The sequence below is a fragment of the Serinus canaria genome, chromosome 1A (assembly GCF_022539315.1).
Source record: "Serinus canaria isolate serCan28SL12 chromosome 1A, serCan2020, whole genome shotgun sequence".
NCBI classification, from domain to species: Eukaryota; Metazoa; Chordata; class Aves; order Passeriformes; family Fringillidae; genus Serinus; species Serinus canaria.
This window is the reverse complement of record NC_066314.1, coordinates 29,873,445-29,945,533: the sequence shown is the minus strand read 5'-3', so window position 1 is coordinate 29,945,533 and position 72,089 is coordinate 29,873,445. Positions and strand designations below refer to the sequence as shown.

The following is a 72,089-nucleotide window of genomic DNA, read 5'->3' as shown; positions in this document are numbered from 1 at the left end:
GTATGCTGCTGCAGCTTGGCAAAATGAGTAAGAACATCAACTCACTCACCTATTATTTTATGTAAAACAGTTCTGCATTTGCAATTACCAGGATAAGTGACACGACAGTACCCGACTGGGACAAGTGAAAGCTGCTGAGATTAATCAAGTGTTCCGTTGGTAGAACTGTTCTGGAGTACATGCCAGGTCTGAAAACAGAAATCCTTTGTGTCTGGCTTGTTGCCATACAATGTGTCGTTTCCCTCTACTCCTCTTTCTCATTTTGACAAGTGGACACTTTGAAGAATGAAAGCTCAAAAGGTCTACTTCTACCAGAAGCACATTGAGTGTTTATAATGTCAGTTTTGATTCTGTAGTGAACACTAGCAAAACTGTTGAAAAACAGTTTTGATTAGTGTCTGAATAGAGGGGAAAAGCCCAGCACAATAGTTTTTAAGCTATGCTTCAGAAAAACTAAGAGAAGAAATCCTTTAGATACTGATAACTTGAGAAAAAAATTACTGAAAGGCTTACAAAAGACCAGTGTCGGTCAAATTATTGCTTCTGTATAACACACAGACATGGTTTATATTTTAGACTGCTAATCCTGAAAAATTATACATAGTAATAACAGTGAGTTGAAAATGCTGCACTGATTATGACCAGCTAAAACTCTGATTGGATTCAAAAATTCTTTTTTGGATTCAAAAAGTACAAACCTTGTAAATACAGAAAAATAAAACAAACAACTTACTTGAAAAAAAAGAAAACTTACTTCAAAACCTTAAATTCATTTGGAAATAGCTGGGAAAAAAATAGAGTATTTAAGTTCTAGCTAGCTAAATAGTTGAACCTGTGCCCAAGTTTGACTTTCCTCACAAATTGTTTTGATTGAAATAATGCCTACTGGTTGGGAGAAACCCAAGAGCCAAACTTGCCATAGACCATGCACAAGTTTTAGAATTCCCAATATTTAGCTTATTTGTGCAGATTTTTCCTTTTAAAATACCAAACAGCAGGAGGAGAAAAGGTTAGTAGGTTAAAATGCTGAGTATGACTGCCCACTGAATCAGCCTGGTTTTTCATAACCATGTACAAAAGGTCTGGGCTGAGTTTAGATCAGAACTTCAGCACCAGATGCCATATGCCCTTCACATACTTCTGCAAACCCAAATTGTGTAGGAAACCATGCAGGAAAAGGTTTAGAAGTGAGAATAAGGAAAAGGAGCCCTAATGCAGAGGCTGTGACTAGTATATACTAACAGGAATGCCAGTGCAATCTGAAGTGCTGCACAAAGCTCCTCAAAACCAGATCAGCCCATTCAGGCACCACAATAACAAAATCACTAAGACATGTGAAATGGCATGTCAGTCCATACAGTCTTAATGTGCTACAACCCTTTTAGCCACTTCACTCCAGGCTGTAGCCCAGGCCATTGTAAAAGTATCTTTGAAATCCGGAGATTTTCCCTATCTTGTGGGAAAATAATAAAGCTCTTTCTTTTTCCCTCTTAAAAATGTGCACTTGATTCATTCTAAAAGATGACAGTCTGAGATCTTGTCAGCAGTTTTCTTGAACATAATTTCTGTAATAAAACAGAAGCTTCTAGTAGATTTAATCTCAAAAAGTTTATTCAGAAACAGAGGTTTTGTTTTTCAGGGGAGCATATAAGGGCTATAAGGCTCTTTGGCAAGAGATATCTCACATATTTGAAGCTATAATTAGCCATATTTTATTCCCAAAGGATTGTATGCTATTTATTTTTTCTCTGCAGTTCAGCACAGAATAAAACCCATTCAAATTCTGATGAAAGCCTTTATTAAGTGACCATCTCAAATTTATTAAAAGTTTGGGTTCAAAAGTTCACATGCCTGAGGATTTGCTGCATTTTTTCCTGCCATCTCTAGGGTGCATTAATTTTAAGAATAATTAGGAAATTACTGAAAACTCAGCATGTGTACAAAAAGAGATGGGAGTTTATTCTCCAGAATCTTTAGAAGTAACTTATTAATTCTTGATTCAGATCCAAACAGATTCTGTAAGAAGTATTTTATTGTGGGTGTTTGTAATTTGCAGTGTGACAGTGCTTAGAAGTTCCAGTCAAGGACCAAGTTTTATTTATGTCATTGGAAGGCAGCCCTTGCCCTCAGGATCTAGACTTCTCATTTAAGAGGCCCAGTAATAATATTGTGCCAGTGCACTTTCAAGCAATTTTAAAAATAAATCAGTTCATTAAGCAGTGAAAGATTGCCTACACTTCTTACTCTTTTACTGGAAAGCACAATGTCTTCTACATGTCAGAAATAAGTCATGGCATTGTATAACCTAAATAACGTCCTGCTTTTTTCCCATTAAATTAAATTGTAGAGTTTTTTTCCAGACAACTGCAGAAGCAGGACCTTTGTGAGTTTTAATTAGCTGAAATTGTTCAGCTGTCTTCTTAAACAGACAGTAGATCCTCTAGATACCTACAGTGTCATTAAATAGCATTTGTTTTTATAGAGCATTAAAAGACTGGACACTTTCTACTGCTAGTCATTGCATTTCTTGCAGTTGCACCTTTAGGGAAATATTAGACAGCATTTTGTAAAGTACTGTATTTTGCTGACAACTGTAAGTTTTTTTCTACCCATCAGCAGAAAAATTCAGAGAATGCATTGTCAAGCTTATGTGACATATCTGTGTGGAGCTGGAGGCCTTGTCCACATTCATCTATTTCTCATTGTACACAAATTTAAATACATCAGAAATGCATGTCTTCAAGTGCATGCCTACTCAGATATCATAAAGATGTGTGGAAAGTAACAGAATGGCCTCAATTATCAATTATGAAAAAACCCCATCATAGTGTAGCTCTTGGGACCAGCTCAACCACACACCACTGTATAAAATGCAGTTTCCTCAGTCTACTGCCTCTAGTTCAGCTACATGACTGTTAACTAAAACTATAAGTGGGGGGGGAAATCCCAATATTCTTCCTTTTTAGCTATTATAAAAGGAAAGAATTGGTTTAAAATAGGATTTCTACTATTTAAAAATCTTCTTTATCTTTCCAGATTTAGTACAAAGAAGTAGCCTACACAATGAAGAGAAATTATCACAAAACACATTAAACAAATATGCACAATAATAAGAGCAGTTTGGGATGGATACACTAATTGTCTTACAAGATAGTCTGGTAAAAAATCTGATGTAGAGTGGATTTGAATGTATGGGAAAGGGTGAAATTTAAAAATGGGGGGAAAAAAGAGAGATATGTTGAGAAAGGTAAGGTGGAGTTGTCAATTGTTGCAGTAAGGAAGAAGGGACTATGCATCCTTTACAGGCAACAGAAGAAAAGATGAGTTAAAAGAGAAAATAGAAAATGAGTGTTAGTTTGCCTTCAATATAATATTTTAAATCAGTATAAAAGAGGCCTCCTTCCAGTAAAAAAGTTAACCACAGAATTAAGCACCACTATTTTTTTCTATTCCTATTGCTGTAAATGGCAAGTTAGCCATTGCCTTGTTGAGCTGTGACTTTTGGAGATCTAATTGTGCCAGTTCAGAAGCCTAAGCTACAGAGTACATCATCACTGGAGAACTCTGACATTCACTTCTTTTTAATACTTTTCTGCTACATACAGCTCACTGCTCTGCCCTGATGCCACCAAGGAAATTCACTTATATGCAAGCCTTACCTCATTTACACAGTAGCAAGACAACTTTCAAAGTTACATGATTTTTGTCAGTTTACAATATGAAGCTCTCCAGTTAGCTATTATTTCTTAATTTCTGGTGAATCCTGAACCCTCACAAGGTCCTTAATAGCATTTCTGTCCTTAGTTGCTTGCTCTGTCCAGCATCTTTTCACTTCTCTGCCACCATTCACAATATTATATGAGATATATGATGTTTTCATATTTCCAGTTATACCCACTCTGCAGAGTATGTGATTATCTTTCAAAGAAGCATGGTGTGATTTGAGACACCATTTGATAAGCTGGTAGGTGATGGGCTGACTTTAAAATGCCAAAGGGACTCAGCAGACTCTCCTATTTTAAGCTAAGTTTTAGGCTTCAAAAAACTCATGGCTTAGCAAGCATCCTCACTTTGCTGCAGCATATTCTTCTGGTGAAGTAGAACACCCTTGTTGAAGCCACTTCTTCTGTAGTTTATGCTACTGTAGCACACTCCCAGTGTTCCTGGAGTGCATCCAGTTAGTGGCCAAAGCTCAGCTGATGCACATCCACTCTCTCAGCTCAGGAGGCCCCATTGCCTGTAAATGTGTTGACATTAGTAAAAGATTCTGCTTGAAGTTCCCACAAAATAATAATATTCTCAGAGATATCAGGCAGGAGCTACCATACAGTAAAAATTGATGCACTCACACTTATTGCTGCTACAGAACAGGTTTTCACCCTAAAATAAATAATATTCCCCAGACACAGTGAAAGACCCAACTGTTTAAAATTTATTACTCCCTCAATAAATAAACAAAAAAAAAGTTCTTTACATTACAAGACTAATACAATAATATTTTGCTTCTAGGTATGCCTTGTATCCCAGCATATGAAGCACTGGGATACAAGGGCAACATATATTTAGGGCAAGGACTGTCTCCAACAGTCCTTGCCCTAAATATATGTTTGGAAGAGAGAAAGATCTATGAGCAAAAATTGTTAATAAATTTTAGATTTTTTTTCTGGCTGTTGGAGTTCATGTATATGATGAGAGACCAAGTTGACAAGATAGTTCTGAAGGGACATCAGCTATTTCTCCCTTCTAAGTTTATTGTATGTCTAGGTCAATTTAAGAGTGATTATCCTGTTTAATTTTCTTCCTATCTGTTATAAACACACATAAATATTTAGTTTAAACAAGCATCTTCAAAGTGTCTCCTGGCAATCAGCAACAGGCCCTTCCCATACAAATACAGCTGGATGTTTTGAAATCGAGCATGATGAACTGTGAAAATACAAACTAAAAAATGTTAACTGCACATTCTCACAAAGCTGCATTTTTGAGGCGGTGTTTCTACCCTCTGAAATATGAACTGTTTATACTACAACGACTCTGGCAAAATGTGCACTGCTTGGTGGGTGGCTGAATGCTCTCCAATGATGATTACAAGAGGAGATCTTAATATTCAGCCTGCTAGAAAAGAGGAACTTTGAAGGGTGAGGGGGTGAAGGATGAAAGGCAAAAGCAATTGTGCTATTTTAGCTGTCTACAAGTCCTCATCAGGGCTCATTGTGACCTGTGGGGTTCATGACAAGTTCAGTCACTGGTGCCAGGAAGTTGCTTCATCCTGCCCATTAGCAGGTGCTCACGTTTGGGCAGATGGATTTCTTGTTGAACACCACTTGACTATTTTTGATCCCTGTTATGTACACCTGCATCATCAATCTCCTTGGAAACACATCGGCATGTTTACAATTGATTTAAGGAGAACCAGAATCAGCAATTTTCAAGAAAAAGAAATTACTACTATGGAAACTTCCTTAATTGCTTCTCAGAAAAGAACATTTTTAAAGGGACATTAAATAATTAAAATCAAAGCATGGTTATTAGTGAAGTAAGATTATTTTACATTCACTGCATCAATAGTAGAAACAATTACTTCTAAGCTTTGAGATACACCCAACACAAACATTTCTTTTTACACATTAAACTGCCAGAAGTTATCGTTCCTCATTCTTTGGCCTTTTTTAACTGCACAGAAGAAATTTATGAGGAAATAATGACGGGACATAAATTTTTACCTCAACAAAGTTTATAAAATTTCTTTGAAAATTGCAGGGCATAATGATGCATAAAACAAAGTCATGATTAAGCAGACTGACCTAGGACAAGTTACATAAGAGATGTTTTAGCTGGAGAAGCATATGTATTATACATCTGACAAGCTTCTGTATCTACTGATGAGTACTTGCCTTCAAAGCCACAGAAAAATGATGTTTTAGTACACAAACTGAATAAGAAAAGAAAATGTTGTATTTTGAAAAAAAAATATTTACTACATCATTTCAGCTGCCAGAGAACAACTGCAATTTAAAAACATAACAAATTGAAAGTATTTTTACTCTTCGGATACTATCAGCATCATCATAGGTAAGTAACAGAAACATAGTTTGAGTCATTGCACTGAAATTTGCATTTGCAAACAAGTTCTGTGGCCATTCCAGAGCCTTCCTTCCAATCAGGAATGTGCTGAAGGTTGCATATGATCCTGGGCAGCAGCTGAGGTAACTCTGGAACAGGTCTGTCAGTTACCAGTCAATTTTAAAATGTTGCATGACCAAAACTGCAGTATTTGTTGGTTTAACCTAAGGCTGTTTTCCATGACACCAGGAGGCTGCTCCCACCAATGCTGCCCATGCCAGACAGCAGGAGGAGGAGATCCACAGTGTTTGTTCTCTAGAAATGCAGCCCCAAACACTGGAGCCACACACATCTTCACTTTGTGTCTCAGCATTCCTCCTTTTGGCCCAAAGAGGAATGCCCAGTGACATCAAGGCTACCTCAAAGACTGAAGTACAAAACTGTCTTTATTTCCTCTGTCTATCTTACTGCTATGAAGCTCCCTACAAAAGAATTCAATGGATCATGCATAGAAGGTTGAGAAAATCATCAAAATCTGAACCTGGCAAATGGAAATAATAAATATTTATAATATTTGTTGTATTATAAAGGAGTAAAAGTTATCTTGTTCAACTGGAATCTGCCAGATAATTGAATCATGGCATGTCTACTTAAATAACTGTTATTTTGGTAATAAATGTTGTTTTTAAAAGACATCCAAAAGAATTAATTTATATAAAGTTGCTAATGGCAACAATTAGATTATCTTAAGGTGATTGTAGCAAATGGAAGAAATGATTGTCCAAATACATCCAATTCTAATACTCAGGATATAATACCTACAACTAGTTCAGTAAAAAAATATCTTTTTTTCAAATAATTACAAGCTTTTTTATTGTCTAGTTTTAGCTTTCCTCAACTGCAATCAGGAAAAGATCTGAGCATGTATCTGGTTTTCCTTCAGGTTTGTTTCTTTTCTAATGTTATTATTTAATAATTCAGCTGAGATGGCTTGAAATTAGATTTAACTAAAATTACATTGAAGTGGAAGAATCACAAAACAGTATTAAAAAAAAGGGTTATGCTTGTTGATTTTCCTTCTATAAATCAGCTAAAGAGCCCATTGAAATTTGGAGCAACTGAAAGTACCTCTGGCATAAATTGTCTCTGCTGACTTTAAATGGGGACACAAACTTACCCCATTAGTCTAGAGTATATGTTGGTGCAATGGGGATTAAAGCAGAGAACTAAAAAGGTGAAAGCTGAAGAAAAACATTGTCTGTGGACCCCCTTCTCTATAGATCATGGCAAACACAGTCATCAGTTCTTCTAACAGAAAATTAATTCCACCTCATTACCAATTACGTGTTTAGAAGGAAATCAAATATTGACTAAATTCACTTAAAGCAAGTCACAGCCACTCCCTTTCTTTAGTGATTTCAGCAGCAGGCAGACATGCTCTCCTTGGTCATCAGCTTCTGGAGTGTGTGCTTACAAAAGACTGGTCTAGGTACCAGTCACATTTTTCCTCTCTTTATCACAGCATGTTGAATTTAGTCTCTAAATGCACTTTTTTTTTTTTATTTCCTTTTCATTTCCTCATTGCTTTCTTTTTAAAGAGTTTTGTAAATATTTAGCAGTGTGAAGCTGTTGTCATAAAAGTCCAACATATTTCTGGGTAGTTGACTTAGGCTGTTTCCTCACTATTTTAGTGCAGCAGATTGCCAAACCAGTCCTGTTGGGATGAACAGGAAAACTCCAGGAAAACTCCCTGGGGTTTGTTACAGTGAAGCTAGACTGTACTGTGAAAGCACTGACAGATTTTTAACTTCTTTCTATGCAATTAAAAGAATGGAAACAAAGTGAAAGAACACGGCAGGAACCACTGTGCTCCCCAGAGAGCATCCCACAGCGTGTCCTGTGGATGACTGGTGTCCCACAGAGCACAGCTGAGGAGCTGCAGGAAGAGAGATGGTTTTGTAATGAGCCTGCTTTGCTTGCAAGTGACTTATATCTGCACTTCAAAGCACTTTTTTCTACCATAAATTTTATGTCCTCTACAAAAGTCATGCAGACTTTTCTTCAATTAAAATTTCAGCACTGAACAATACTTGGGAAATCACCATAATCCCTATGTTTTGCACATTCTACCCACCCAAAAAATCACTTCACAACATTTTAGGAATAACCAGGCCATGTTAAGAAGAATCATACTAATTTTTCTCAAATCAGTATACTAAACTGAGAAACTACAATAATAGCAATATAACTACAATTGTAGCATTAATATTGAATGAAATATTATTAGACCTAGCAGTATAAAAACTGTCATTTTATTATGTCTTTATTAAATTTCCCTTCTCATTTAAAAGCTATCTTTTAGACTAAACAACTTCATAATATGATTTACTTCTTTATGAAAATAAAAAATGAAGTTGGTTGCATTGCTCTTTAATACACATTGAATAATTTTTCACCCACAGTCAATTCATGGGTGAATATTTTATGCACTTTTCTGATTATGGACACAAACAGGATACAAATTATGTGACATATTATGTAGGAGAGATAAAAGGAGTAGTTAGGCAGAAAGCAAAGGCAGGAAGTGTCAGTGTCTCAGATATGGGATCACTCACCACTCTTTAGATAGGCTTCATGGTGCACATTTGTTTGAACATTACTTTCCAAAGAGCAGCCAAAGCTGCTTTCTTTTGCTAAAGAAACCACCCCTAAATTTGGAACCATTTTGGAGAACACTGAGAAATCTGATGCTTTATGAGACCTGTTTTTTCTCTTACAGATAAATGACATACACATCTGAAATTCATGCTCTCTTACTACAGTCTTCCTTAAATGCAAGTCAGTAATTTATCTGCATTCTCAGGTAATGTCCAGAAATAACTGGAATATCAGAAGAACTACTGATAAGGTAAAGCTCTCAAATAAATTTTTTTTGTAAGTCACACACACAGAGTTCATTGAAATATTTTTAAAAGACAAAAAAAGATAATCCAATAAAGAAGCACAGGAAAATGTTTTCTTTGGCTATCAGAAGCCAGAGAAAATACTTTATTTCTTTTTACTTTTTCTTGGCAAATTAAAACAACAGATTATCTCAAATTAATTTGTTATTAAATAGTACACTATAATTAGTGTGGGCATTTTTATTTTATTTTAGTTCTTTAAGTATCAGTCATTTTTTCCATATTTATCATAGGCATTTATATGGTATGGATAATGCCTTAATTCAGTATCAAGTTGGAAACCTAAATGGATTTCACATTTGCACAACTCAAATCTCATTAAAGGAAATGTACAGACCACAGTGAACATTGAATCAGATTCAAAACCCAAAACACACTAACTTCATTCATTACCATGCAAACCCCTTTTTCATGTACCTACCTATATGTACAACTTTATGACATCCAAAATATGGATAAATGGTGGTAGCTTTACCATGATTATTTTTAGCAACATATGTTGCTAAATATTGCATGAAATCAAATTATTCATGCTATTCAAGTAACCATAATGAAACCATCCACCTTTAGGAAGAACTACTTTTCAATTACAAAAATAAAACAAATACAAAACACATTAAAATAAGATACATGAAAATGTTTGCTTTTAAACACAGTAAAATTAGACTGTTTTACCTTTTCTCATTCAGAGTTGTTTTCCCAGCTGTGCCCTTAACTGTGATTATGTGGTATTTATTTTAGTAGAGGAACGATTAATTTTTTTAGGAAAGAGTACAACAAACAGTTTAGGCTTAAAAGATCTCCCCAGGGCTTTTGTTTTAAAAAACCCCAGAAAGTTACAACTACAGGACCCATGAGCATACCAAACTAGTCTGAGTGTGGTGCCCCTGATGTAGGGATTGTGAAGCTTAAATTGAAAAAGTTTATAAAACATCAGATATATATCCATGTGACAGAAATGTGTCTGTTGAATCATAACCCTTGAACAGACAGATTCTAACAGGATCTTAAAACTGATGTAAGCTAAATTCAGTTTTAGAATACAGGCATTTTTAATAGGAAGAATAATTTTAAAGAAACAAAATTATTTTGTTTGAATATTTTGCATTCTTTTGTTTTAGGGCAATAAGATTAAATAAGAATTTTAAAAGAAAAATATGGGGATAATGAACATCTTTTAGTCTCTACTTTTATTATTTTATTTTTAGCATGACAGAAAAAATCATTTAATTTCAGGTCCCTAAAATGTAGCAGTGTAGTTTAAGTCTAGCCTCATTTCTTAGGCTGCCTTTACTGTTATCATCACCTTCACAAGAAGGTTCATTTTCCCTCTTCAGAAGAAAAATCACTTTTACTTCCAAAGAAAGCTGCTGTGCAATCCTGTACCATCAACAGCCAGCATTCTGCAACCTGCAACGCCCTGCATAAAAAGCCAAGCATTTTACATCTGTCAAAGCCAAGCTAAACCTTTCCTAGGTACTTGGCCATTCTGATTTTGCCCATCCACTTAGACTGGGGCTCCCTCTCATATCTTAAGCACCAACTGCACCCAGAAGCTGTGACATCAAATGACTGCAAGGAGGAGTGGCAGCATGGGAACATTTGCCATTCCACAGGCTCAGTCCTGTCAGTGGATATCATGCCATGACTGGTGTTTGAGGATGTGGACCACAGAGTATAAATTATTCCAAAATCTGAAAAAAACAGGCTTCCTGATCTTTCTCATTCAGTTCAGAGCGATACAGCTGTACAAGGCAGCAAGATTTTTCAGAGTGTTAGAAACAATAGTATGTATTTAGGAATAATTTGTCTTTTTTTTCTCAGATTTTATTTTCTTCTTTGAGGTGAGACCCAGCTGTCATATCTTGAGTTCTAATATGAGTGCCGAGAATCTTCGTGTTATCCAGTCAAAGCCAACTAATGAACTCCTCAGGAAAAATAACTTATAAAAAAATGCCAAAGCTAATAAAAAGTCTGGCACTTCCCAACATACAGTTTTCAAAGATAACTTTATCCAATTGAACTTTTTATTCCTGAAGCCTTTAGGATGAAATACTGATCCAGGAAGGCTTGTGACTGTGGGAGGTTGAAAGATGAACATCTTTGTAACATCACACACAATGAAACCACTGTTCAGCATGAGCAAGAATATATATAAAAGAGAAAAGCAATGAGCTGCAGAATACAGCATGAGGCAGCTTTTTAGACACTTTTATGATCTCCAAAAGGACAGTTTACCATGGTAGAAGTTCATTGAATGGTAGAGATACAATATCCCCAAAGTAATAAGACATCAAAATTATTTTTCTGTTTCCATTTAAAACAGAAAAATTAAATTAAGTGGATAAAAATTGTCTCAATGACTGTATCTAAAGAGTTCAGTCAGCAAGTCTTTCCTCAGAGCTGCAGAAGACATGAAATAATTGCCATTCAATCTATGTTAAGAGTGCACAGTGCTGCACAGAAGTTGAAAAAAAGACACTCACAGATAGTTTCACAATTAATGATTAACAGAGATCAGGAAACATCACTGTATAAGACAGACAAAACATCTTGCATAGACAGTTTTATTATTTAGAAATTCCTCTTCCTAAATGGGAATCATCTGGAGGTCTTTCACTTTAGGAAGTCAAGACAGAGTAGTTGTTAGGTATAAATCCAAACCTTACCACTTAGCCAAATGCTCCAAAGTGTTGAAAATCTAGACATAGCCAAGTCCACCCTATTTCCAGCCTAAGGACAATGTAAGTTTGCTTTATTCACCTCTTCAGAAGACAAATGTTTAGGTGAAAGGTCTGCCTTTTATAAAAGCACATCTGCATGGGAGGGATAGAAAGTCATTCTTACACTGTCAGTGGATACCCTTACCAAATGCTCACGTGCTATTTTCCCTAACTTGACAAGCGCTCACAACAAACATTGGCTTCCTCAATGGGAACTAGACAGCAAAACCATACAAACATACTGTGGTCACTTACTTACAATGAATTTAAAAAAGAGAACATGTATAATAAATTCAGTAAGGATGGGTAGGTCTTGCTACTTTACGAGAAATCTCATTTATTATAGATATATTTTTAAGAATATTATGAGTTTGTTTAAAGAATATTATTCAAGCTTGATTATTTCTCTATTTGTTCAATTATAGAACAGACCATAAGTATTTACAGACAGAAGCACTGAAAACAACCAGCTCCTGGCAGACAAGATACGACTGAACATACTGCATGAAGAGTGGCAATATTAATCTTTACTGTTTAATACAGCAACCCAAAAAGGCCATCTGTTTGTCATTTGCAAATGTTTCATAAAACCTACTGAAGCATGTGGATGGCTTGTTGGGACTCTGATAAGAGACCAGAAAAAAGTGCCACATGTATTAATTAAATTCATTTCTAATTGCTTATCCTTTAGGAAATAAACAATACTGTTTCTGCTGAACACGAATCAAAAATGTTTAAAGATGCAGATGGGTGTATGGACACAATCAGCTGCTTACAGAACACTTTGTAGAAATTTGAGCTTCACAAGTGAATCCCTTATCCAACTATTTGTTCTCCCTGCTCATGGTTTATATTAATTTTAAAAAAAAACAAAACACCAAAACATAAAAATCCCCATCAACAAGAAAACAAACATAATATCAAATCAAAAACAGGGGAAAAAAACCCAACAGAAAAAAATTTTACGTGGTATGAATACCATGAATACTTCATTATTGGTAAAAGACAAAACAGAAAGAAAGTTTTACAAAAAATAATGTTTTACTAAGCAAGACCAGCCCGATTCTTCCAGCCTGACTCATCATTTGGGCTTGATGAGGAGCAGCAGATCAAAACACACAATAGGAGTTCACTGTGACAGCTAATGAAAAAGGAAGTACTCAGAATGAAAAACTAAATCAAGCCAATGGGTGGGCCAGTGTTCATGAGTCACATTAGCTCTTTGCTCCCCACAATTGTTTGCTGAACAAATTTCAGGTCTGCATAAATAGAGGGAGAAACTATATAAAGACACTTGTGCTCCTAATCCAAGACGTATTATTTTTCTCTTGAACTCTGAGTCTTTGTCATTTCTAATATACTTATTCCATTATACTTATTCTATTTTACAGGCAACTAGCTCCCTTTCAGTGAACAAGGTTGGGTAATTAGCAGTACTGTCAAATTTATGTCTACCAGGGGCTTTAATTACCATAGAGGAGGCCTAGTTTCTTTAGTGGGCAACCAGGCTTGTCACACACTGTTGTGATCCAAGTTTTCTAATACTTCATTTTTACGTTCTTATTATAGAAAGAAAAGTGCTCCTAAACTTGATATCTCAACTGATTTCTGTTGCATTGATTTCTATTTCTTTTTAACAGTATCCCAGTACTTCTGGAGTTGAATAAATGTCGTCAAAACATTGCCAAACCTGTCTTATTACCTGATTTTGGAAAAGATGAGTCTACCTACTTTAGATAGCTTCTTCCAGGGCCAGACAGATCTTTAGCCAGCTAGTTGTGATAAAACATCTACAAGTCATACCAGAGACTAGGATGATTACAGCTTCCGCTTTCTCTCCCACATTTTTCAGCACCATTTGTGCCTGACAACCCCATTCACAGCATGTCTGGCTGGAACCCCAAAGCAGACATATTTTTTCAATTAATTGATGACTGTCCACAATATGTTTTCCACAGTTTTGATCTCGTTCTCATTAGCAGAAGGGAGTTTGATTAGCTTTTGATCTAGAGAAGCATGGTTTAGTCTGTTACATTTTCAAACAGGATCCATCATTAAAAACAGTCTTGCAGAATTTTATCTGTGTGGAAGATTATATTTCACAGTTCTGGTAAAAGGCTTAGACACTGTCTGGCAATTACATTTCTGCTGCACTCTCAGATAGATGTAAACTATTTTAAAGGTGATTAAGAGTATGTATATGTGATTACATTAAGGAGCTTCACCTGCTCCAGCTGATCAGATTATCAGTGATCCTTAAAAGAATATGTGCATGTTCTTAGTTGATACAATGGCAAGGTAAAGTACATGGTTTTATAAGTTCTACTATGTCAGATACTTTTAAAAATTGGTGGGAAGTACCCAAATATATATATTCAGTCTTTCCCAAGTACAAATACCCAAAACCTCCACAGTAACCACTTGCTTCTAAGTTACCACCCACAGCACATTGGCTAATTCCTTTCCTGTTTAATTTAGAGATTTCCAGCCCCTAAGCTCATCACAGATACTATGTACAATTCTTTTGAATCATTCCCAGAAACAGATTGAAAGATATGGCCCAGTCTAGAATAAGCCAGGCTGTTAAAATACAGTTTAAAGTGATTTCAGACTGTAAACCTGCAAAAAATTATGACTGGGCTATGTCATAATTCTAGACAACAAGAAGGCAAAAGATCCCATAACCCCGCAGAATTTAATGGTTACTGATGTCCTGTTAACAGAGGTCTGCCTCTCTGACAATTTTAAAGCTTCCTAATGTAAAAAGGTTTCTTGAAAATCATCTGTGAGATGAAATTATAATCTATTTTTCCACTTGATTCAATTCCCCCTGGCATTTTTCCTAAATAAATAGAAATGTGTTTTAGAGACCCGCAGGGCATAACATGATAAACTACAGAAAGGAAAAATAATTTCCTCTTGATCAAAACCAATGATTACAGCATCTTCATTAGAAGCTGAGACAGAATGCATGCAATGCAAGTAGTCTAAAGCATAGTAAGATGAGCAGTCTTGAAATGTATGATATTTTTACTTTCAGCTCATTGAAGTCTTCTATTGCTATTAATAGAATTGAGAAAAAGATCTATTTGATTTGCCCTACACTAGACAAGGAAGCCTGAATATTCATTACATACAAAGCAATTTTTGTAATACAGGATAGACATTGCCTAACAACTATCCAAATTCTAAAACAAATAAAAATCTACACTAGTATGTTTTCAGAGTCTACATCAATGTGGATGGTGCATTACTGTGAAAATAAGGCAAGATTTTAGTTCTAAAGATTAAATTTCACCATTTCTGCTCCTAACTGTGCCTCTGTTCAGTAACAACAACAACAACAACAACAACAACAACAACAAAAAAAAAAAAAAAAAAAAAAAAAAAAGAATCAGGTGATAAGCCTGGACTAAATTTTGCCATGAAAGATTAGAAAATTGAGAAAGCTGTTTTTCTTGTGGGAGACAGAATTTTAGCTAAGCATCTCATTCAATCTGAATAACTTCTCCAAATCTTTAAACTTGCATGTTTTTTCACTCTTGATAACATTTTCTGTTGCAAATTAGATAGAATTCTGTCAATATTCTCCTCCTGTTTTCCTAAAGCCTGGGGCACTGAAGTCTTCTAGGAGACCCATTTGTCTTTCATTGTCTTTCTTTTCCTCTAAACTGTTTCTGCTGATACAAATACACTTTCAACAAAAGCATTATTTTACCTATGATCAATATCACATTAAAATGTTTTGCTGACAAGAAATTTAGCTGAATTTCCCACCCCAGTTTAGTATCAGAAAGATGGGTGAAGCAAGCTTCAGCTTGCAGATGGGAAAATCTTCATTTTTAGCTCCTACTTTTCCCTAGGGAGCCCCAGCTAGAATGTCTTCATCTCCACATTCTCCTTCAAAAATGGCTTTACAACCCTGGTTGCCAGCTTTTTCATATTGCACCTGACTTTCCATGGCTTCCCTTCATCTCCATTCCCATGTTCATTCTTCATTCCCAGGCTCATAGCTCTGACTCCAGCCCAAATCGTTTCACTCCAGGTCAGAGTGCTGGTCGTGCTTCTTTTGATGCAGCCCAGAAAACATTTGGCCTTCTGTGCACATTATTGGGTCCCTTTGAGCTTCTTGTCCACAGACACTCACAAGGCCTTCTCCCCAGGGCTGCTTTCAATCCTTTCTCCTCACAGCCTGTTTCTGGGATTGCCCCAGCTGAGGTGGAGGGTGATCCCTACAGGGTGTGCAAAGAACAGAGAGACCAGGGCAGAAGAAACCCTGCCATAATCCCTGTATAATGGAGAACTTCCAATTTATGGTTAAAGGAACCCTTATAGATTGCTTCCCAGAAGCTTCCTTCTCTGGAAGGAAACAAATGTAAACATTTTTTCAGAAGAGTTAATGGAAACTTTTTAAAACTTTCAATGTCTTCTCATAGAGCTACTGCAATTCATGCTACAATCAGCACATACCCTTGGGCAGCTACCAGCTGCTAATTTCTCTGGTGCCCAGAGAATCTATTAGTGCCCAGTTGCAAATAGCACTTCTATCACAAATTCAGTGGCATTGCAAAAGTAGCCATGATAATTATCAATGACAAGCATGTTGAGCCATTGGCTCCTACTTTATGTTCAGTCAAGTGTCTCTGATGCTGCAACAAATTCATTCTCCCCAGTGGTTCGTGAACTGTATACTGAATAATAAATAACACAAAAGAATGCCAAGGTCTCTATTTAAATAACACAAAAGGATGCCAAGGTCTCTACTCAGGAAATAATTTACAGAGATGCTGCAGATGCTGTGGTGGCAAAAAGTCAAGCTGTGTACAAATGCAGTTGGATTTTCTTGCACTGCCTTTGAAGTACTCCCTTGTGCAATCCTATTTTCAAGAACTCTGATGATTATATCCTTGCCTTGCACCTTTTACATATAGTTGAACGTGTACTCAGTGAAAAAGAAGTTTTTCATGATGTTTTTCCTGATTCAGCCAAAAACACAACCTGTCTGTCTCTGAGTTTTAGAGCTGTAGATGTTTGGGTCTGAATTCACTTTACCAAATACTCACATGTTCAAAGAGACATGTGGCCACATAATGCTGCAGACTGGTTCCTAACATGTTTTAGCTTTACTTCTGGGCCAAGGTTGTCTCCATAAGCTAGAAGGGATAGGACTGAGAACAAGTAACAAATATTGTCCATCTTGTAAGGATGAGTTTCCCCTCTAACTTCTTTCTCCATTAGCAGGTGCTGATGAGGCACAGGTCCACATTCTAGGGCATGTATCCATTGCTTCAGGTTCCACTTCAAGGCTCAGAGGCTTTAAAGGCTCTGCCATTAATTTTTCTGAAATTCAAGCCAATCTCACAGCCTAATTTTACTCTGTACCTCTATACCTTATTTTCTAGGGGGCTCTAGTCTTGTCTAAGTCCCCAGAAATTCAGTTTAGCTCACTTACATAGTGGCCTTTGGAAACAGCAGACTTTTATTCCCCTGGGTTAGTCTGCTAATGGTTTGGGAAGCTAATCCAGCTTCCAAAGGACAAGCACTAGATCCAGCTGTGGAGAAGCAGCAGAGATGTACAGCAGGAGAGGTAAGGAAGGAGGGACATGACCATCTCTGTAAAAGCAACAAATGGGCAAGTTGGTGATAGATGCTTTACTTTGAGTTGTTTCTCATTTTCCTCTTGCAACTTTCACCTCTTTTGGAAATAAGAGAGAAAGTATAATAAAGCCTCCTTCCCCACAATATTTTAGCTTCATACAGAACCAACACAGGAAGAAAGTTTTGGTTTCTGGTTTTTTATTTTTAATCTTGGTTGGGTTTTTTGTTTGGGTTTTTGCTTTGGGTGGGCGTTTTTTGCTTGTGTTGAGGTTTGGGGTTTTTGTGTTTTTTTCAGAACAGATGGTTCACCCTGCTATCTGCTTTTAATACATTATTTTGTGCATACCTAAGACAAAACTCATCCTCTGCAGACCACAAATATTGCTCAATAATAATATGCTTTTGAAAGCAATGATGAGGAAACAGTGTTGACATACGTGAATTAATTGAATCCTGTTTGTACTTTTTCTAAAGCACATCCATGGCTTTGCTCTCACAGTTCTTACTGTAAAATATAGCACTAATTGAAATTTAATAATAGCCACAAATCTCTGTGTTAATAATAAGTATACTGGAAAGATTATTAATCGTTACTTGGAAGACACTTGCTAGCAATTCTCTATCAATGTAATATATATTATTTACAGTTAAATTTCAGGTGGTAGATTAATTCAACCTGCTGAGAACACTGCTGGGGTTTGGAAAAACCTAAAAAATAAAAAACTCCTACATAAAAGAAACAGCAAAATTTTGAAGGTGTATAGGATTTTTCAAAGAGGAAGGTCAAGGAAGTGCACGCCATTATTCCGGATACAAAGTACTAAATGAAATGCCTAAAAACAGAAGATGAAAGCAGTGCTATGCCCCTAACTACAACCCATCAGTCATACCACCCATAACAAGTGGTTGTCATTGAAGTAGTACAAGTTTGTAGAAATTTCAAAGAAAGATGGAATATATTGACTAATTGTCTTGAACAGAAAGTGATTAAAATTTGAAACACTTTTTTTCAGGACATTGTCTTTTTGCCCATGAATCAGATTATTTGGTTGACGAATGAAAAGTCAAGAAAGCAATAAATCTTGACTTCTTCTTTCAGCTCAGAAAGACAAATGAGATGGAGAGGATCTATTCAGTCTAAATCTTTGAAAGACTTGGTCTTGACTCAGTTCAACTATTAAGAACTGTCAGAATTTTTTCCATGCAACAGAGTAATATAAGCACCTGATATTTTTATTTCTTTTATTAAGGAAGTGAAACAGGGTTTCTAATTCAATAGAAAGGAATCTGGATTTTGTCTAAGTGGGTCTTAATTTCCAATCAAATGCAGCTAGCCACAACTTCCAATACAAAAATTAATTACTAAGTAATTAAGAAATATATTGTTTACATTTTTCCATGTTGAAAGCACTTAATAAACAATTATTAATAATTGTAACGCTGTAGGAGTTGTTCCCCTAAAAGAGATTTTATTTTTTGTAACTCAGGATTAATCTCCAACTGTAAAGGTTAAATTTACTTGAAAGTCATTATTCAAATGAGTTATATCAGGAATGCCATTATACAGAACCTAATTGAAATGCAAATCATGAAAAACATTTAAAAAACCACAATTTAAGGGTTTTTTATGATTAATTTAAATCATGATTTATGATCACTGAATTATGTCACTTAGATTAAATTTCATTAACAGGCAGAGGGCAGACAAAGGCTGAAGTGTGTATGGTGATAACTGAGAACTTATCACTAGACCAGATCTGAAAATGAAACAAGCAGACTTTTCTCTGAGAATCCAAATATTGAACTGCTTTTGTGTAAATATTACATGAGACCTATACACTATCTTTGAATAATAAAATCAAATTTTCAAACCTGTAAGATAGTTTAGAAACTGTGGTTTCATTTCCAGTGTTCAATTAGTGTTATGACTAAAACACTATAAAAAGACAAATCCACTATTCCTTTAGTTATGGATTAGTTAAAATGTGCCCTACAATCTTTGTGATTTCAATGTCAGCAGGTTACCAAAAGCAACAGTTGAGATTAAATTAGTTGGAGATTAAATTAGTCACTTCAACCATAGCCTTCTTCTAATTACACAAATAATGTAAGCAGTAAAGGCCTGGATTACACTTCTTCCTAAAAGTAAGCAATTGTCTGTTCTAATTCTGAACTGAGCTAAACTTGAATCAAATTATATGCATGTTAGACATAGCCAGGATAAACACACAATTTCACAATCAAAAGAGTTTCTTGCAGTTGCATATTCTGCTCTTTTTCAGACCTTGTCTCAGGAATGTTTATTAGTCTTAAGCAAAGCTAGATCAATTTTGACTTAATCATAAAACAGAAATAACTTTTTTTGTTTATTACATGCAGAAGAACTTTTTGTTCCTACTCGAACATATTCAGCCTTGGAGCTAAATTTCCTAAGCAGGGATGGCTTACTGAGTGATGTGTTGGCATGATGTAGCAGAAAAGCATTATGATGGACCTCGACAAGGACTTTTGTCAAGGTCATGCTAAATTCTTAGCAGCTTGGCAGGTCTTCATGTACCGTGCCTCTCTGTAAAATGCATATGTCAAAGCCATACCTGAAGCCAAAGACTCAAAAAGAACCAAATCATGGTGGAAAAAGCAGTGGTTGCCATAGGTAGGATGAGTTAATATGGAAACAAACTGCCTTGGAAAATGGTGGGGACCTCAGCTTTTTTACTATTGATAAATTGTATCTGAATACATTGCTGGAGAAGACACATTAAAAATAATTGTAACTGGCAGGGTACCCATGTGGATCTCTCTGCCTACAGGCACAGACAGCAGAAAAAGGCATTTCAGCCCCTTTTCCTTGAAGAGTATGGAGTAAAGAAATAGTTAGGAATTGAGAGTCACAGAAATTATCCTGCTCCTGGTTCTGACCCTCTTAAATCAAATGGTTTTCATTTACATCACCATATTTCATCAGGCATTATGTGCCCATCTGTGTTCTTAGAAATTTAGTACTGATTGATGATAATTTTGCTGGTTACAAATATTAGTCTTAAATTTGGGAAATTAACATTTGGTTTGTAGATATTTAAAAGGAAATCAAGTCTTTCAGAAATAGTGTTTACCTTGAATTAAAGGGGAGGCCTGTTATTTTCATTTCAGTGCAAAGCTCATTTAATTTAGTTAAATACTCATTTCACTCCAAACAGAGACACCACAGCAAAACCTACTCAGGAAGGAGATGGTATTAGGGTTTTTCCATAATCAGGCTTCATTTTCTAAAGTCTTCACCTCCTAATAGATGTAAATATAATTAGGTCACTTTATTAACTTTCAAGGGAAGAGCTGGCTACTCTTTCCATGAAGAAGCCATGTGTTCATGGTTCTAAAACCCCTTTAGAAGTTATAGCTCCCACATCAAAATAGAAGCAACTGTTAGACAAATCTCTGTGGAAAATGGCATGGGAAAAGGCAACAAACACATATACATCCAGTTTTTCCATTTAATTGATGTTATTTAGAATATCTATTATCCATTTCTGTTCCTGAAATATCAAATCTGTGAAACTAAAACAGTCATAGGACCCACCTTCACAAATATTTTTCAAATTTGTGCATAAACATTGATAAATGAGATGAGCAACTTCACAATTAACTGCTCTTTATCTAACACTGGAAAGGAGCAAACACAGAGCAATGCAAATCCAACCACATTTAAGAAAAATTGAAAGATCAATTCTTTCCTCATCCTTTCATCTCAAAATGCTGGAAGAGGTCCAAAACGACACTGAATGGTCCCAAGATGTCTGGCACAAATCACCATACAAAGCACTTTGTCCTCTAAATGCCCACAAGCAAGTTTGTCACAAAAACAATTCCTTTGCAGTACTTTCTTTATGAGTGGACTGTGAAGAGTTGAGGCCGCATCTCCAGTCAGGGGTGCTCAAGTTTTTTCACTTCATCTTTCAACACCCTTTTCTCTTCCCCAGGAGTAGTTGTCCCTGAGAGTGTCTTTACCTTGAAAAATTACCTGTTGCCCAAGGAGAGGGTAGAACCTTCTGCCTGACTTGAACCTTGCAGGACTCCAAAGGGACTTTCCTGGCCTTGCATAAGTCTTCTGAAGGTTGGCTGGAGAACTAGCAGATCTTTAAGGACTTCAAAAATGAAAACATACAATCTGATGCTATTTAATAACAATTATTTCACCACCAGAAATGTTCTATCAGTCACTCAGTAATACATGGTTTTTTACTACTGACAAAAAGGGGTTTAGGTTTTAAGTACCAATGCAGCATGTAAATATCATTTGAGTGAATTAAGTGTACTAGAGAAACAATCAGAGTACACAGAACACTAATCAGCTTGGAATGAGTGTACTGGTCCCAGGTCAAACACAAGCTCACTAAAAGCAGAACTGTGTGTCCATAGAAGTGCAGCAAAGCTTCAGATCTGATTTCAGAGTTCAGAAGAACATGAGCCTGTATTTAACCATAATGGACAGCTTACTACAAAGCATCACCATGCCTTAAATTTGATATACCACTTTTAAGTTAAAAAGTATCAAGTTCTTTCAAAGGAATTAAGGAGGTTTTTAATCTTATGGATCTTGCAGTGCTGCATTTCCCCTTGTCATGATGGCTCCAGCTCCTCTGCCTGTGATGAACTCCTTCTGCCTGTCACAGTGCCACCCACCTGCCCCACAGCCCCTCACTACCCGCACCCCCCAAGCCCAGTGCTGGGGCTGGTTCCCAGCTGTGCTGTGCTGAGCTGCTGAGCAGCATTCACCAGGTGTCTGGCCAGCAACAGGCTAAAGAGAGCAGGCAATTTGCAGGTTTTTTTACCAGGGAAGGTTCCCTTATTCAGCTTCATAGGAACTATATTAAAGTAACCTAATAACAAAAGGTCTGTTCATCTGAGAAAATGTTATTAACCCCAAATAGTAGAGTAAAACTTTGTTCTGATGGAACAGAGATACACAGATACACAGGCAGAATGATTGAATAGGCTTTATTGCCTTGGAAAACCTGAAGAAAGATTGTGTTAATGAAACCCACATAACGAATTATGTATTCACCACCTTACACCTTCAAAGAGAAGCCTCACAGCAGGGATTTTTCCTGACTTCTTTTTCTCCATGTGTAGATAATTGGGAAAATAGGCAAAAATCACAAATAAATCCAAGGCTGCTATTCCACACAACAGCTGACTGTGCTGCCAATCCCACATGCCAGATGCTATGCTGCCATGACCAAATCTGCTGCTGACAGAAATACTGTCCATACTTGTAAATTGAAATTATTTTTGGACACAAGACATATGCACTTTTTTTTTAACCTAGAAAGCTTAGACATACAAGTTTAAAACAAGCCATTACTGTTAATCAAAATATTGTTCTAGATTTTCAAACACTGCTAATTACTTTGTATAACAGGGATAGGGACTAAACTTGCTTTTCCCCTTTTATTTTTCTTTCGTCTTTGTTATGCTCTTAAAAAATCTTACCTAACTAACTGTATTACATGATGTGCTGGGGTTGATATCAGGATAAATTGTAAAGTTTATTTCCCTGAGAACCTTGAGTTCTGCCAAGCTAAATTTTCAGGCTGAGTGGGGTGTCCATTAGGAGCAGGTGGTGGCTCATGCAGAGACAGGCTTAGCTGAATAAAAGCTTAGTTTCCAGTAAGATCTCCTTCCCATTAGATTAGAAACAGGTAAACTGGGGAAAAGGACAGAAGACAGAGGAAAAAGTACATTTCTGAATGCAGCAAAAATGAGGGAAATACAGCAGAGATCCCTGTAACTCCAGCCAGATGTTGCAGGCTACCTGTTCACGTCATTTATACAAGTCTCACAAAAAATCACTGTCAGAAAGCTCACAAAAAACTGCCATCCACTGCCAATATTTACACTGAAATCAACAATTTTACCCAATGTTACTAGGCAGCGTTGAGTGATTCAGAGGTTTCCCACTCAGGAGACAGCTTGTCAGTTCTATCTGCCTGGGAAAGAGGCTCAAAGTTTACTCAGCTTGGACAAGCTGAAGTAGGATATGGGAAAGGGTTACTCAGAGAGGTGGAACCAGGCAAGACCCTGGAAAACCTGATCTGACTTCACAGCTGGATTGACTTTTAGCAGGGAGGCTGGACCAGATGATCTCCAGCAGTTCCCTCCCATCTAAACCTCCTCTATGATTACCTGATTTTTGGATAAAACTTGGGTTTTAGTAGAGTTTAGAGTTTAGCTCATAAGTTTTCTCTGTGCAGTTAACCTATTGCCTACTATTATTTTCCATTACCATTTTTCTCTCATACCCACCTCTAAGCACCCCTCTTCCCTACTGTCAGAGAAGGATCTCCCTTCTCCCAGCTGCTCTGTCCCCAGAAGTGATCCTTAAAAAAAAAAAAAAAAAAAAAAAAAAAAAAAAGAGAGATATGTACTCCCAGTTTAGATGTCAGGTTCAAGACCAAAGAACATTTTTTTCTCCTAGCCTAGAGCATTTCCAGTGCCAGGTAGAATCTTTAAAAGTATGTTGTGTATTAATGTGCAAAACAGAATTATTCAAAGATTTACAAATTGACTACTTCCTCACAAATTCATGCAAAATGAGATGCTAGGGAAAAACACATTATGAATGTTAACACAGGAAACACTGGTTGCTCATTTTTCCTTTTTTCTCTAGACATATTTCAGAGCATTTCAGAAATGCCTGAATGCCTGACACTTCCTAATCAAGCACAAACTAAGACAGTATGGGATATTTTTGCTCCAATTGTGAAATATTTACAAGGCTAGATGCAACCAAAATCTACAGTGAGAATTACTCAGTTATCTCAACAAAAAACGGTGTTACCACCAAATGCAAAATTAATCCCTTGGTCATCTCTTAAAAATTGATATTACAAACAAACAAACAAGAGCATAAACTTACATGACAACATACCTTATCTCTAACTTCAAGTATCTATTAGCTATGTACTGTCAGTCCAAATTAAACCTAAAATCAGGTCTGGCTAAAATAAAATTTTGTTATGTTTTCAGCTAAATAAAAGCTCTGAATGGAAATGCCATGTCTCAAAAGCAGTGGCTTGGCTCAGGTGATGTTAGCTGCTACATGAGTTTTGCCAAATAAACCCAATTTTTTTTTTGTCTAACATATGAACTTCTATTTCCTTCAAAAACAACTGAACTATTTCTCCACAGATATGGCAGAGCTCAGAAAAATGTGAGAGAAGCAGATGACTGCTGGATCTCGCCACCACAGGTGAATAGGCAAGGCTGGAAAATAGGATGAGTGCTGGCTACATCTTTCCAGTTTCCCAGCCAAAAGGAAACATACAAAGATTAAATAGTCCTGCAGCTACTGAGGGCATCAATTAAAAAAAGGAATAAAGAGCATAGATGACCTGATACCTCAGTAAAATGATTCATGCATACTGTCTGAGAACATGCTTTGATGTTTGGCTGGGTGCAAGTTGCATGTCACATCAGAAAACCCCTAAACAACAGCAACAAAAAAGAAGCTGTGTGGGTACAGACTGTTCAAGTTGAAATAGGCAGCAATGGCCAAAGATGAAGAAAACAAAGTTGTTCTAATACTTTAAAAAAAAATCTAACTCTCAAAACTTACCAAAAAGGAGCTAGTACTTAAAACAGACTCAGATTCTTACTTGGGTCTTAATATTACCATTGTCTCCACTCACATTGACATTAGAAAGATCGTACTGGACACAAGCATGAATATGGAAATCAGTTCTAGGAATTGCAGAGAGAAATGTATTAATGGATTTATGTGAGGCCAAGAATAACCACAGAAGGTTCACAAATTGTTATTTCCTTGCAGCTTCTTCCAATACAATAATCGTTACTATTGTATTGATGCCAAAAAACGAGGAGCTATATTTAAACTCCAAAGAAGGTATCTGGAGTTCAAAATGCTAATCATATTTACACAGAAGGGGAAGGAAACCTCATCATAATGTACATATGAATTTTATTGACTTATTTGTGTTCATTAAAAGCAGATGTTCTCTGTAGCCAAAAAAAAAACAACCCAGGAACTTACCAGAAGAGAAAAGCAGACACGGTTGGTTAAAGCATGGCAGATATTTTACCCCACCATGTGTTGTTTTTCAAGCTTCAAGGAGTGAGATGGCTGATGGAAAATAGCCACAGTCATCTGTGAAGGCACAATAATTGTTTTTATTACAATAAAAACAATTTTTATTATAAAATCATAATATCATTGTCTGATAAAAACAGATTGGTTCTTGTGGCAAAAGAGCAGAATTCCTTCCAAAGATTAGAATGGATTTTCTTTTTCACTGCTTGGAGTGTAGGCTTCACATTTGAAATATTTTATTTGCTAATGCACATAAAAGTTTGGGCTTTTTTTCTACATCCTTGAACACAATAGTTCATGCGGTAATAAACTTAGAGAAAATCAGCTGAAGGCAGATCTGACATTCTGACATCTGCTTTATAAATCTCTTCTTTCTGGTTACTACTGACAAGAATCGTAGAGATGAGTATGTCCTGGGCAAAAAAATAAAAAAAAAGTAATTTGGATGCCATGATGATCTTAGCCTCAGATTTCGTATTTTAAATTTCTGGTAGATCTGAAAATTCTTATTAACAAAAAACATAGCTCAAGAGAGGAAAAAGTAAGAACAGTTCAAGGAACTGATGAGGGCATGAATTTACCTGAATAAATAATAAATGGAGGGATGTCTTTCTCTCCTACATATTTAAAGCTTTTTGAATTGAGCAGGTCAGAAGACTCTAAAGTGTCATTTACCAGAATTACTTGATTTTAACTTCAGCAATACCTACCAACATGATTCTGTTCAGTCTCTTATCAATTAAGTCAGCCATAAATGAGGCTACAGTGGCTATTAAGTGAAAGTACCTTCTGAAATCCATTATACCATATGTACATAACCATTAACAAAGCTGACTGCAGTCCCCCACTCTTAAGGGCACTAATGGCAGAGCCAATGTACAGTATCTCCCACTTCTCCTTCTTCAGGGACTGGGCACTGTAATCCCATTTCAGCTGTTTTCTTTCTAGCATGGGGTCTCAAGGAAATGAGGCTTGTGCAGACAGACTGTCTGTCGCTGGAGCTGTTTGTATCCCCAAGGACTTCAAGTTTCAGCCAAATTTACAGAGGAACAAAAGTCTCAGCCATAGTGTTGGACCAACAACTTCATAAAAATAATCACTGGATAAATAAACTGGATAAAGGAGAAGTAACAAGCAAATGCTCTGACTGTGGAAAGAAGAACCAAGCAAGTGAACGTGAGCTTTTCATCTTTACTGGAGATTCCATCTGGACAGGATACCCAGCAGATGCTCTATTCACATGAAAATCTTCAATAGGAGTTTTTAATCAAGTGAAAATGCAAAGATTGGGAAAAAAAAGTTTTCTTGTTTCGGGTTTTCCAATAAATAATTGCTTTTCCAGAACATTGAAATGAGAATAGAAATAAACATGGAGACAGAAAGGGTAAGTCTTTACCATATGCGTTCTCATGCTCCCAAACATTTCTGCTTTACTTAATCTTACTCTAGGTGGTGACTAAAGTAATGGATTGTGGAAGCTTCTTATTCCAGCATAATGGGGTTTTTTCTACAAACAAAAAGATGATTCTCTCCTTTATTTGTTGGGTAATCATTTTTCAAAATACTCTTTTCTCCACCTTAAAATCAGTCTCAAGTTCTAGACCTGTCAATTTGTTTTCAGACATATTTGAGGTTCAAAGTATAAGCTGTCTTGAAATATTTTCTGATTATTCTGAATATATTACTTTTTCTCAGTTCTCCATTTTTCAAAACCCAAGTGCTCAGATGCTATCAGCCACCCAGGTGTTTTAGAAACGAATCCCTACTAGAAAAGACCACAACCTCAGCTGAGTACACTGACAAGAATGCAGAATATGTTCTTGAATTTATTCTTAATAAAAATGTATTCATTTATATAGCAGAATTAACTGCTATTTTGAAACTGGGATATGATCAAAGCCATAATTAAGTCTCATAACTTTTGTCAGATCAGATGCCTCAAAACATAGCCAAATTAAAAAAAAACCAAAATACATTGTTTTAAAATCATTATTTCCCTTCTTACAAATATCAGGGTTTAAAGGGGATTCTCAGGTACCCCTTACTATGAACTTGGCCTAAAATGAATGCTGATTCTAACTTCTACCTCTGCACAAGACACAAGCAAGATTGAGACAGCAGGACAGGGAATTCTAATTTCTGCAAACACAAGTTTACTTCAGAGCAAACTGCATGGAACAGCACTGCAATCATTTCTGTCCTGAAACTGAAAGAAGCTAAAGGTTCTCTGCAAAATGTGCAATGGGTCAGAAGCATGCTCCATGAGAGGGGTCACCCCAGCATTCCCAAAGGCACCCCACACAAGAAGGCAGTACCTGGTCATTATGGAGATGCATACAGAAATACATTAGGGAGCTGCTGCAGTGCACTTTGTTGGCTTATGGTTGTAACAAAAAGCATAAACAGCATAATGAAGATGAGTCTGCACACAAACAAAATTCTACTCTCGCAGTCACCCTTGCTGCTTTCAAGATGCTTGGATATGAATAAGGGGGAATGTGTCCTTTTATTTCAGATGATATATTGCCTACAGAAATAAGCACAGAAGCTGCCTTCATGTCCAGGATCTTAGTGACAGTTCTGAACAGATTTTTTCTTTATATCCCTTTTTCCCAAAAGTAACTAATATTAATGGATGGTTGTGCTCATCCCTGTTATTACTGAAGGAAAAACAGAGCAGTTTTACCTTGGATTACTATGGATCATAAAACCCTTTGCAAAGCAAGCATTGTTCACCAAAGTAATATACAATTTTATTTCTTTCCTGCTTAGTTTTCCTATGTTATTTGTTAAAAGCGAGTGGTAAAACATCTGATTTAAACAGGGCACAGGCTGGGGAAAAGTGTCAAAATGGTTAGGAGATTTGGTTTCAATATTTATAAATTGGTTCTACATCTCCTAAAAGGTATTTCTGTTGACTTGCAGCCATAACTCATTGTCATAACGGGTTAGAGATCGTTAACTCCCTTCTGAAGGAACTTGTGTCAGAAACTTGCCTGTCTTTTTCAGACATGTAGCTACACCCCCACACACCCCCTGAGCAAACTCACAGCACTGATGTACTAGATCTGGTGTCTTTGTGTCAGCCTGGAGAACCCTGTGGCACTGTGATCTGAAGTTTCACACACTGATCTCAGGATGGAGGCCCACAGCTAACACCTCAGGGAGAAGGAGATGCAGAGGAAGGCTGTAGGAAGGCTGTACTGATCTTCTAGGTGGACTTTAAATTCCTTTTATGTTTTTCTTCTTTTTTTTTTTTTTTTCCTGTGCAATGCAGCACCTCCTGTGCTTTCTCCCACTCTGTAGTTCCAGTGATGGTTAAGACTGACCACTCTTGATATGCCATATTCAGCAGGTGGAGTCTTGGAATGAGACACAAAATGTGCAGAAAAGCACCATGAAAGTATGAGGGGGAGCAGGACGTAGGAGCCAATTAAATGAGTCACACACTCAATATAAGATACTTCAAGAACCTTCTCAATCTCCTACCAGTGCTGCACAGGCACAAAATGGGTTTGAACTATAACTCCTGACAAATACAGCCACTCAAGTGCTGTATCCATGAGCAATTAAAGGCAAGAGTGAGGTTGTCCATCTTTCTTTACCTCACGACTGATATTGCAAATCTAGAATATTCACAAATAGCTTATATATTACTGTGGGGTAGTATCCATGTTTCATTAGAAAATCCACTTGCACGTTCTCTCTTCAGACAATATTTTACACTTATTGTGGGACGTCACTACATTCCATTCTAATGCAAAATGAATCAGGTGTTCTAAAAAGATTTCCTGCTTTATTTTGGATATATGAGAGAGACATAGTGTTTCAAGAAATAAGTAATGCTTGAGGGCATGCAAAATCACCTTTTAAAGTCCATTACCCAGGTTTATTTGCATGAAGAACTGCATTTTAAAGGTTAAGTTACCTGTTATCATAGAAAAGCTACTACACTGCTTTAAAATAGACTGCTCAAGGCCATGACAAATTACTTTCCCAAATGCCCTCACTTTTAAAGGCTCAATTCAGTGAACCAATAACTTACTGTTAATTGGTAACATTTTCTCAAGTTCTGCCTATGGAACAGAAAATGAAAATAAATTATCCTCTAGTGCTTAACAATGCCTTCCTTGCATATAAATATGCAAGGAAGATTTGAATACTGCTTAACAAGGTCTTCGGGTGTTTCTGAGATCTGCAAATTCAAAGACTTACAGACCCTAAAAATCCACAAGGCACACAAAGCCACTCACACCTCCATTTTTTCAAACTTTTTGATTTCAAGAGCAAATCTATCTGAAAATAAAAAATCTCAGACTACTCATTTGGTTTTTTATTCAATGTATGAAACACACCTTTGGATGGAGAATATCTCAGTTTAAGCTCTTCCAATGCTTTAGAAATTATCCAGGACATAAACTGCATGTTCAGTAAGTTGTACACAAACTTCATGGTGACAGCACACAGCAAGTAAAGAAAATCAATTTGATAAACAGAGATATTTAAGATGTATCTGATGATATCTTTACCATCTTTGGTCTTATGAAATCCTTGAAAAAACAAAGACATCAGGGAGGACTGCAAGTAACAGCAAATCTGCCAAACTGAGGAACCAATATTTTGAGTACTAAAGAGGCATTTGAATGTAGAAAGGGACAGAAGTCAGGACTATATCAACAAATAAAAGTAGTATAAAGATTTTGTTCTCAAATATACACACTCCTAATGAGAAGCTCAACTTAACATTAGCCCTTTTTCAACAGTACTTACCAGCTGATCACAATTCTGAGGAGAGAATGAGAAAATATGGCACTGGTGGACAGGTAATGTTTTCAAACATTCCCCCTAGATCTGCAGAGCTATGAAAGTGAAAACAGGGAGTAACAGAATATGTCTGAGTGACAGGAAGAAAAGTCAGTTCTGAATGCCTAGGTATGGAGGGTGAGGAACCACTTGTGCAGGTATAGAGTGAGTACAATCTTCTCACATCCCCACACTGGTCTAAAGACTCATTTTCTTTGTCCTTAGGATAATAAATAGCATTGATGCCATGTGGGAGTAAAAAATGAGCTTTTCAGCAGAAAAAAAAAAAAAAAAGAAAAGAAAAAAAGAAGAAGACGAAGAAGAGAAAAGAAGAAAAGAGTCTGATTCCTTGGAGACTGAGCAGCCTGGTCAGTAGTGTCCTGGTAGAACAGAAGAGTTGTTCTCAGGGTCTCAGTTGCTCTCAGCTTCAAACTAGTTGGAAAACAGAGCCAAAAGGAATCATGGAATAATTAAGGTTGGAAAGGACCCCAAAAATCATGGAGTCCAACCTTTCACCCAACACCACCATGACAACTAAACTTTTCACCCAACACCACCATGACAACTAAACTATAGCACTAAGTGCCATCTCCAGTTTCTTGAACACTTCTAAGGCTGGCAACTCCACTCCCTTCCTGGGTGATGTTTAACCATTCTTTCAGGGAAGAAATTATTCCTTATGTCCAACCTAAGCTTCCCTGGTGCAGCTTGAGGCCATGTCCTCTCATCCTGTCACTGGCTGCCCGGCAGAAGAGATGAGCCCCCACCTGGCTACAACCTTCTCTCATGTGGTTATAGAGAGTGATAAGCTCTCCCCTGAGCCTCCTTTCTTCCATGCTAAACAACCCCAGTTCCTTCAGCCACTCCTCATATAATTTACTCTCTAGACCCTTCACTCTCTGCCCTTCTCTGGACTCACTCCAGCACCTCTGTGTTATTCTTGAAGGGAGGCGCTCAAAACTGGACACAGGATTTGAGGTCTGGCCTCACCAATGCCAAGTTTAGAGGCGCAATCACTGCCCTGGTCCTGCTGGCCACACTATTTCTGTTTCCTTATTCCTGCATGAGTACTATGGCAGAAAAATCATGCCCTTGCCAGAAGCAGAGTGTAAGAGTAGAGGAGGAGGATATTCCTTTCTTTCAGTACCCCTCTCCTAGTTAATCTCTAGCCCAGTAGTTATACTGCTTGTTCATGAAGGTATTGTAAACTCCCTGTAGCCAAATGGCTTTTGAAAATGTCGTTTAAAGATCAATTCCATTATACAACTGTAATAAATTTGTGGGTTTAATAAAGAAACTTAATATTGAAGATACTACAGCCATTTCTGTATTTGTGGGGGCTTTCAAGATCACATTGTAAATATTGTTATTAAAAGATCTTATCAAGCCCCATCAGTCTGTCTGCACTGCACAGAATGTGAAAACAAGCACTGAAAAGCTTCCACTCTAATAGACAGTTCAGTGCAGGGGCAGGGAAACACAGGCACATTTCAGATGGAATGGAAGGAGCAGACAGCTATCAGCAATTCTCTGCAATAAGAATCTCTATTGGTGATGCCAGAAACCTTACATTTGTACAGATTATCAAAAGAGAAGTTTCACATCCTAATTAATGTACTGTCAACTTCACACAGCTTGTGCCCATGTTTGATCAACAGAAATTTTGGAGAGGTACTGTTTTCACATCAGTGCTATTTGGTAGAGGAAAGACAAATACCAATTGTTCCCATCCAAATTAGATTTTAAAAAGCAATATTCCTTTTAATTTAGTATGTAACTAGTGACAAAAGCACCTTTATGTTGTGAAATAGCACAAAGAATTAGATTGCATCATGCCACTTTAAAATTTGTCAGCATGCAGTAGGAACGAAGAATTGCTGGGCTTACAACCAGCTCTTTCCAGACTTTCAAGAATCCTGTGGTTCTGAACTCCTTTAGACTTGCAAGAATCCTGTGGTTCTGAACTCCTTTAGACTTGCAAGAATCCTGTGGTTCTGAACTCCTTTCAGACTGTTCAATGCATCCCTTGATCATGATTTCTCTGCTTATTGGCAGATGACCTCTCTCCATAAGCTGAGCAACTCATGAAAGGATGATCACAACTCTCATCAATTTTTTGAGCATCTGGGCCCTGAGATCTCCAATATAAAAAGCATATCCCAGACAGCATTAATGAGAAAAATAAAATTGAAAATCAAAATTCTAATTGCCTTAAGTATTGCACTTCACTTTGATCTGGATCCTGCCTTCCCCAGAGCAATTATTCCTATGTCCAGATCTCATGGCTGGAATCTAAATAACTTAGCTACAAGCAGTACTGTCACTTTGCACCTACCAGTCTTCCACATTTACTGAGGTATGAACAAGCTGCAATAAAAATCCTTAGTATTTTAAAACCACTTTACCTCAATCAAAGTGTGCACAAAACTCCATATGGTAACACATAAGGAATTTTCATTCCAAAAGTCTTTAGGAAAAACTCAGGCTCAACATTTTCAGTTTTGAAAACAGGGAAAGGAAGACAACAAAAGTGATTACCCTCTTCCTCAAACCGTATTGGTAATGTGATCAACTTAAATTTCACCTAGTATTTAGTAGTATCAAGGTCATCAGGAAAGTTTAATGGTTTTGTTTAAATGAAGACAACATACTTTAAGCAAATGAATATTCCAATGGAGAGTCTGAAACAAATCAGTGTTCAACCGATAATCTCAAGATTAAAATTACTTCAGTGCTGTATAGCCTAACTGCACAGAAATTGAGCACAAAATAAGAACAATTAATAAAAAGCGGAATTTTTATGATAAGGTAGTCCCCCAAAAGTCTTTTAAAATAGCTGTATCACCTACATCTCACCAGGCTTTGATCTATATTGAATTAGATCTTTAACATATACCTTGTATCATAGTAAAGAATTTTAGTTTGCCTGTAGGAAGAATTCTAGGACAAGGAGCCTTTTAGCTTTATATATAGCCACAAACCCTCATATTAAAAACCACTTTGCTATGTGCCCTTAAAAGAAAAGTGTGATTTGCAGCAGCTTTAATATGCAAGCCCATTTGCTGAGAACTGTTCTATAAACTGTATGTCTGAATGACAATAAATCCACAATGTCTGTTATTTGCTAAAGTAGCCCGTGTTCAGTTTCAGTCCCTAAATGTAGAGTACTCTAAATTATGATGGAGATGTCGTGAGAAACTTGGCCGGGGGAGGTTAAAATCGGCGTGAAACAGAAGTAAACGTGTTCTTTGACTTTCAGCTTCAGCTTTGCCTCCTCATGATCTGGTCACACTTCTCAATTGGATTTGCAGCAGTTCTCCCACAGATTCCATGGTCAAGAGAATCCCCCTACATGGCAATTAATTTTAGATAACGCCTTTTATCATTTGATAGACTCCTCTGCTCTGATCAAAGCCTCGTTTAATACGGAGCTTCCGTGGGGCTTGACCATTTAATTAACGGGCGGACGATTTCTAAGAGCTAGCACAATGCCCTAGGAGCACCCCGCGGCTCCATCTCCGCACACGGGGAGTTTCGGTGCATTTTGAACGAGGAGCCGTGCCTTCGGCTGCGCCCCCCCGACGAAGGGGCTTCCCCGGGCTCTGTGCCCCCCCGCGCGGGCGGCGAGGAGCGGCGGGCGGGCTGCGCCGGCTGCAGCGCAGGGGCAGAGCCCACCCGGGCGGCGGAGCCTCGCCGCTGCCGGCGGGGGCTGCGGCGGGCGAGGAGCGGGGCCGGAGCGGGGCGGAGCGGAGGCAGCCCCGGGCGGCGAGGGGCGGGGCGGGGGCAGCCGGGGCGCTCCTCCCCCGGGGCACCGACGGCTCCGTCCCGCTGCCGCGGAAGCGCCCGGGAGGGCGTCGGGGCGAGCGGCGCGGAGTCGGGTCGGGCGCTGCGCGGCTGGGGAGACCGGGAGGGCGTAGGCAGGAGGGGATAAAAACCCGCTGTGTCGCCGCTGTGCCTGGGAATCTCCCGCCTTCCCTGCTCACCCTCCGCCGGTGCCGAGCTCCGGGCCTCCGCTCCGTTCCCGGGGGCAGCGGGCCAACACTGCCTGCGTCCGCGGGGGAGCGCAGCGGAGCCGCTGCCGCGCTCCCGGCGTCCCGCAACTTCCCCCGGAGCCCAGCGGAGCGCGGCATGCGGGGCAGGGGCTGGAGACGGCGGCGGGGCCGGCATCGCGCTCCCCGGACATGAAGCGACCATCGGAAGCTCCAGGTAACGCTGCCCGGCGGGGTGGCGGAGCAGACATCCCTCGGTAGCCGGGGTTATGACGGGGGGGCAGGGTCCGGAGGGGCAGGAGTCGGGAATGAGAGGGGCCGGTAGAGGCGAGCGCAGCCCGGCGGCGGGCGGGGGAGAGCCGGTCCCTGCCTCTGCCGCGGAACGGCGGCCGTGGCCTCGCCTGCCCGGGGGAGTCGGTCAGAGACCCCTCGGAATGGTTGTGGGTGCCCCCGGTGCGATGCCGATTTAGCCTGTTCGATCGCTGGGCTTTCCGAAACTTTGCCCTCTGCCGACTCCCGGTAGGAATCTGGGGCTGCAGCGGACAGACCCCGCCGTGAGACTGGCAGGAGACACTCGCCCACCCACCCCGTCCCCCCAAATCGTATGCAAGGGGCTTTCTGTGAAGTTTAGCCCTCAGATAAATTTTTGGAGGCGGTGAGGATCCTTCGCTGGGCAACTAAACTTTCGTAAGATCTGACATTGCTTGGAGACTGGTTACCGATACTGTAATAGGCACTGCCACTTATCATTGCATTTTTTCTTAATTATTTGCTGATCTCCTTAGCAACTGAAGTAATTTGCAAGGTTGAAGCTTGGTTGCAGCTTGATTTACAAAGTAACGTGGAAAAAAAAAGGATGAGTTTGTTGTTTCACTGATGCATATTTCCCTTGTACTCTCTCAGAGGGATAAGAGGTGCAGAGATGTTGACTTACGTAGCTGGTGCTGTAAAGAGACTGTTGATTAGTCCAACTGAGGCTCTCTTGTACGTCACCCAGTTGTTCTTCTGTGTCTCAGTTTTCTTTAAGACAATCGAGTTATCATGTTTTAAGAAAAAATCTCTCTTCAAGGAAATTCAATCTTTAGTGAGGGATTAGTGGGAGATGATCGTTTTATCTGGCTGAGGTTACCAGGACAAATTAATCTCTAATTCAGCACAATTGAGGTCTGGCCAGATGCTGGCTGGAGGGAGCACTCCATTTGCCTCGCTGATCTCAGGATCAGCTTGCTGCAAATATGATGTAAAGCTATTTTTTTTCATCACTGTTAGGTCCTGCACCAAGCACAGTGTAGCCTGGTTCAGGGGTTTAGTCCAGTGTATCAAGATGCCTCCAGATGTGGCTCACCAGCAGTCTTTGCTGTTCAATCCATCGTGTCACTAAATCTCATGGATTACGATGTTTGGGTAATCTGTATCTGTTGAGTCAGAGATGTGAGCACAGCTGTCAGGAAGATTTGATGCAGAGTGCCTTTTCCACTCAGGAGTGATAAAGGCAGAGTAGAGCCTGGAGACTGAGGCAAGGTGGCTGAATATTTCCTCTGACACACACAAGGAATGCGAGTTTATGCAGACCTTCCTTAAAAATGTAACTTTTTAAGATACTAATTGCATAGGATGCCATTAGTCTATGTGTAATTAATGGCTGTATCATGCACTTGAACAGGATTCATAAAGTTGGGACTAAAAGCATGAATAATTATACTTGTATAATGTTGTTGTTATAATTTAATAAAACCCAATTCTAAAAATCACTTTTGCTTCTGAGTTCATGAGGAACCTTTGTCAAATGTCATGCCAGAAAAAAAATAGGGCTGTGAGAAAACAAACACCTGAGCCATCTTTTTTTTAAAATTTATTTCATGTATTATTATATTTGACTAGTACAGCCCTAATTCATCTGATATGTAGACTGGTATAGGGTGAGAGCCCCTTTGTGGACATCAGAAGTCAGTGAGAGGTGCAGAGATGTATTAATGTCTTGTGGGCTGCTGAGACTGGGGCAAGACTCAGGAGAAGAGAGTCACAGGAGATGCAGTGCAAGGGAAGGAGGTAGGGGATGTAGAAATGGTGTGAACCTTCTGGAGGATGAATAGAGGTCTTTAATGTTTTCGAGTGCTTGATCTCTCCAGAGGCTCAACACTATTCCTGCAGTAGTACAGCAGGCAGCAGGGTTCAGTGCAAATACTTGCATTTTCACTGTGCAGAAAGTACCAGCCAGATGTGGGACTGTTTGCATCACCAAACAGGAAAACACGTACAGGAAAATGCTTTACAATAAGAATAACATCTACCAATCCGATTTTTTTAACAGTGAAAAGACTAATAGTAGTGTTTGCAAAATATCATTCAGGTGAATTGTGATCTCCAGTCCAATTCACTGCTTAAATTAAGAGATGTGCCACATAAGAATTTTTTAGCAAGGTGTCAAATGAACTGGGACAGGTAGTTTGATGCACAGATTGCATTGGAGGGACAGCAGTAAGCCTAGAGGTACATAAAGAGGATAACAAAACTGCTGTAGATATTATTAATGTCACATTAGTGAGAGAGCCCAGAAAAAGGAGAAAGGAGTGTTTAGGACATTAGTTGATCTTCAAGTGATAATTGATGGTGAGACTGTATGTTGCCCAGCAGTCCCCTTTTCCATAAGCAGGTCTAAGTGCTCATTACTTTTAAAAACAACAATCAACCCCCTAGGAAATAAACAAAAAGCAGAAAGAAACACATTAAAAAGTTCAAAACAAGAACTGAATCTTTAGCTTCTCTCAAATGTGGTTGGTTGTAGTCAATTTTGCTGTTTCTGACCACAGAGGAGTTTCCCTATGATAGCAGGATATGTCCCACCTTTCCTCTTGAACAGTTAAGAAGCATGTGCACCATTACTGTTCAGATGAATCATCTCAGGGAGTAATGTGGTTTTGGCACTGAACTCAAAATATTGCACTTTAACGTCACAAAGAAATTATTTCTTTGAATTGAATTCAAGAGCAAAACTCCCAACCATGTCCTTCACTTTACTATAAATCAGAAAAGGTATCTACCCAGCTCATTCAGAAGTATTGGTGAAGTGCTTGGCCAAAGTCTGTTGGCACACATTAGCTGATAGTATTCAATAGCAGTATCTCTCTTGAGAAAATATGCAATATTGAAATTTGTAAAATAAGTCTTCTCTAAGACCTGAAGTAGTGTTACTGGGATGAAACAAAATGCCAGGTTTTTAATATAGGGCTTATTGTAGGCTTTGTTCTTCTTGCCACTTAACACATTACAACCCAGAAATGTTTATGCAGACATTTTGAGTAAGTTCAAATGTTCACATACTCTGTAAATATTTATGTTGAACATGCTTGGCTTTGCAGAACATCCTGGGTAATTTGTGCAGTAGATATGGGGGACACAGGTTGAAGAGCAGGTTGCAGCTCAACAGCCCTACTCTCCAAAAGAGCAAAAAATCTCTTGGGAATGTAGTCACTACACTGTGTGCTGAGCATGGAAAGGAAGGCTCTGCTAATCAGAGTACTCTCTAAATATGCTTGTGTGTTCTGTGGTATGTTTAGGATGTCTATAATTTGGATTTGCCCACACAGACTAGTTATCTGAAACAGTTTTCGTTTTGCAACTCCAGTGAGCCTTGAAAATGGGCAATCCAGTTTTTAGCCCTTGCAAACTGTTTTTGCTCCTTAGAAATAAGAGGTTTTATGCTGATATACACCAGTGACTGATCTGTGTCTTCCCATGGGATTTGGTTGCAGACTAGCTTGGAGTTTCTGATGAGATAATTTTAGGCATGGACAGCAGTAAACATGCAAGGTTATCTAGTGTATTAAATCTGGTAACCCTTACAAACCTGAACATTGATCTGGTACATCCCATTCAGAGTATCTCCAGGATCACAATTATTTTCAGCGTGGGAGATGATTTTTTTAAGTGCCATTCACTTGTTGCAAGTGCAGTTACATTAAAAATTAGGCTGCATAGCTTGCAGAGTCAGGCTTTCACATGTTGGTGGGAAAGGCAACCTTTGCAGCAAGTGTTCATCTCCTGTTTTTTGGATGCTTTATAATCCAGTCTTCAGGTGTGTGGCTCTCTGGTAATGTAGTTTTCAGATGCCTTGCTTCATACAGTAGACTAACTAAATGAGCAATTGCTAAATACCTTTTTCACCTCCCAGGGTTTTTTCATTGTGCCTTATGTCTGTATACCATAGAAATTTTCACCGTGGTATGTAATTATTTTTGATGGCAGTTTTTCTAGTGCTTCATAGGTCTCACTTTCTAGAAGAACTTGTGTCTATTAATTGTTGCTACAGACTACCTAACTAGCAAAAACAACTAAGTAAGAAGCTTAGGACTGGTTAAAAAATACTCCTCTGGATTTCTAACTTTCCATTGAAAACCCCATGCAGTTAGAGGCTTCAGGAGACTTTAAAAGCCTAGAAGAATTTATGAATCCTGATATTAAACTTTAATTCAAACCAATCAATTTATTTTTACAATATTTCTATAGCTAAAACCATGTTAGTATATCCCTTGTATAAACAAAGAATCCCTGTGCAATCAGATGTGCCAGGTAGAGTCTCACAGCATTTTGAGTCTCACCTCAGGACTTCCTCAGATCAGTCCTTCCCAAATTTAACATGCAGAATTTCCTTATTTTATAAGTGCCAAGCTAGTGGCTGTAATATGTTCATTATTTTGTAATAGTCACCAGTTCACATAGTTTGCCTGATCTTACAGGAATTTTGTGGCAAAGCTAGGGCAGCTGCAGTTCTCAGGGATAAGGATTTATCAAGCTCTTGATGTAATCACTCATTCTTTTCCCTATTCTTCCTCAGAACCTGTGCACAGTGTCAGGAAAGGTTTGGGGGAAAACTGAACAGTCCTGTAACCAAGGACTGTATATAAAATCTAAAATGGAAAGGAAAATGTAATTCTGGCACTTTAGTTTTGAACATTTGACTTGGCAGTCTTGCAATTCTCTTAATGTTTTTTCCTTTTTTTTTTTTTTTTTTTTTGGAATGCAAACAAAGCCAATGTATATATAAGTTCCTGTGAAAAGTGAAATGTCTCCCATTCTCCCATGCTGCCTTCATATTTTTTCTTTTAGTGGGTCATTAGAAAGTTCAGCTCTTTAGTTTCATAGCACATCTTCTACCACTTGACTGAAGAGTAGATTTTTCAGCTGAAGACAGCAGCCTGACAGATTGGCAGAGGTTACAGTGGAGGGGAATAAAGAACTGAGGAGGATGAAAGTTTTTGCTTTTTGCACATACTAATTAATTGCATCAGTAATCTTAGGTTGTTAAGTAGCAGATGTAAATTCTCTGGAGAGGTGTGCTCTAAGGTTTACCTCCTGAAACTCTTGTTTGTCTTCTGCTTAGACCTCTTCTTTCCCTTTACACCCTCCTCATCTGCTTTTCCAGTCTCATATGCCTTAACTGACTTCCGCATCCTCAGACTACCTCCTCCTCAGTTTCTTTAGTGACAGTGATGATGCTCCACTAGCATCCACCTCCCCTGGTTTTGCTTTTCCTTCCCTATGAGTCTCTTACCCTTCTCTCTCTCCCCTTCTTTCACTATCCCTCTTCCCTGCTACCCTCCACCATGTAGGTCTTGATTTTAACTTTTTTGCCCTCAAGGCTCATCTTTTCTTCATCCATCTTGCATCATCAGAGAATACAATTTCTTCTTTTATTCTCCTCCTTTCCATCTGAGGCTGCTTCTTTCTCCTCATCCCACTGTCCAGAGGCTCCTGACCACAGCCACTTTTAGCAGCACAGAGCAGACATTGCAGGGTTTGCCCTGCTCAGATACCACTCCAACATGTGGGTGAGATTGGAGAAATGAGTTTGAGGTTAATAATGTGGGGGCTGAATACCACATCTGAACTCTGAAGGGGTGACAATAATCAATGCAGATGAACTCACCTTTGAATTTACTGAAAAACTCTAAACAGGTACCAGGGAGAGCAAGAATCAACAGAAATGTTTATTCCTTTGCTATGTATGTATGTCTACATTTTCTCAGAAGATGGAGATGCATATCCCTTAGCACAGAATACCTACTGCGCCAAATCTTACCTCCCTGTTTCAAACCATACTGACTCTAAAATATTCTCAGAAAAGAGTATGGTTGGGGTTTTTCTATCTGCATATGAGCAAAATATTTTTTTCTTTACTATGTTTTGAGAAAGAGCTGACTCATCCTTACTAAATGGTCCCAAAACTTGTGCCTGATGTAAGCACTTCATAGATTTCTTCCTCATTGTTTATATTGGCAAAGGTAGAAGAAGCAGAATACAAAATATTTTTATTGAACAACTTTAATAACTTTGAAAATAGGCTGTTGCTACCTGAACCATAGGTTACTAAATTAAAAGAAAAAAAGGAAAGAAATTCATATGACATTTAAAGCTAGAGAGGCTGAGAAAATTCTTTGCTTGAAAATATGTGACATTTGCTGATTATAAAGAAAAGCATGTTGTAGCTGCTTCGCACTTGACAAGAAAAAAAACATTTTAAGATGAGGCTTTTTCTTTCTTCTGCTGGGAATTCTGTCTGTATTGGTTTGGAAACAGGTAGGAGTTGCCATTGCCAAGTCATGCTCCACAGAGGAACATTTCCATTTTTTTTAAATGAACTGTCAGAAATTGCATTACTTTGTAGAAGACTGAAGAACAGTTGCATTCTTTTTGAAGACAAAAAATACTGTATCTAAGTATATATATTGACACATGAGTGCAGAATTTCATGTTTTAAATGTTAAGTTTACATCACCTTAGAACTAGATTACACCATTAATTGTATGAAACCCTAAGGATTAATTCCCTGTATTTTTCAAAAGGCATAAGGAATCACGCAGAGTATGAATGGTAAATGTTAACGTGCTGTACCTCTGTATCCCTCTTTTGACAGCAAGGAGTGCCAAGCTAACTGCACAAGTAATCTGTGGCAAGGAGCACTGGGAGACAGCTAAAAGACAGTGACAATGTCTTTACACTGGTGGACACTTCCTACTCGACTTGGAGTTTTCAAAGCCAACTGCAAAGGACTCGCGTGCCTCTTGGTCTTCACCGTGAGCGTTTGTGGCAGCGCCCCGGGGATGTGTCCAGCAGCCTGCATCTGTGCCAGTGATATCGTAAGCTGCACTAATAAGAACCTCACTCGAGTGCCAGGAAATCTTTATAAATGTATGAAAAGGCTGGATCTGAGTTATAACAGAATTGGGATTTTGGAGCCTGAATGGGTCCCAGTGCTGTCTGAGAAACTGAACACTTTAATAGTCAATCATAATAGCATTAGCAGCATTAGCGCTGGAAGCTTTTCCACAACTCCAAATCTAAAGTATCTAGACTTGTCATCCAACAGCCTGAAAACATTGGGCAGCCCTGTGTTTCAGGAGCTAAAGGAGTTGGAGGTTCTTCTGCTGTACAACAATCAAATAACACAGATTGAGTCTTTAGCCTTTGGAGGATTGTACAGATTACAGAAACTGTACCTAAGCTACAACTTGGTCTCGCATTTCCCACTGGACTTATATGTTGGAAGACATAAACTGACTGACCTTGTCTTGCTGGACATTTCCTTTAACCACATCCAGACGATGCCTGTTCAGCGCCTGAGTTCAGTGCCAGCCAAACAACTTAGTGGAATTTATCTTCATGGCAACCCATTCTATTGTGACTGTGTCCTGTACTCCATGCTAGTCTTCTGGTATCAAAGGCATTTCAGCTCAGTGGTGGACTTCAAAAACGAGTACAGCTGTTTGTTGCAGTCAGACCCAAGAGATCAAATAAACTACCTTTCCTGCAGGACAGCGTTATGAATTGCTCTGAAAGTACCGTCAACAGCTCTTTCCAAGCCTTTGGGTTTATTCATGATGCCCAGGTTGGTGACAGGCTGATTGTACACTGTGACAGCCGAATCAGCGATACGGGCACTCAGTTTGTTTGGGTTAGTCCAGACAATAGATTGCTGGAGCCAGACAGGGACACCGATAACTTCAAGGTGTTTCCTAATGGCAGCCTGGAGATAACAGATGCCCAGCTAGAGAACTCAGGGCTGTATTCCTGCATTGCAATAAATAAGAGAAGACTATTAAATGAAACCATAGAGGTCAGAATAAATGTTAGCAATTTCACAGTGAACAGGTCCCACGCTCACGAAGCATTTAATACAGCTTTTACCACCCTTGCTGCCTGTGTGGCCAGTATTATTTTAGTGCTGCTGTATCTCTATCTGACCCCCTGCCCATGTCAATGTAAGGCAAAGAAGAAGAAGAGGAAGCTGAACCAAAGCAGTGCCCACCCGTCCATACTGAATTCCGCACTGCCGCAAGAGCTGCCAGCCGACGAGAAGAAGGCTAGCACTGGTAAACGGGTGGTTTTCCTGGAGCCCGTGCACGAACCAAAACAGAGTCAGAATGGGAAAGTAAAACTGTTCCCCAATGACAGTGTCATTACAGAGAGTATCTTAAAAACTACTCGAACAAAATCCGACTCTGACTCTGTCAACTCTGTGTTCTCAGATACGCCTTTCATGCCGCCAGCTTAGTTTGCTGCCTGTGTTTGTATCGTGCAGTTCCATTTCTGAATACCTCCTTTGCCTGTAGCAAACCATCAGGACAAACAAATAAAAAGAGATAAAATGTTTTAAAAGAAAGGTATGTTTTGTCAGTCCTTGAACTGCGTCTCCTCTCTGTATGGGCCATGCAACAGTGGTGGCTCGTTGGGGAAAAACAAACAGCTTGTCATTATTGTGAATGTTTTTGATGCAAGCTTAGCCTTGGTTTTGCTCTCTGGTCCATACACAGCAATTTCTCGTGCATGTTTAGAGACACTTTCAGTGCACACAGCTGACTCTGCAGAGGCAGAGGCTGACCCCTATGCAACACCCAGTCACGCTGATAACTCAGCTCTTCTGAAGTGTGCACAGAAGCAGCTTATGGCTACGAAGAAAAATGTCCAGACTTCCTGCAATTCCTTTCAAAACCTTATAAAAATCTTTACATAAAATCTCTACAGGAAAAAAAGTAATGATTTTTCTTGGTCTGCTTGGCCCAAAAGGATTGAATTTGCCACCAAAACACCTAGCAGCACTGGGTAAATGTTTGTGGCTTTCAACTGATAACGTATTTGCAAATAATTGCTTGAAAACATTAAATGAGGGGCATTGCAATAATTTTATTCAAAATATAGTCATGAGATTACTTGTGAAATGTGTTTGTATTTGTTTATAAATGTTTAATGTAATGAAAACAGGTAAAAGTTAATATACTACCTTTGCAGTTGCCTCAGTCAAAAAATGAAAGTTGTCAGGCATGAGGACATACAAATCAGCAGTGACTTATTAAGCTGTGATAACTGGATTAATTATAACCAATTGTCTTAACTTCTGCTGCTCACTTGATGCTCACTTGGCATCACATGTGGTAAACAAATCTGCCACTGCCACCAGGGCTTCTGCTTCGTCTTAGGGGAGAGTGACTTCTCTTCAAAGATAATTGTGAAATCACGGAAATTTTTAATTTTTTTTTTTTTTCAGTGGCACATGGTTTCCAGAGCCGTATTAAACTTGATCCTAGAGTTTTTTTTTTAAAAGAGGAAATGCAGTATTTGGACAAACTCATGAAAATATAAAAGACTTTACACACTCTAAATTCGGAGAACACAGATTTTACTAGACTTGGCCCTTGTCTGTATTATACTGCTTTCTTTCTTGCGTGTATCACAGTGAAAGTTTATAAGTCTGGTAAAACTGACCTGGACTTGTCATACAATATAAATTGCATGAAGCACGTATTGTAATGAGCATTCTGTTCTCTTAGCTTTTTCTTTTTTACTGTGCGTGCCTCTTTTTTTTTTTTTTTCTAAGCTTGTTTACCTTGAGGCTGGGCTGGACTTTTCCAATCTTCCTCACATTGATATGTAGCAACTTCAAAGGAGTTTCTCAAGTAATTACAGCTTACCAAAGACAAGTAAATGGAGCATGTCTGTCTTATTCTGTTTTGGAAGAATACACTGAAAGGGTAAAGGATAAACTAAATCAGAATCAAAGGGCTACATGGTATGACAACTGTAATTTATTTTCAAGCAGCTTACTGTAACAGCCACTTGCCATTTTTTTGTGATTTATTTTGAGAGGCGTGTCAACATGCTAAAGCTTATATCTGGCTGAGCCAAACCTATTGATTTGCTGCAGAGAAATCCTGATGTAGCTAATTGTTGGAAGATATCTGACAAACAGACTAGCTCAGGAAACAGTGTCTGTCTTGTGTACAAAGTATGTGGAATTATAAAAAAGCTGGAGACCTTAACTCAGATATTCAAGGAAAGGGAAAATGGAAGTTATTTTTCTAGGTAGAGGATAATAAATATTGAGGAGAGGAAGATGACCAGAATTTTGGGTCTTTTATTTGTACATTTATCTGTGTAAATTTAAAAATAGCTTCTGCTGTCAAGCAGGTTAGTGTCCCTTCATAAAGTTCTTTCCCTCTTTCATCTGTGTATATGCAGTAACTCAAAATCTATATTTTTACGTATAAATTATGATGGAAAAACAGTGTCTTTGCTAAAATCAGGTTGAGTCGTATGTCACTGTGGCAAAGGTTTGACATTGTCTCCTTCTCAAAGACTCTTTTTTCCCCTACAATTTTACTAAGCTGCATGATTTCCTGCTATTTCACATGTGTGGTTGGTGAGTGAGTGGATGTCCTCTGTGTTGTGCAAGGAGATGACAGGTGACCCAGGGCCAAGGGGCTGAAATGGTGGTGAGGCAGAGTGGGAGGCAGAGAGACAAGTACTCTGCAGATAGTTGTGCAGATCAGTTACAGCTCTGGGCAGATGTTCCGCTCCCTTGTCCTACATCAGGTTGATTGACCCAGATTTCAGTGTTTACACAAGAGCGTGGATGGTCAGTTCCAAATGGGCAGAAAAAGAAAACAGGCAGTTGTCAGTATGGCTGGGAGGCTGACACACTTCTCCTTTGCAGCTGCAGTTGAACAGGTGAACTCCTCTGCTGTTCCCAGCACAGGGCAGTATCGTGTCTCAAACTCACCGAGCATGTTAAATCTGTATGGAAGCCCGAAACAAAAAAAGGCAGAGATTATTCAGCCTTTCTTCCACAGGGCTGCTGCCCTGCAGCAAAAGCATGGGGATTTGTGGGATCAGAGTAATCCTGACAGATGACTGGAGAGGCTGAGCATTGATCTAAACAGCAGATATTCACTGTGACTATTAACTGTCTGTATTTTACTGACTCCTTCAAAGTGCTCATAGTTGAAACCAAGAGTATGAACAAGGTGGTAAAAACAAATCTTTTGAAAGAGATGTCTTTTTTGCTGCTTCTTTACATTATCATAGCCTCACGAGTTCAGTAGGTTTAATAAAGATTTTTAATCACTAATGAATGATTGTCTATAGCACCAACACCACAATCCACAGCCCCAGTTGCCTCTTGTCTTGGAAGGCTGTGGGAAGCCACTGCAGCTCATCAGTTCCTCTCCTCCCACAGCAATGTGAGCCCATCAGGGCTGTGAGCAGGGAGCCAGTGCTGCCATCCAGCTCCGTGGCCTTGCAGCACCCTGCTTGTCACATGGGCACCAGGGGCTGCCCAGATGCCTCACCTGCAGCTCCACTGGGGTTTACTCTCCTAGAAAGGCTTTGTTGACAGGCCTGTCTTAGAACCATGTCTTCCCCATTAACCTGTGACCTGCATTTCCCATTGATGCTTCCAGCAACTACAAAAAAGCTGAATGATATTTTTAATGCAGAGAGAGCGCAGTTCTGTGAGGTGCTGAATGCTCTGGCAGCAGTCCAGACACACTCTTAAAATGGGTTTGCTGTTAGGCAGAGGTACCAAGCTACTGGCAAGAAATCTGTCACTGGCATGGGGTCACTTGCTGCCTCTGCAAGATGCCTGGAGTGAGATACTCCCCACCATGCTCTGATGACCCCATGTGCTTTTTGCTCTCCCTTGTCTTCTTTCCAGAGCCTGAGACTCTGCCATTCAAGGGCATAGGCAAAGCTCTAAGCTTTAGTTTAACACTGTCTTTTTTGTGGGGGCTCCTTTGGATGTATGTCCCCCACTGCTTTTAGGATGGTAAGCAGCTTTTCTCCTACTCAAGGGCCTATTACATTGGTTCCAGCTGTCTCATGGATCAAAAATAAGGGTAATGTCTGCAGGCAGCTCTGGGAAATTATGTCCTTGCCTCTGTCTGTTTTCAGTACCACACATGACTGCAGGCATCAGCTTTTGTGGAGTGTGTTGGAAACAAGTCATGTAAAGCCAGCGTGAAACCTCTCAGGTCGGTCTGGAGTGCAACAACAGCAGCTGCACAGCCACATTGTCCCTGAGTTCTCTACCTGTAGTGGCAGGAGACAGGTAAAGCTGCTTGCTGGTCATCTCTTCTGACCTTGGTAAGATTCAGTGTCTGACTCAGACCACCTCACTAACAACACATACAGTAGCTGATGGCCCCTCAAATACCCTGAGCAGCTGCCATCCATGCTGGAAGCTGAGGGTGAACCAAAGTGCTCTCCTGACAGCAGCCTTTAATCTGCAGTTAGTTATTTTAGCCACTACTATGGGCTTGTAGCCCCATAATATACCTCCTGCTTGCTAGGCAGGTGGTGCTCCAGGTTAGTAATGTGTCTGTCTCCTTAGCATCACTGCTTCAAGTAGTCAGATTTCTAAGGACTGCTAATTCTTGAGTGTCAGAGAACTAGTAGATAAAACAGATGATATAGCTCATTCTTCTTAACAGTCAAAACCCTAGGGCAAAATTGCAATTAAACCAATAACTTTAATTAGGATTTCACGAGATGACTTCTTCCCTCTAGATTAAATCAACCTCCTTTGGAATGCTTTTATACCTTTTCTACAGCTTTTTCCTATGCACCTCTCATATCTCTGATCTGGATGAAGACAAACCAGCCTTTATGAGCCAAATCATACTGCTGTCATCTCTAAAGTAATGCAGCAGTGACACTCCCCTGTGGGCTGCAGCCACTGGCCCTCTCTCCCAGCACACACTCCTGTTCTCATCTTCAAGGCTCAGTCGTCACCAGTTGGCTGTGGAACCTTTTCCAGCTTCTTCCTTCCTAGTTTTCAGCTCAAGGACTGGTTTCCTGAAGATGATTTCTGGATGAACTGCAAAATTGCTGTAAGGGATTCTTTGATTTGATAAATTAAAACAACTACTTCCAAGTGGATTCTAAACCATTGGTAAGTAGTAGCTTAAGATACACATTCAATTTACAGATTTAGCAATTTAAATTTTACTTTCTTTTTGCCCTTTCTGGTAAGCTGTACTTGAATCATTAAACACACAGAAAAAGAAAATGCACATTTAAGGATTTTTTCCCTCTGTTACTCTTTTTTTCCATTCGTCTAGTATGAATTTGTCCATTATGTTGTCAGATATGAATAAAAGAAGAAAGGAGGTTGAAGAGGATAAAGGCAAGAAATAATTTGAGCCAAAGTTCACTTGATATTTTAAAAGGCTGCTAATATCTTAGCTCTTGTCTTCAGTGGGTGCATGTTTAAAATTTAAAAAAAAATAATAAACCAAGCACTTATTACCTAAGTACAGATTTAATGGGTGTTTTGGAGGTTCTGTATGTTAACACAGAGAGTTCTGACTGTAATAAAGCTATGAAAGTGATCCATACAAAAATCCAAGCATAAGAGTATTAATAATAGTTTCTGAACAAGGGGTACCCCAAATTTGCTGAAGAGGTCATGTCGTAGATAAAAGTACCATACCTCTCTTCCTTACTTAAAAGAAATTTCTAACATTAACAGTAAAGAGCTGAACACGTGCAATGGAGAAAGTATTTTCTTGTGAATTACGGATTTATGTTCTGCTTTTGTTAGGAGGATTCTTTTCCTTGTATGATTTTTTATTTTCCTTTCCTTTGCAGAATAATGTGATTAACGGGAATAGTATTTTCTCATTTGGTTCTCCTAATGAAGCCTACATTTAGTAGGGAAGGCAAGAAGGGTCAAGAATTATGTAATCAGCTTGACATTACTAAGATGCCAGGAAAAGTTAGTTGTAGATTTAAGTATTCTTTGATCAAACATGAGATTATTCCGGCATAAACCTGTGGGTTGTTTTAATTTAACTGATATTATCTGTCTCATTTGAATAATTCAAAATGGCATATTTTAGGTTTTTTTAAAGGAGAAAGGCTATTCTTGAAACTGCTTGCATCTACTTAACTAAATTGATATAGAAACCATCAGTGATGTGAAACAGCTCTCTTAGCCTAAAACAGCTCTGGTGTATAGGGAGGCTGTCCAGTCTGTATGAATTCTCATGACAGCCAGGGGTCAACTGTATTCCTAGGAAGCTGGAGCCAAATTGCATTATACAGACCTTTCCTAGACAATTGGGAAGATGTTTTCTTCAATGAGATTAGTTTAACAAATTCCAATTGCAATCCCCATTCAGGCCTTACTGCAGATTCCTTTTTGAACTCAGTGGTTTTATTTGCACTTTGGAACTATGCATGGAACATAATAGGCTGCTACAGGATACATTCCTGATAGGGACATCAGGAGAGGGAAGAGCAGTTGAGGGGGAGTGACCATGTTTGCTTGAGAACTGCATAGTATGGTTCTAACACTGCCAATTTCTCTCCTCAGGGGTTAACAGTCTTAAATTCAAAATGCTCATCAGATCCAAACAAATTTTTGACAACCCCTCCAGAGGGGGTGGAGGCTCTGATATGTGAGAGCCTCAGCAAGTGCTGCCTTTGTATAAGACAAGGTGTCCTTTCACAGAAACAAAAGGATTTCTAGCACTTTCCCTGGTAGCTGAGGTGATGTCGGCAGTAATAGCCCACAAAATAAATCAGCTCTGATAAGCACTGCTGTTGCCTGGAGCTGCTCAATTAGCCTTTTGCCTTTGGAGCAGAGGGTTTATAGTACTAGATAGAGCTTCAGAGCAGGCTACATCTGACTTTTGTCCTCTTTGCTCTTTTTTACCTGACATCAGAATCACACAGACACTAGGTTTGTTATATAAATATATTTTTTTAATTTTATTTTTTTTCACTAGCACTCAGAACAAACAAAATCTTGAGCCTTTTTCCAGGCAGTCCACCACTGCCTATAAAAACACTGGTGCAAGTAAAGAAAGCTTTTCACCACTCACATCTGTAAGTCAAGGCTGGATCCTGTTGAAGAAGGTGTTTTGCAAAACACCCTTGCAAAAGCAGAGAGTATACTTGCTTCTCTGACCTTGTTTTGCTGAACAAAAGTTAATATATTTGAACTATTGCCTGAAATCATTTAAAATCTTATTTTTTTTAAATACTTTCATGAATGCAAGTGAGTGACATTTGTTGTTGCAACTCTATTAGCTGATTTGTAATTTGGGGATCAAAGGATTATGTTTTATCTCTTTTCTTTCCCTTCTTGTCCATAAAAAGATAATGCAACTATTTTTCAGTGCATGTGTATCCCCTCCCATTTTTATTTTCAAGCATGGATAATCAGCCCATATAATCTAAACAAAATGATCATGTTGCAGTGAATGGTCTCTGTGATGCATTTTTTCTGTGGAGATAAGCCAATTTGTTGGTTTTTCTGTCCTGTATATAATTCTACATTTTAAATATATATTTAGACGTGCTGCTATTATGGTTGCTACATTTGGGGCATATATTTTTTCTAAAATTTCCTTTCCATTACAGATTTTAAAAGTCCAGTAGAATGTCAGAAATCACTGCATTTACTGAAAACATATTTTTTTTTCCTTTAACACGGTAACATTTTGTCTTTTAGCAGTCCCACCAACTAATTCACACCGAATGCAGAGTCAGAAGGCTCTCAAGAGGACCTGCTTCATATCAGGTGTGAAAACAGCTTCCTCCCTTCACATGGCAAAGAAAACATTTACATTGTAAGAGTGTAGGAGATGCATTTGCATCACTTATTCACCAAGAATTTTATTATAGGGGGGTTTGTGTGGTTCTTGGCATTATAATTTCATATTAAAGAAAGCTAATTCTCATTGGTGCTTTGTGTGGAAAATTGCTGTTGCAAAGTGCTGTTTGCTGGACTGCTTGTGATGAATTTCCAGCTCAGTCATGTACCTGTCACCTCATCCAAGTGCCTGGGAGTGACAAGAATGCACATGGCCAGCTCTCCAGCACGGCCAGACCCTGCTCCTTTTATATTCAGCAGGAAGAATTTGTTGGAAAGTATGCCAGAAGAATCAATGTGTACTTGGCACATTCATAGTGATTTATAATTGCTTCATAATGAAGAAAAGTGATCGAAGGAAGTTGAAAATTCTCATCGTTATGGTGCATAAAAATGTCATAAATCCATTCTTCATTATTGTCTTCCAAAGTACCCATAAATCTCTCCCTTCCAGTACATACAATAATATCCAAGTAAGACTATACAAGATACCACGGGCACTGGTCATAACTCAGAGTTTTGGGGACATTTCCTGAAGCTTTCCTACAGATTCTGCTCAGAAAGGCATAACTTGCAAAATGTATGCTCATCTACTCCAAGGAATTGAGGACTCCCTGGCTTTCATTATCTGTGTGGATGTGTCACCTGCTGGATCATGCAGGGTGCATTTCATAGGGATGACCTGTGAAGGGGCTCCTTTTTCTTATCAAAACTGCTCAAAGGCAGAGTGAAGGCTGAGCCTCAGAGGAGTGCTGTTTTCTTGCTGCCCAGAAGCAATGAGCTTCTTTTGTGGAGAGCACAGGCTGCAATTTGTTAAAAATAGAAACATTGCAGTGGGAAGATTTTGCCAGAAGAAGGATGCTACCCTTTGAGTAAAGGTGGGAAAATAATGTACAGAAGTCAAAAGTCAAAAGTGAAAATCAAAAGCAGTACCTGAACCTTCACAGGGGCTCAGGATTTTGAAAATATATTAAATTTTCATACTGCCTTAGTAATTTCTTCCTGCATAGAGAACTGTTGTCTCAATAATGCAGGTGCAGATCATTCATCCCAGAAAAAACAAGATCATATATCTGGATAAAAAAGTACTTTCTGATTATCTTTAATTGTCATCATGAGTTCAGGCCACGTGGCTCCCAGTAGGTAACCATGATAATAATAATCCCTGATTTCTGAGAGTGGCAGAGAAGTAGTGACCTGGAAATTTATGTAAGTTTTTGTGGTTTTGAGTGGATTCTCTTACTGTCTCCAAGCCATCACTTGTAAGATACTGAAATACTGGAACTGCAGTAGGAGTATTTAGGATTTTTAATTTTTCCTCTGCAGAAAATGAAGTAACTAATCTAATTGTGCCCTAAAGACAAAATGTAACATTTTCTTCTTTAGAGATGTATTTGCAACAGGGTATGTGTGCTGCTGTCAGCTTTGCCAATTAATATTTTACCCTTGTAGTGGGAGGAGGAGAACTGACACAGGAAGAGGGGAAAATGCATGTGTATCTCTGGAGACTAAACATAAAAGATGACAGTTTCTCTGTCTGGTTTCCTGAACAGCCAGTATGGGAGACTGTGTTCTCATGGAGGGCAGAAGAAACACAGCTCTTCTAGACCAGCTGCATGCTGCCAACAGAATGTACAGGTACCACATTTCAGGTATTCCAATACACTCATATACAAGCAAAGTAGGATTAGCCTTATCTTTCTGATAAGGAATACTTCTTTTTCCCAGAGTATATGAGAAGAGTTTGACCAGGCTTATAGGACTTAAAAAAGAAGCTTAATGTACATCTAGGAAGCTGTAAGCTGCTATTCCTATCACTGATAACCACTGTGGAATACTGTGCTAATGGTATTTTGGTAATGTCTACTTTAAAATCTGACTCTGAGCATCTTTGTGGTGTAGTTCATTGGTAGCTGCAAAACATTTTGATTTCTGGGGACAGAAAGCATTGTAGTAGCCTGTAGAATATTAAGATCTTTCCACACCTTGGATTGTTTTTGCAGGTTTCTATGAAGGACAATAAGCATGCATTGTACTTTAAGGAGCAAATACATTTACAGGTAGGTATTTATTAATATACAATGTCTGTGGCTATTGCATTTTAGTACAAGAAATCCCATACTGTAGCCTCCTGCCATCTGCTTAGCTTGGAGATCTTTTCCTCCAGAAGACACTTTAGAGCTTCAGAAAGCCTTTTTCTCTGCACTTGACCACACAAGAAAATAAATGGGAGATGAATGTCCTTTAGCATACATTAGCCTGCAGGAATGTTGCCATAATGGACCATTTAAGTCTAGCTCTGTATCCTTTCAAAAGGCCATGCCATAGTTGTGACAAGTGCTTGTCTGTGGTGTTCACACTGAAAGGCTCTCCAAAAACTCACATATGAAGCCAGTCCTTGAAGCTGAGCTGTGTGCTAGAGTAGCCAGAAAGGAGCCTTACTGATCAGTGAAGATTGGATGCCAGCTGCCCTTTCCAGGCTGACAGAGAAATGCTGATTTTGACTTCATGGATTTGAAGCCATGGATTTGACTTCATGGATTTATTGCTGAGAAAATGTTGTCATCACTGACTGCTCTATGGAGTAACACTGGCAATATTGCTGACATTAACCTGCTACACAACTGGAGCTAAGGCTTTGCTTTCTGTCAACTGTACTTCCTTCTTCGAATAAGAGCAGCATCTGGAAGTGGTTTTGGAGGTTTCTTTACATTTTGCTTTTATTTAATTTCTACATAAATTCATGAATATAAGCCAGACTTAACTACAGTGTCCCTATGCAAGCTCTTTTGCCTTTATTTTGCTCTCTCCCTGCCTCATGGGCCTTTCTCATGACCATGATGAGGTTGTGATGAGTGCATGTCAAGAGGTCCAAGAAGGCCTTTTACTCCTGAGGACTCCCTGCAAAGGTGAATAATATCCAGGTGTGATCTGACAACATAAGACACATTATTAAATTTATGACAGAATTTCAAATTGACTTTGGGTGTTCAAAGCAGGGTTTCTTGAATGTTTCAAAAATCCTCTGAGATTGTCAGTAATCTTTACATGAACAATATATATAAATATACTGTGTCTGTGAGCAATTTCAAGTTTCACAGCTGAAGCACAAAGGTACTTCAGTTTTCTATCATTGTTTCCAATTTAAGAATCTCAGTAACAAAACCCTCTAATTTAGTCACCCACAAACCAGCAATCACTACATCAGTGAGGTTGTTAAAGCTAGAAGAGAAGTGAGCTAAATTTTAGAAGAAAGCACAATGAGAGAAGCCTAGAGATCAGTGAAAAGAAGTGTGACTTGAGTTTCTGAAATACATAATCTGAGAGATAAAGCACATCAGGAGTGGAAGGAGCCATGTCAAAAGTACAGTGATAAACTTACAGGAGATAAAATATTAGGAGCAAAGTGCATTGTAACTGCATCAAGACCTTCCTAAGAACCTAAACTCAAAAGGAGTCATTCAAAAGGTAGAAATAAGGAACATCATTATATATGAGTTTAATAGGAATGGAGAAAGTTTGAGGTAAGGTGTTAACATTATTTTGGAACATCAAGGTAGCAAAATTATGCAAAGTAAAATAAGTACATGAGAGGCAAAAGAAGGGCAAAGTAAAGGTTCATAACCTAGCAGACAATTCACAGAATCCTGAAGTCTTCACTGTCTTCACATAAAAAGATCAATTTCCGATCAGATACTTAACTGCATTAAATTTAATGTGAAAATAGGAGCATGACCAGGGTAGTGATAAATTAGGTTAAAAAATGTCTGGATAAGTTAAGTGTAATTGAACCCATGAAGTTCTGACTTCACTCCTTTGAAAAAATATTAAAAAATCTCTGAAATGTTCTGTTATCTTTGAAAACTTTGAAGATGTGTAGATGCCACACAAGAAAAGCAAATGCAATACCTACCTTTCAAAACAAATCCAACCACAAACAGGGAATTACAGACTGTTCAGTGCAACACCACTTCCTGGAATTATTCTAGAACAGGTGGCTAGGTAACCAATTTATAAGTGCCTGGAGCATATTAAAATGGCGAAAACAGCTGACAGATTTGACAAGAATGAATTGTATTGACCCTGCTCACTGCTGACAAGTTAACTGGCCTTGACTGAATAGCAAGGACAGGTTTTTGGGCAAAGGACAGTGAAACAATGAGGGACACTATTGACTGATGCTGCTGCAGCTTTTTCTTTTCTTTCTCTAGAGAACTTTTAAAAACAAGCTGGGCACACAACTTCTCTGAAAGTTATTGGCATCTTTGATTTCTCTTCAGTGTAGGGTATTGTACTGGAAGAGCTGCAAGATCTTTTCAAGGTCTGTAGTATTACACAGGCAGTGTTTGTTTAGGTCCCCTTTGCCCCATGACATTCAGGGCAGAAAACATTACATGTTTTCTGCCCTGAATGCAGACTACTGAAGACTGTCTGGGATAACATATAAACTATTTTATTTAACTTGATCTGAAATTGAATTTGTTCATGTGTGCTTCATTTTCCTTTGGAAAATTTAGCAGAAAGCAAGCAGTAATTTTCCCCAGAAGTTTGTTTTGATTTTGCTCCTTAAATTTATACAAATGGTACTTCTGAAATCTGCTCCTTCTCAACAGCACCTCTGAAACAAATGTCATACACAGGATGACTGATTCATTTGTTGGGGGAAAAACTGTGGCCACTCTGTTGCAGGAGTGAATGAAATTTTTTTCCTGAAATTGCATTGCACTAAACATGAGCATGTTGGGAAAATCTTGTGCCATGCTACTGCTTTCAAACAGCTCCACAAGCAGTGCCATTTGGGTACACTTTTCAAACATTTCCAGGTTACTGGACCACAATATTGCCTTGGCTGTAAATGCTGACCATTCAAGATGAGTCTTTCTCTGTTTCAGTTTCTATCAGTGCAGGCAGGTTTAACTTGGCCTTGGAGGACAAAGGTGCCTTCTTGGGGCTCGAAGCTAAAGTCAGCTTTGCGGTAAACACAGTCCAGCATGAAAGAGAGACATAATCAGTGGGATTGCTGGCAGGATTTTCTATTACTCTGCAAGAGGAAACTCTGCAGACTGAGTTGGACTTAGAAAAATGAGAGAGGTCTGTTTCACCTCTCCAAATGTGGCCCTGTCACTAAAGAGTGCCCCAAAATGGAAATAAATAACTACTCCCCACTCCCCTGAATTTGTGAGAGTGTAACAAGTTTTGAAAGACAATGTTGTCTCTTCAAAGACAGGGTTGCCTTTACTTTGTATTATAAATCTCATTTGACTGTCTATTATTTAATGGTGCAACAGCTGGTCAACAGCTGGTCATATTTCAGGTAGTAAAATACTTCATCCTCAAATGGTAGGAAATCCTTACACATTTCCAGTAGCACATCCTCTCAAAGGAAACATTTATCTGCTGAGTGACAAAGGCAGAGTCTTGTTCCACTACAGCATCTCCTTGAGAGTTCTGCTGCCTGGTCTTTTTTATAGATAGAACCTTTTTAGGAAAAAATGGAAGCTACTAACATATCACTAGTAGTAGAATAAGTAAGTAAGTTTTCAGAACCACTGAGAGTATGTTTTGCCAATTATATCTTAACAAAAACAGAATTAGGATTCTGAACAAGCTTGGGATGTTAAACATATCTTAAAAAACTGCTTTTTTATTAAGAGAATGAGATTTTATTAAAAACTAATTGCCACATTTCTTTTTAAAGGGGGACCTCTTAAAGAGTACAAGCCTCATATGTTAGCCTCATACAGATTTAAGCTTGATTGTGCTCTTTCAGATGGCTGCATCAGAGCACCAGAATAAAAAATTAAACTTAATAAAATTACAATAAGCTAGATAAAGAGCAGAATTAAGGCCCTTAATATAGACAGTGACCTCTTGAGATCTGAACAGCAAAGCAACAGCAAGATGGAACTTAGCACAACTAGTAACATCCGTCTTATTTTTTAGCCCAAGTATGAAACCTGACTGAAAAACTTTGGATTTCCTACATGATTTGTTTTCTATTAAACTGCAGTATTCTGGACACATTCAGCCATCAGAAGCATGAGAATAAGCTCATAAATAATTTATTTTATGTGCTTGATGAAATAAAAATAAATAAGTTTTAACAGTGTTGATCTGAACATTTTCTTTTTGTGTAATTTGGTGTTTCCAATCCTTTAGGTCATGGACACTTGGCACTTGTGAGACTCTCAGATACCTTTGCAGGGAGCTGTGTGGGAGAACTGGAGATGATGAAGTCAACTCTGGAGAGCACAAAATGGTCCAAGCTGTGGACAGTACTTTGGTCTAGGCTTCTCTTTCGGCTCATACTAGAACTAACTCTGTATTTTAAGCAAGGAATGAGCTTTTATACAGAGAGTATCCTGTATCTTGAGATTATCTGTGTGTCTTCAGGCAAAGTCACTGAGTTCATCTATGCCTTGATGTTTCACAGATAAAATGGGACTTGGCCTCAGTGTTTTCTGTGTGTGGCCCTGGCTGTCTATCTTCTTACTCCAGGTGTTAAGAGAGAAATCTGTAATAGCTGCTTCCTGATGTCAGGTCGATGTCTGAGAGGTTTGGTTCTAGGTAAACTTTTAATTTTCTGTACATTTTGTAAGACTTTTGTTTTTAGTAATCAGTTTTAATAATTTCTTTTGAGAATATGATGCCATTGCAAAAAAGGGCAACAGTTTCCTCAGGTTAAACATGCTGCCAGTCTTGGATCCCATTTGCATTAGTAAAGTCAAACCAATTCATTTCAGATCATGCAGATTTAACTGAGATCAGACTCAGCCCTTCATAAATAATCCTAATTTCAGCCTTCCAGTACCCAAAGGGAGCCTGTGAGAAGGATGGAGAGAAACCTTGCACAAGAACATGGAAGTGATAAGAAAAGGGGGAATGGAGAGTAGATTTGGATTAGATATTAGAGAGAAATTCTTTACTGTGAGCATGGTCAAACACTGGAACAAGTTGTCCAGAGAAGCTGTGGCTGCCCATCCCTGGAGGTGTTCAAGGCCAGGCTGGGTGGGACTCTGAACTATCTGGTCTAGTAAAAGGTGCAAATGCCTATGATGTAACTGCCTGGAACTCGATAATCTTCAAGGCCCCTTCTAACTCAGAGCATTCAAGGGTTTTGTGATTATATGACAATCCATGCTCCTGAGGCTGAAAGTCACCTACATTTTTGCATATTGGATGCATCTTTCAGACTCGTACTGTGAATGATGTTTTGCTTCACTGAGCAGCATTCCCCAAAATATTCCAACTGCCTCTTGTATTTCACAGATGCAATTTCCATTCTATTATCTTTTCTCCTACACATTATTCTAAAAGAGTTACACAAGGAGAGAAATCTCATCACAATGAAAAAACTGCTTGTGATCAATATAATGTGTGCACTGATTAAGTTCCCTGTGGAGTCCTCAACTCCATGTCATTTCTCTGAACACTAGATTTTGCCTGTATATCTCTGATGTAGCCAAGATGTGTAAAAATTAATGTAAGCTGACAAGTTGTTATTAGTTACACATCTGAAGAGTCTCAAGTGGATAGGCTCTTCCTCCTCCAGTCAATTGTGACTGAGGCTTGCTAATTGACTCAAATCTTCCTGGTGTGTGTACTAGCATATTAAGGGGCCAATGGTGGCTAGAGCTTGGGCTTTTGAGTCCTATCATGCCAAAACAATTTTCATTAAGGCCACCTGCTATCATTATATTTTCTCAAGCGCAAATCTTATATAATAAGAAATGCATTGCAGAGCCAGTCCCAGCTCTCTGCTCTGTTCAGCAGCTGACAGAGCTTTTGCTGTGAGCTGGAAGATGTGATTGCCTGTGCAAGAGACGGGGCAGCCCACAGCTCTGCCATGCCCAGAAGGAGATGGGGCACATCACTCTGTCCCAGAGGGTGAGAGGACACAGAGGAGGGGCTTGGAGGAAGGAGAGAGAAATGGGCTGGGGGAAAGAGGTAGGGATGTGAAAAGGAATGGAAACAAAAAAGGTAATTAGAGAGGTGTGAGCTAAGGACACAGGAAACTCCACGGATGCTGTATGAAAGTCTGATGGAGCTTGGGTGTTGTTTTGCTGCACCAGCTCCAAAAGGAGCCAGTCTTGTCTTGTTTGGATGCACTGTGCAAGAATTTATGTAGTTGTTCTAATCTATTTTGATTTATGATCATTTTACTCTGACAGTTTGAAAATGTATAACACTAAATAGTAAGAAATACATATTTCATGATACTTTTAGGCATACAGCAAATTGAAATGAAAAGAAATAAAACCAAAAATCTGTATTTCTGCATAGCCAGCATAAAACATTTTGGTATGATCATGGCAGTTTTATTGTTGCAGTTTTTTTCCTGTTGCAATTTATTCACCTTTTGATACATTCCTGGTAAAGATCTGTTCTTTGGAGTATTTCCAAAAGAAAATTATTCTCTAGGAAAACCTTTAGTCACCTTTATTAAAGTTAGCCTCTGATAAGCACCATCAAACCATTGTGACTAAAATAAAACACATTCTTAGGGGAGTAAATCTGAAGCTGTGAGGGATATGAAATAAAATTAAATGTTTAATGATGATGATTTCATCTCTAAATCCTCAGGGAGAAAAAAAGCAGAGTAAAAGACCCACATGTGAGAAGAAGGGGAAGGAAGGTGAATAAATAAACCAGAAGAAAAAATGTAGGGCAATTATTTTGTAGAAAGCAAGTATTTTCTTTTAATTACCATATTGAATTACATGAATATTTTTCTTTATTATAACCAGAAGACTTTAGTAAATAAAATAAAAACAGGACATAAAGAGAAAACATTCCCAACAGCACTGGTATAGTATGGAACAGAAATGGGAGCAGGTGCCCACAGCTTTTATACACAACTTCAAGCATACCACAGTTTAGTTTTAGGTTTTAAGGACTGATGTTGGCTATATATTTCCATAGGAATGCTTGTATCTGTGACACTGGAGTACATGAGAGCTCCTTAAAAATATATGGGGTTAAAATATTCCAATCTTTTCTTCTTACCATGGGCTGATGTTATATTCCATTCCAGAAACAAAAATACCTGGCTAGACCTGGTATTTGAGCACAAGCAACAGCAATTGGCAAGTAGCTTCTGATCTGGAGTGTAAGAGCCACAAGGTTACACCTGTACATACACCAAATCAGTCTCTGGATCCTCTCTTCAAAAGCACCTGACATTTTCCTAAGATTTTGAGGACATCTGAGAAATTGAGCAATTTTTCTCTATATCCTTTGTGTTCTTTTCTCTCTTGCAGACAAACTTTCAGTAAGTAAATTCTACACTCAGTCCATGAGGATGCAGACTGACTGGGATTTCAGAACGGGCTGAGTTACAAGTGTGTAAACCTAGAGTGACAGCTGCACAGTCAGTGATGCTCCTTTAGATTCAGGCTGGTTCAGCTGAGATCAGATTCCAGCCAAACTGACATTTATGTGCACAGAAATGTAGGTCTCCTTCCAAAGACCTGCCACTGCACATATGAGGGATGTGTAAGCATGAGGCAGAATTCCTGCAGGATTCCTCTGTGTCACAGCTTGTCAGGCATTCAAACAGTTCATTTATGGCTACTTTCTGTGATTCTACTCACTGTGATTCCCTAAGTGGAGAACATATGGTTTACAAAATACTGTCTCCTCTGAGCCACATCCCTGTGATTTCAGCTAAGGTCAAGTTTTACAGATTAAATATTACCCTTCTACAAAGTGTCTGCCTTATGTGTCTTGAGATCTGGAATTAAAAATAAATCAGCTTATTTTAGTTCCTCAAAACATTTATCCTTTCAAAGAATGTAGGCCATGTGCACAGGCTGGAGAACCAGGTTTTGGGATGTGGTTATTTAGATAGAATTTGAGGTTCATGGGAGAAACATCAATCATACTGAGCATGAGTGACTGAGCATCATCCAAAGCTCTGGGTGTCATAATCCCTACAATTTCAAGTGGGAATCCCAAGTAGGAGCAGGACAGCATGTTCATTTGAGCCAAGAGTGCCCACTTCTGGTGTCCACTCATTGACAGGAGTGTTAAGAAATTCAGAAAAATTCAATTGAGAATAACATAACTAGAAAAAGGGAAGGAAAGGGGGAAAATCATTTGAGAAAACCTTTAAAGGCTGTTTCCAGCTTAGTGTGCTTAATTTAATGAGACCAAGGTTAGGAATGTCATGAGCTCATCTCAGAGAAGAGTTTATTCCAACTGATCTTAACTGATCTAGTGTCACCTATGTAAGTCACCTCTTCCAGGCCTCCTGTGTAACTGAAGGAAAGTGTCATCACCCCAGGATGCTCTTCCTCCAGCAGAAAGCAAATGTCCCAGACAACCTGGATAAATCATTCTCTGTCTCCATGGGCCACAAGGGGAAAGTAAATGATTTATTCAGACTAGACACCTGATACTGAGACAAGTGAATTAAAAAGAGATAAATCCTCACATACACTGCATCAGAGTAAAGCTGTGCAGTAGCTCACTGGAGCAGGCCAGGGTTTAATGAGATCTATCAGCTAAAAGTTGAAGGTGGACTAAACCAAGCTATAAATAAAGCAAAGGGCTTTTAAAACACTAGAAAATTTACTAGGTTTGCTAGAAAATGCAGCATATCCTTCATGACTGATCATTTTAAACACAAGATTTGTTGTTTTTTTCCACAAAATGCTTTGGGTCAAAATTTAATTTCACAGATGTCTCACATTTTTTCAGTAGAGATCCAACTGCCCTAAATTAGGGATCTAAACATATGTCATTTACAACTGAAATCAGCACCTCAGGCTGAGGTCCTTTCCTTAAAAAAAAAAACAACTTCAGAGGGTAGGTACTGTGTTCAATCCTAAAAACAGGGCAGAGAAATTGCTTCCCAGGAGCACCTGTTTCCAAAGTGTGTGCTGGGCAATTCACATTGATATGGGACATTGAACTTCTCTGTAGGTGAGATGATTTTCATTCTGGATGGTTTCTCCCTGGTCTGACAGCTCATGAAACTCTGACCAAAGTGACAGGATGTGCTTTCACATCCAGTCATAGTTTGTACATACTTCTCATTTATTCAGATCTTGTCATAAAACACCACAGAATTCCATTAATTTCCCAATTAATGCATATTAATGTCTTTCAGTGCTCTTGTATTTATATGTTGACTATTAAAATACAGCTCTGTTCAGTTACATGACCATGTGGTAACAGCAATATTTTATTTATTGATTTGACTCCAATGCTCATTCTAAGAGAGATTAACTTATTTCCAGGTGTTTTTATGGAAAATAGAAAAAAAATAAACTATTCCCAGTTTGCTACTCTAGAAAGTCTAGTAAAGCAGGATGAGCAGGACATTTTTATTAATGCATCCTCAGCTGCAGGAGTTCATTTGAAGAGCTGTCATAATAGCTTAAGGACAAAATAATGATTATATATTCCCAGTCCACCATTAGAAAATTATTTGTTCCGCTTCTATCCTGAATAATTTGAGAAGGACATGTGGAAAGAATGCTCTTCCTGTTCTGGGCCTGGTCCTCTACTGTTCAGCCCTTTGTTTAGAGGGAATCTAAAATGCCACTGCATGGTTGTATCTTACCTTACTGCATTCAGACAAAATCTCCCTCTCCATTCTCCATGTATGTTTCACAGACATTTTTAGAGACACAAAACAACCTCAAAATGCCATCTTGTACAAAAAAAAAAAAAAAAAAAAAAAAAGGCATTGGTAGCAGATTTTTCTTCTGACTCTTGACTGATAAGAATATGACTCTTTCTGAAGTCTCCAAATTGTCCTTCATCTTCATTAAATGCAAAAGTGGTTTCTGAGTTCTTCTTGAAGGCTTTGAGTTCATGCATTGAATCAGTGACAAAGGAGCCAGTGAAAAGCTGCAAACCATCCCCCAAGATCAGCACCACTCTGTCTTTCCTGCAGAGATCCTTTGAGACAAGGACTGGGTTTTGCAGAGAGAGGAAGCATCGTCTGTGCAGAAAAACCGCATTTATCCCTCTGCTAAATGCTTTATGCCTCTGCAGTGCTGGGACCAGATTTGCCTCTGCATGCCAATTTTTCAAAAAGAAAAGCTTTGGCTTTTCCAGATTAGTGGTGGAATATGTTTCAGCAATCAGACAAGCAGATCAGATACGCTTCCATCTGTACTGAGCCTGGACATAAACCTTAAAGAAATCTCCTTTCACAAAAACGTCTGCACAAATTATGACATCTACCCACCCCTGAGACAAGAAACCATAAATGTGGTAAGAACTTGGTCAAATGTACCCTGAGAAAATCACAAATTTGTGAGCAGATCAACACACGAGTTGAGGGCCCCCACCATGTCTTTGGGGCCATAGGGTGCTTGTGCTCTGAGGAACAACTTAGAGCAGCAAGGCCAAGAGTTGACTCTGCTGGCCCTATTTCCCAGTGGGGGCACTGGCAGGTTACAAAATGCAGAGGTTGAGCAATAGAGGAGGACAGAAGCAGAAAACCCCAGCCATCTCTTAGCTGATGTCTAAATCTGAGCTGGTTTTTTAGATTCCCTTGATAGCTGGTGAACAGAAGCATTTGTCTGATAAGAGTTACATGCCCTGCATGGCTCTTCTGACTGCAAAGTGCACCCCTTTGACTAGCTCAGGCAGAGACTCCTGTGAAATACCTATCCCAGAGAAATTGTCTGACAGGGCAAAGCCACCAGGGCACAAAATTACCTGTGATAGAAACATTAGGCCCATCTTCTATTCTGGGTGCACACTTATGGCTGAAACACACTGTGTGGCATCTTCACAGTTAAGGAGAGGGTTTGATCCTGCTCAACAGATGCACCTCCCTGATTTGGGGCTTGTCCACAGAATCAGACTTTAGCAGTGACCTTTTATGGGGGTACATTCAGCCACAGTCATACAGTGCTAGAGAGAAGTGCTTACAATAAAAACCACAGATGTTCATCACAAAATATGGTTTCATCAACCACAACTTATTGCAAAATTTTACATAGGCCTTTAAATTGCAGAAAAGCTTAAGTTATTCCAGAGCCACTGAAGGAAAGTTCTCATGGTAGACAATATTCCAAACTGTATAACCTGTGAAGCCTCTGCTGTTACCTAAACTTGACATTTCTGCTTGTTTTCTTTATGTTCTTTTTGCACAAAGCAGACAGCTGACAAAAATGTCAGTTCCTTCCAGGTGCTGTGAGAGTCTGGGGAAATACATGCATTTGGAACTGGTTTACTGTCCTCTAAATTACAACAATAACATTATAATTGTGTGTGTGTGTGTGTGTGTGTGTGTGTGTGTGTGTGTGTGTGTGTGTGTGAAAATATTAAACCATCAAGAGCAAGACCAGAAGGGAGCAAACTTCTAAGAAGCACAAAATCCCATGTTTGGGTTATCTCCAAACCAAATATAACTGAAACATAGATATAACTTCTCTCCAGAAGAGCAGAATCAAATGAGAAGGAATAAAGTGTAATTGGCTCAAGAAATCTTATCCATGAATAATATGAAACTTTTTCATAAACACATACTATAAAATTCATGATGCCTTTATTTCAAGGAAAGTAACAGAAAACCATTTCATATTTTTAAGTGAAACTCACACATTAGGCAAATTATTTTCACCTTAGTGGACCAATAATCTTGGTTTTAATTGACTTCTATTCTTTATCCTAGCTTCAAATAATAGAAGAGTGACTGCACTGTAACCTATTGATATTGGCTACATGACTGTGACATGTACCATCCCTCTGGCTTGCCTCTGTGTAACATGTGATAAATGCACTGCCTACCAGCACTGGATTTACTGCTGTCAGGGAATCAGAATAGGCAAGGGATGAAGTGAGCAGGTACTCTAAGTCTGCCACTGTGTGTAGTCACAAGTGCCATCCCCTTGCAGGGGTGATCTTGGGCTGTGTTGTGTTTTAGGAACAGCACTCCCTAGTTCAGTGCCCCTTACAAGGAGACTCTCCCAAATAAGAGGCTGATTGCTTGTTCCCTTCCCCCTCCAGTGGGAGACACAAAAGGCAGAGATTATGGGCTGAGATAAGAACACTTTACTGGAAACAGCAATGAGCTAAGAAAATGAACAGTAACAACAAAATAATAGCTACAGTGCATAAAGAGAGGGCAATTTACAAGCAGAATGCTCACCAAGCTGAGACAAGGAATAATGGTAGCTGGGCCCTACATCCACCACATTTTTCCAGGACAGGAAATGGTGCCCCTTCCTCTCAGAAGTATGAGAGTTGTTTCTCCCACCCCAGACATGATGTAAGATGGTATTGGGGTAACACAATGTATTTGCCACGCCCACATGGCTCCAAACTACCCTCTCAAGGGCTACTGGAAAATTTAACACTGCCCTTGGCCGGAACTAGGACAGCCTGCAATCCATTTTCAGAAACATATAGTGCCTAGAACCCCACTTCTAGGTGTTCAGCAGCAGAAAGGTGGGCAATGCTGTAGGGTTCAACATTACCTCCAAGGGCACCATTCTCAGTGGACCATGGTTGCATAGGAGGATGGAGGGCCCAGAAACCTTTCCTTTTGGAGATACTGCAGATCTCTCTGATTTCAGGAGAAACACAGCTAGTTGCTGAAGGGAAGTAGTCAGGCCTTCTTTCCTCATCTGTGGCTCTGGAGGAAACAGCAGATGCATCTCCAGAACCCTCAAAGACTGGCAGAGGAGCACCTGGGAGAACAGTCCATGGGATGCTGAGCTGCCCAGCAGCTTCCTGTCATGCATTCCAGGATACTCTCTTAACAGGGGTTGGGGTTGCCATCTGGATGGACACAAATGTGGATTTTAGAATGGCCACAGGTTAACATTTAGGGGAAATGCTGACTTCCACTCAGTGTTTATTCTGGGCATGCAGGATGTCCTAGTTATTTCTGCTTCTCACACTTTTCATGGCCCCTACAGAAATGTTTTCTGGCTCTACAATACTGTCAGTAGGCAGGGTCATCCCACTCGTTGTACTTGTGTTGTCATTTTTTCCTAGCACAGATAGAAAGTCAGCAATGTCAGAGGATTTGCATACAGCTTGCTCTTCAAGCTTAGCCTTTAATAGCATTACAAAATGACTGACATGCAAGAAATTATTAGAGGGAACATGAAAATATAGCCACCAAATGCACAGGTCACTCACTGCAATTTGATAGAGGCCAAAAATCACAGTGCAGTGCCAAGTTCATATGATTCACAGCTAACTCAATCACACCTCTTACACACAGGCAAGTTGCAATCCCACCACAAGAATTTCCTGCCATTTCTGTCTTTTTCCTTTCAATAGTCTCCAATATCTGTTTATCTATTCCAGCTACACAGCATTTAAATAGCTTTTAAATAGCCTCCCCATTCTCAAAGTGAATACTTTCAGGCTTCCTATTTTATCCTTGGACTAAAGTCATTTAGTCATAAAGAATTGTCACCTTTCTCATAGTCTCAGCACATCCTGTTTGTCCAGCTACAAAGACAGCAAGGAACACCATGAGCTCATTAATTCCCTTTCCAACTCTCAACCAAAACAGTCACTGAGCAGAAGTAACCAGCAGCATACCCTCTTGATGCACAGAGTCTGTTGCTGATTTGGTGCTGGTGAGATGTTGTTTCCTAGGAGCTGAGCAACCCTGCTGGCACACCAGAATTTTCTAAGTGTCATTTTTTAGTAGCTCCCAAAGAACTCCTACCACAAATATTCACTCAATCAAGCGATTAGGTTCTGAAACAAAAATATTACATTTTTTCAAAACTACATTTTGTCTATCTAGTACTAGAATTAATATTGAGACAAGATTTTTAAACAAGCATTTTTAATTTCATTGCAGCTAGCAATGTCTGCCACTGTTATGGCCAGTAACATGTTTTGACTACCATGCCTCATTTGCAGCAACCTTAAGTTCAGAACTGAAATACAAAGCAGGAAAACAGCAAATATTTGAATGACTTCTTGGGTTCTACATCAGCATTTTCATGTTTCCTCCAGTCACTGCTAAATGACCATTCCTCAGTTCCAAACAAAAGGTGGTCTCTTTTCATTGATGCTGACTGCTTCTTTTCACATTAAATGTGCTTCAGCTACAACTCTGTCAATTTAGACACCACAGACAGATCTACATAACCTCATCTCCACACATCTCAGCCCAGTGTTCCCTGTATCCTACTGACCAGACAAGAAAGGCAACCAACCATTTTTGTGCAGAGGGACAGTAAGGACTTGGAGAATGTGGGAGACTGCAAGCAGGTAAATTAATGACAGACTTCTGCCGGTTCTTCAGGAAGGATTTCTTCATTATTTAATCTCATCTCAATGATTGGAATGTCATTACTGTTAGCCATGGCTGTTAATAACTTGCTGTTGCCTTATCTCATGATCTGCTTTGCTACAGTACCAAGACAAAGATTTGCCTCATTTAATTTACATGTTCATCACAGTCTAAGCTAATCAACTAGGATTTTCCATAATCAGTGAAGTATATCTAAAATACATATCTAAGTATCTTTGAAAAACTTCTCTGTGATTGCATCTTTTTTTCTCCCCTTATATGAAAGACATTCAATGACTGTCTTTGATAGCCTGGTTGCCTTGTGTGTTCTTAATTTAGCTTTGACAGCTAGAGTTAGGCAAGACAGATTCCATATTAAATTGCCTTTTAGTCTTACATTCAGTGACCTATTATAATGAGCATATGTAATATAAGTTTCTTCCTGATTTCCTTCTAAAACTATTTATTTTAAGCCAAGCATTGCTTGGTTAATTCATACATCAGAATTGTTCTTTCAGAGCTGTGCCACTTTACTGAAACAATGGAAACGAGGAGCAATGAATACAGCAGATTCTGAGATTCTAAGACAGATAAGGCAAAAAGGTGCATTAACCAACTTTGCACAGAAAGGCCAAGTGAAACTAACAGATAAACACCTGTCCAGAAAAATGATTCCAAAGGTGACCACCATGAGCCAAACTCCCCATTCTCCCTAGTTTAGCTCCTCTCACCAGTTTCATGACTTCAGATCACAACTATGTAAGAAATGTTTTCACAGTATATTTATTTCCAAATTCCCTTTATTACAAGGATTGGTTTTCTCTTATTTAGTGCTTCCAGATTCATCACTGAGTAGAACACAGAATATTTGTAGCTATGCAGGTAGCAAGGATCCCTGCTAGATCCATTTTGTATTAACCCATCAACATAAAAGGGATGAAGAGCACCCCAAACCAGTTCAGCCCCAGTCTGCCCAGCTCCAGGCAGCTATGGGGAGAAGATCAACAGCAAGTCAAGCAAAACACACAGACGACCTGTGGACATAACACATTCAACAGAAATGTTGCATTCTTGCATAGGTCTATCCAGGACTTTACATCTATCTTGGCTCAAACTGAATGTGAATGTTATTATTTTTGAAATATGGTCATTGCATTACTTGAAGGGACACAGTAAAAACAGATTAAGTCTCTCCTGGGTCTAGAGGATATGGGGTGAGGATATTAAGTCCCATGGTCTTTGTGCAAGACTTTAACCCGCATTATAAATACACAATTCCTGTTGCAAATAGCAAAGTTAAACACGTTCTTTGCAAGCTCTGCAGCAGCTGGACCATCAAAAGGTCAGCCATGTGTGCTGTGGGTCTTACTGAAAGGTCACAGGAGATGCAAATAACAAAGACCTTTAGCATGGTCCACACCATTCCTCCCTTTGGAAAACGTGCACCAAGTCCCTCTGGCCAAACCCGCCCCATCCTCCCAGTGTGCAGAGAGAGGAGGAGGAAGGGTCAGTACACTTCACTCATGGCTCTTTGCCAAAGGCTGTGCTCCAAGAGGTGTCCCCTCCCAGTACAGGCAGAGAAGAGGCAGAGAGTCCAGCTGGGTCACACTGGGTCCACAAGTACATTACAGACATATTCAGTCTATCTCTCTTAATGCTTTTCTGGGCTTAAATATTGTTTCATTAGTTTTTTTATTAAAAATGTGTATATTCTCACATTCACCAAGGCTCTGAGATACAAAAATTTTCATACACATGCGGAAAGACAGGGTGCTTACACTTACTGTACTTTACTTCGTGCTCTGCAGTTAATCATGCCTCAGAGTAAACCCCTTAAAATCTACCATGAGTTCAAGAATAGAAATTATAAACTCATAGGTGACTACTTCAGAATTGAGACCCAACTCCTTGATGGCCATTTACCATATTTTTTCAAACATGAGAGAATAGCCGTAACATTGCACGGTAACCTATAAATAACAAAGTGAAAAATTGAAAATAAATAATAAATATTAAATATCAATACTATTAATAAAGAATACTATTATAATAATAAGAATTCAATCTATACACAAAGCATTAATTAAATTAATAAATTATTAATAATACCCCAATAATTATAAAATTTAAATATTTTCCAAATAGTATTGTGATTTGCATGTTCCAGGAAATTTCACTTTTCTGTTAAGAAAATATCATACCTTTATCAGTCTAGTTAGGTACCTTTTAGAGTTCAGCTCTTATTCCATGCATTTCTTAATCTATTTCTTTGCTCCAGAGAGGTCTGTCAGGCCAAGTCAAACCAGCCTTTAGAAATGCTGATGCTCAGTGAAGCAGAGCAGAAACACCCATGCAAACTCCACTGTTTGTAAGAATGGGTTAGGGGTTAAACTCCATATGCATAATTGTGAACTGGTTTCCATTTTAAGATAGACAGAATTAAATAAAATATATAGGTACATAGTCTATAATAGTGTATATATAAAATAAGGTAGAATGGTTGCACTGAATCACAGGAAGTTATAGAAATAGACAAAAAATCAGGCTCCCTTGCTTAATTAAAAAATATCGCCAATAAAAAAAGAAGGCAGAGAAAAACATTTATATAAACCTTGTTTAAATGCCACCAAGGAACAGTGTACAATAGACAAATTTAGCATTTTTGCTCATGAGAATATTTTCTAAATTAGCTGTTGATTGCTTCCCTGTGGCATGGTGCTTGAGAGGTTGGAAGGAAAAGTCTTTTATTCTCTGAGGATTATTTCCAGCATCCTTCCAACCCAGAGGCTGAGCAGAAGGCAGCTGAACTGGGGGTGGTTTTTTGCCCTTTCCTGCTAGCAATCTCTCAGGCTGCTGCCCCACACTTTCAGCTGCATGCACAGGAGTCATGGTGAGCACCAGGCGTGGACCTCAGCTGTGGCTCTCACTGAAGTCCCATCCCACTGGTGACAGAAAAGTCATTTGTCCTTATGGCCCACACTCAGCTACCAGACATGGCCCATGAATCAGCTGGACGTGGATTTTCATTTCACTGCACTAGAGGGAAAGAAACTCATGCTCTTTCTATGAACTCTTCTCAGCAGCAGCGAGATCCACCCCCCCCTGCAATCACTGCTAGACAAATTTTTTATTGAGAAAGCCTCTCAGAGATAAACAACTTTGCTATTAGTGCAGCGCAATGAAAATAAAATCCATGGCAGATGGTTGCCAGTGAGTCCTGTTCAAACACTTCTGATAAAAAGGGAATGGCAGAGAGACACAAGTGTAAAACAGAAATTCGTGGAAATTAACAATGTTATGAATTCACTACTATCTTACAGACTCCATTAACCATGGAAAACTGAAGGTAATTGCAGATTTGGCCCTTTCTGTTTCTTCCACTCTTAAAATATTATTAAAGTCTTATTTTACATACAAAATATACTTTTTACTTCAGAAAAAAAATTTAAATATAGGAGTCGAGAAACATGAAATAAATGTATACATATTATGCCTCCTGCACAGGAAAGGAAATTGTAGAGAACAGTTTATTATTATTATTATTATTATTATTATTATTATTATTATTATTATTATTATTATTATTAAAGCTTATTTTAGAGTTGTCGAGTTGTTGTAAGAGATTAATATTGTCATCTTAATCACTAAGGATGAATTTTGTTGTCGAGACATATATTTTAATCAAGACGCCTGAAATTGGAGCAAAATGAAAAAATAACTAACATTTTTGCAAGTATCTCACCTCTGTTACAAGGATTTCATGAAAGACAAGAATATATGGTTTAATACTCATGTGTGTCCCTATGCACTTTTAAGTACCAAGTTTATTTCAGTTTTATTATCAGCTGTCTCAATGTTCCCACAAGTAATGGTCAGCCCAGCCAAAAGCTGCCTGTGGTAGAAATTGTGAGGAGTCCCAGGCTAACAGCATACAGTGCATCAAAACATTCTCTTTTATTAGCTTTAAAATGGATTTTTTCCAATTTCACTGTAAGTTGCTTTGTTCTTCTACTATGGAGATGAATAGAAGTACTATTTTTGTACCACATGTTATGTAATTTTGTCAAACATCTTCATTAAACTAGATCAGTCCTACTCTTTTCAGAATCTATTACCTTCATTTTCAGTTTTAATTGCATCAGTCAAAAAAATTTGTAGATACTGATCAAAGACGTCTTAGAGCATCTTTTCTTCCTGTAGCAGCACTGAGGAAAGAAAAAGCACATGACAAGATCCATGAGTAATGTTCCTTCATTTCCCACTTCATCACCCCCACTAGTTTTGTGGTGGGGAAATCCCATCAAAATACCCTCGTTACTCCACTGGCTTATATTTTTATGAGAACACAGCAAGATTTGGAGACACCTTCCTTGCACCATGGCCATCTGATCTGTGTGGGGTGTCATCCCCTGAGAGGATGCTATCAGCCTTAGGCAGTGGCAGTGAACATCATAATAACCCACTTCCAGCACCAGAGCCCTGCCCACCAGGGAAAGGGATGGGGCAAGAGGAGGATGTATGGCAAAAAAATTATGGCAGAAATTTGTGACAAATGGTATGATTGTAGTCAATGACAACAAAGTGAATGATAAAAATTAATGATAAAACAAAGAAGGAATGAAAATGCAAGACAGATAATTAGGTGCACAAAAAACAAAAGAAAGACAAGATCCATATTGTGAAAAGTAAAAATAAAAAATAGTATTTACAGAGAGCTTATTTGTTTATTTCTCACAAAGCCAAAAAGCAGTGCATTCTTGCCATAACTATTTCATGAAAATTTATTCAGGTAATATAGATGCCCAGAGCAACTTCAAATTATATAGCATGCTTTGAAGCAGCTGACACTTGTTTTGAGGACTCAAGTTGGAAAAAATCAGAGCAGAGTCAATGCCACTGAAACAGGGTCTCTGCTGGGTGAGTTTCTACTCCAATCAGATAAAGAGCAGGAGTGCCTGACAGTCCCCACTACACCAGAATGTACAATTTAATTCTCCAAATCAGAATGATGCTCTAAATAAAAGAAAACTGATGAGGAAAAATAAATATCTTTCAGGAAGACTTTTCATTAAATTGGGTTTTTTTCATAAAATTTGTGTGAGGTTTTCCTTCCTAGTGCTCTGCCAAATCCTGGAAAAGCTGGAAAATATGACTGATTGTCCTTCCTCTAAAACTGATGTTTTCCTTATATCAGATCATTCTCCTTTTTTTATTTTTTGTTTAACCACTACTAAAACAAATTAAGCAAATTAAGCCAAAACTTCAAGGTAAAATTTTTAGCCACCTTATTGGGTAAAGTTATCAAACCACTTCTCTTCTTCCCTCAGAGAAAACAGGGCTGTTTCTGCTGCAGCTCTATCAGCAAATCATTACTGCTTCACCTTTGATTCTGTTAACTTCATAACCAACAGTGCAACTGTTTTTCTACCAAATACTTGAATACTAGCAGGGGTTTGTGAGGAAATTTTCTGTGCCTTTTCCCTTGTCAGTTGTTAGTCTAAGTGTTTTGTCTTTTAGTCTTCGTGATGATATGGAGTGCTACCACCTAATATGATCAGCTAAGAAAATAGTCTATTTTACTTTTTTAACTCACTAGCAACTACAAAATGTAGTATTTCCTGGCAAGACTAAAAACTGAAACATTTTGAAAATACTGAAGAATCAAGGAGTAGAATTATCTG

At 38.7% G+C, this 72,089-nt stretch overlaps 1 protein-coding gene across 1 annotated transcript; it reads left to right on the top strand.

The window, feature by feature from the left end:
- Positions 1 to 34,327: 34,327 nt before the first annotated feature.
- On the top strand, positions 34,328 to 42,899 carry AMIGO2 (adhesion molecule with Ig like domain 2). The gene is given in 3 exon segments (XM_030237670.2): positions 34,328 to 34,463; positions 41,160 to 42,031; positions 42,034 to 42,899. Coding segments are annotated over 2 exon segments (1,563 nt in total). The 5' UTR covers positions 34,328 to 34,463; positions 41,160 to 41,232; the 3' UTR covers positions 42,798 to 42,899.
- Positions 42,900 to 72,089: the final 29,190 nt, after the last annotated feature.